This window comes from Malania oleifera, chromosome 9 (assembly GCF_029873635.1).
Source record: "Malania oleifera isolate guangnan ecotype guangnan chromosome 9, ASM2987363v1, whole genome shotgun sequence".
Classification (NCBI taxonomy): Eukaryota; Viridiplantae; Streptophyta; class Magnoliopsida; order Santalales; family Ximeniaceae; genus Malania; species Malania oleifera.
This window is the reverse complement of record NC_080425.1, coordinates 15,977,632-16,049,720: the sequence shown is the minus strand read 5'-3', so window position 1 is coordinate 16,049,720 and position 72,089 is coordinate 15,977,632. Positions and strand designations below refer to the sequence as shown.

The window sequence follows — 72,089 nt, the reverse complement described above, 5'->3', positions numbered from 1 at the left end:
CCTTTATCTGCCTCATCCAGGACCATCGTATAACCACGTGCTCGTCCACCTCTACCTAGTGGTATCTGCTGATTTCCCTCGATACAATAACCTCTAAAATCAACTAGCCTCACCATCGAGTTCAAATCCCAAGTTCGAATTTCTCTGCTCGGAAACATCACTATCGATGGATTTACCATGATTTTCTGAAGTTAGCAACTTCTTCAGAAAAACACAGAAGACCATCAAGGGATTTCTGCCCCCAAGCTTATGAAATACAACTCGAAATTCCTAACTGTATCTTAATCTACCCATTCCTATCCTTATCGCAACTTAATCCTATACTCTGGTATAAATCATTCCTAACCTAATACTCTAATATTTCCTTATCCAAGCGATGTGAATCTAATCACACTTCCGGCTGGACATTGCTCTGATACCACAATGTAATGCCCCGAACCCTTTAACCCGGGTCCCGGTGCATTACACTTGATAAAATCCTGATAATCCATAATCCATAATATACACAGCAGAAAACATAACAATAATCTCCATATATCATAATACCAGAGTTTACTAATCCTAACTACCAACCATAACAAATTAATCATCCACCTGTATTCAAATATATACATGTCTCCAAAACATTATCCACAAATACCAGTATGTTTCACAACTATCCATATCTTATAAAACTTAAAACATAAATCATAAAACATAAAATATACATATCAAAATTAACATAAAAATATACCATTTTCTCTTTCTATTTACCAAAAATGATATAAAATCTTGAGCTTTCTAAGCTCGATTTCGAGGAAATCCTAAAAAAGATAATTTCATATTCGGGTGAAACACATCTCAGTAATGGAAGAAACAATATATTAAACTCAGCGTGTGGTCATCATGAGATTATACATATCATTTTATAATATTTGCAAATCATTAACATGATACTGAAAGTCAGTTCTGAACCTAACAATCACATGCAAATGTTTACCCACGAGATTATCCAAGGATAGGGGTAATTACCCATCCATACAAGTAGCACCCCTCTGCTCTGATACTTAGGTAACCCTAAGGTCACAATTAAAACATACCAGAGCACTCACCTTACTCAGTAAGCCCTTAAGTATAAGATTAATCTCGTACTCACATAGTTCAACAATAGTTTATCGGCAAAGACCCTAAGGATAGGGAATTCTACCCGCCCATACAAGTAGGTTCCCTCTACCCTAGTGCGTTATGCAACTGCTGCCACATCTGAAGCTACTAGCGCACTCGCCTTACTCAGCAAACCTTCAGGCGAAGAGTGCGCCCCGCCCAAACGTAACATGTTCTACATACATAAATACTTCTAATATCATAATACATCATTATTTCCATCGTTATTCAATCATTCACATTCTTTCATGTTCATACATTAACATTTCCCTTGCGTTTCACTTTAAGTGACTCTTTCCTATTTGTATCATTCACATTTCACATTTCACATTTCATTTCCTTGCATTGTCATTCCTTGTCATTTCATTTCATAACATTTTCATTTCATTCATTTGTACTACAGCCGCTCTTTAGCCGTCATCAGTTAGTCCACATAGAAATGCTCTAGGATCTGCTAACCCGACTTTCAGCTGTCGTGCCTTTACATGGTTGCAATTAACATACACAGGCAACATTGTCCAGATCATATTTTATTTATAATGTCTTACTTACTTAGCCTGCATCTCATACATTTAACATATATTTGCACAGAATCTCATGTCACACAATTTAGTAGTAAAATTCATACATATTTCTCATAAAATAAGTCAACCCACATTTAACATTTATATACTCAAATTACATTTCATTTCTTATTTAATTTATCAGAAAATTCTTTCCACTTTCATTCGTTCATTTTCACATATGCATAATTATATCGACAATCCTAGGCTCAGAAAACATAAATTTCATGGTTGGTATTTTAATAATTCACACCAAAACATACATATAATATAACATAAATTATTTCCTTTAATTTCATAAAATATGATTTAATATGTAATTTCCCCTTACCTGATTTCTTGAACTACGCCAACAAGGATCCCGAAAAATACCTACGGCACTCACCCGGACCTTGAATCAAAAATCCTAATTCCATTAAATTAATCCTAAATAAAATATTATTTAAATATTTTCTAGGGTCATAATTTTCAAATTAACAGTTATACCTACAAATTTAACTAATTTTCCAAATTTCCCAAATCCCACTCTGGCTTTGGAGTATGGCCTAAATAAAATATTATTTAAATATTTTCTAGGTTCTTTTTCTTTGACATTACTAGAATGAATGTCTGCATTTCGCTCATCTCGAGTGAACCTTGTCTCAATATCATGTAGATACATTGAGAAAAATGTAAGACATTCACTGTCAATGTATGCTTCAATGATTGAACCTTTCGGCCATGCCTTATTGCGTACATACCCCTTTAAAGTGGATAAGAACGTGTGCATTTTACATAGCATTAGTGACTTCTAATACAAAGAAAGTGAAAAAATCACGTGAACATTGTAGAAGGACTTTATAATTTACCTTTCAATAGGATACATCCAACGATATTGCATCGGTTCTCCAATTATGGCCTCCCTTGGTAAATGGACGACTATGTGGACCATCATATCGAAGAATGCTAGCGGAAATATTTTCTCCAGCTTGCATAGTATGATCACGATGTCCTTTTTTAACCGTTCAAGTATGTTTACGCTCAATTTCTTGGAGCACAAATGTCGGAAGAAGATCCCCAGCTCAATTAGCACTGAGCGAACATCATTAGTCAAGTTTCCACAAAGAAAAACGGGTAGAACCCGTTGCAAAAGGACGTGACAGTCATGACTTTTCATTCCTACAATCTTCCTTTCCTCCGTGTTTATGCATTGAGCTATGTTTGATGCATATCTATTAGGGAACTTCACTGATTTCAACCATTCGAAGAAATTATTCTTCTCATCCTTCAAAAATGTGTAACAGGCTGATGGCATAACAAGTTTATCCCCATCACAAATCGGATACAACTCAGGCCGTATTCTTATATCTTCCATATCCTGACGAGCATTTGCGATGTCCTTTGTCTTCCTATTTACATCCAGCAATGTACAAATGACATTCTCACAAATGTTCTTTTCAATGTGCATGACATCCAAGTTGTGGCGTAGTGGAAGGCCTTTCTGATGCTTCTCTTTATCAAATTCAACTCCCACTCAGCATGTTTTCTTTTTCGATCTACTGGTCGATGGTTTCCCAAATTTCACATCTTCGATCAACTTGAGCTTGTTTAATATCTTTTCCCCACTTAGTCGCTTTGGCTGCAATCTTCATTTAGGTTTTCATTAAAACTTTTGACGCCATAAGTCCTCCAAGGATGTACAGGTTGTAGAAAACGACTATGACATATAAAGCATAACTTGCGTCCATGCTTCAAGGATAAGGACCCAGCATCCTTATTACAGACTGTGCGTGCAAAGTAAACTTTTGTTCTCCAACTCGACAGGTTGCCATAAGAGGGGAAATTATTAATTGTCCACAACACTGCAACATGCATCCAAAATGTTGACCCGATTTCCACATCGAATGTCTCCACTCCTTGTTCCCATAGTTCTTTCAACTCGTCAATTAACGGACGCAGGTAAACATCAATATCATTACCAGGTGCCATTGCTCTAAAAATAAGCAGAGAAATATAAATGAAGAGTTCTTTCATACATCGCCATGGCGGCATATTATGACATCATCATAACTGGCCATATGCTATACGAGTTGTTCATGTTACTGAAAGAATTGAACCCATATGAATCAAGGCCAAGTTTGATGTTGCGAGGATCACCAACTTGATCTCGATTTCCTTAAATATTTAAATGATTGAGTGAGACATATCTTAGTAAGACGGAATAAATTATCTACAGTGTGTGGCAATATGAGATTCATTGTTTCATAGCATATAACATATCAGTGATAGTATCTTTTGAGAAAATATATCATTTCCATAATTATAATCACATAGATATGCAACACAAGCTTTCATAAGCTTTTACTTTCATTTCCAAAATCATTCATTCATAATCCAAGTTTACCCGCAAAGTTCCTGAGAATAGGGAGACTTACCCACCCATAGAAGCAGCTTCCCTCTGCCCTGAAATTGTTTGCAACCTAACTCGATTAACCCGGGTTCAACTATAACTGATACTTGTTAAAGCACTCACCTTACTCAGTACACCCTCGGGCAGTGTTTCTTATTTCGCTTTAATTGTTTATTAACTCACGCAAAATCATTTCTCATTTTCATTTCATTTTCATATTCCCACTTCTTTTCCATTTTCCATTTCCATATCTAGTACATGAGTATCCTCGGCAACCCATATTGCCAAATCTATAACTCATGGCTGCCCTGAGGATTTTTCTCCATGCCATGCTTCCCCACCATGGCCATGTTGTTTGGCTTGAAGGCTGGATCTAACTGCGGTTTGCCAACTCGATTAGATCAAATAATACCATATACTTGTCTGTAGTAACAAATGACTTGCTTATAACCTGGTCTAGAATCCATGGGCAATATACAACCCTTCTCTGGTCCATTCGCACTGCCTTGCCACACGCTCCATGAGTACGTGTGGTTACACTTTTCATCTGCTAGCATCGGTACCGTGCTCGATATCATAACCCATCGTTGGGGTTTACATATCCATTCCATCAGGGTTCTCTTTTCCACTATTTCACTTTTCTTAAATCCGCATTTTCAAATTCAATATTCATTGTAGTTGTTAGTTGCAATGTTCACATTTCAATATTCCCAGTAAATTCATATTTGTCTACCGATAAATTCTTAGTATTTCAATACTAGTTTCCTTTCATAACAATATGCATATATATATATATATGAAAATATATTACATATTACATGTTTCATCATTTCCAGTATGCACATATCAATATTTCATATTTACCTCATTTCATAAAACCCTTTCCATATTTAACATAATTCCACATTTCTCTATATACACAAATATCAGTATTTCATACTTTCACTGTTTTCATAAAAATCATTCCCATACATCCTTTTATCCCACTTCATTATTATCCAGAAATTGTAATTAACATTTCATCATTTTCATATGATCATATGTCACACAAATTTCATTTATTAATCATATCATAATAATTTTAGGGAAAATACAATAATTCATTTCATATATAATTCACCCAGTATTTCACAAAAATACCTGCTATAATTTATTCCCCTTATCTGGCTTACTGAGATGCTCATAATTTAATCCAAACCCACGCTTACGGTGTTCCCAACTCAACACCCTGAAATTCACATTTTCCCAACAAAATTGCAGTATTAAACCTTCTAATACTTTTCCCCCATTTTAGAAATACCTAGTAACCAATAAAACTTAAAATAACCAACTTAGCCAGATTTTGGGATGGTGTCCAAGTTGACCTAACCAACAAACTACTCCAGAAGACTTGAAGAGAACCTTCCCACGAGTAGCGTGGCGGCTTTCGATCATCGAACTGGTGAAGAACGAAACCGAAAATCTAGAGAGAAGGTGAGGGAATCGAAATTCTAGAGAGAGAGGGAATTTGAATGCAATTACTCGCTGAAAAACCCGAGAGGGAATTAACGTGACACGTCATGTGATGACTTAAAAATATATATACGACTAAAGTATAATAATAATAATAAAATAATAAAAATGGTCATTAAGTTAATATCAATACAGAAGTGCTTTCCTGTAGGATCCTTGATTCCATGTTTGATGCCTAAGAAAGACCTTGTCTTAGTGAGTGCTTAGAGACCATTGCGGCTCAGTCACTTTCTAGAGGTCGGCTTGATCAAAATGGAATTTCATAAGATAAGCAGAGTAGATATTGTTTGTACACGTAAATAAGTACATATACATAAAATAGTGTTTTGAAAGACATAATTTGTAGAAATATATAATAATAATAATAATAATAATAATAATAATATAGGTATCCTATATGAGGGCCACAAGACTGTGTGGGGCCCACATGAGTCCCAAAGTCATGTGGGGCCTACTTGAGTTCCGAAACTATGTAGGGCTCATAAAATCGTGTGAGGACTAGTGGAGCTACGCAGGACTCACTTGGGTCTCGAAATTGTGTGGGACCCATAAGACCATGTGGGCCCACATAAGTTTTCGAAATTCGAATTTAATTCTTTTTTTTAAAAAAAAAAATGTTAAAACATAGTTTAATAATAATAATAATCATAATGATTTTAAAAATAAAAATAAAAAAAATTTAATTAATTAAGTAATTAATTAAATGAGAGTGGTGGCAAGCACTCCTACATGACCTCCACCCTATCCCATACCTAACCCATGCCCATTCCTTAATTTAAAAAAAAAAAATTATAATTTCACCCATCTCCCTACACTTTTACAAATTCAATTTTTTTTCCCAAAATTTTCCTATAAATAGGAAGCTCTCAATCTTCATTTTTTACAAAAAATTTCCAAAGGAAGAGAGAATTAGTGAGTGAAAGAATTAGTGGTGGATGGAGAATTTTTACTATAATTAAAATTCTCACTCACCCACTCTTTCTGATATCATTTTTTAGAGATACTCGTTGTGATCATAACATAAAGTTCAGTAAGAGGTAAGTAAATTTGATTATATTAGTTTTTTATTAAAATTTATACCTGATTTCATTTGTAAGTAAATTTGATTATGTTAGACTTTTATTAAAATTCATAACCGAGTTTATTTGTAAGTAAATTTGATTATGTTAGATTTTTATTTAAAATTCATACCCGAATTTATTTGTAAGTAAATTTTGATTATGTTAGTTAGTTTCATAAAATTCTCTTGAGTTTATTTTTACGCATATTTAATTATATTAGTTTTATCCTTAATATACTTGCATTTATTTTTTAGTTAAGAAATGTTCGAAACCCCTCAGGTATTTTATATCATTAATTTCTATTCAAGAAAATATTTTAAACACGAAAATTGTGTGATATGAGTTTATTTATACATTGCATATTTCACAAAATTATGAGTAAAGATTATATGAGTTGATTTTTTACGTTGTGTATTTCACGAAAATATGAGTAAAAATAAGATTTTCATGATATTATTTTAATTGTACAAATTATATAATAAAAATATTTTTAAAACCCCTTATGGTAAAGAAAGTTCAGAGTTACAGATGTTCGGTACTGTGGCTTAAAATTTAAACAAATCAGAGTACACCCACACTGTTTACAGAGTGGTTTTATATGGTAGTGGATTTCTTCTAAGTGTACACTTAGGTCGGACCAGAGTTTAATAGGGAAAATCTCACTTAATGATGATGTACGTTGATTTAGTTTGGCCGGCCACCCAGCTAAGTTTTGTCTTCGGACTGCACAACCCAGTCATGGAAGTAAACATGACTTACGATTAACAGACCTAAGAGTGATTTTTACAGTATATGTATATACATATTTAATTACGTGTAAAAATTTATTGATGATTTGAAAGTAAAGTATAAGTTTATATGAACATGACCATTATTATGCCTAAATGATGATCTAAAGGAAACGTATAAGGAAATATATATATATATATATATATATATGTATATAATTAAAAATTATAATAATAGTTTTTAAAGTTAAAAGTTTAATTTAATAGTTATAGTACATGATTATAAAATTTTACTGTTGTAGTTGATGAAAAAAATTTTTATGTAAAAATTTTTAAATTTACATTTATTTTAAAAGCATTTTTGAAGTTATAATATTAAATATTATTTTACGAAATTATGAAAGCTCATTTTGGCCACACATTAATAATAATTTTATTTACTTACTTAGCGTCGTCTCATCTTAATCATTATTTTAAATTTCAAATCATTTTGAAGAGTGTACCAGAAATCTGACATAGCAAGTGCATAGGCGGGAATAAAAAGAGCTGAGTAGAATAAAAAAATTAGCATAGTACAGTTTAGAATATATTTGTATATTTTAGAATTTTAGAAATTTACATTTTAATAATTGAGACATATATTTGTAATAAAACTAATTAGTGCTTTGATAATAAAAATAATTTAGATTTATTTGGGTCCACTAAAAAATTTATTTATAGGAACCCACTTGGGTTCGGGTCCTTACAATTGGTATAAGAGAATAGGATATAAGTTTTGCATACTCTAGCATATAAATTTTACTAGAATTTAGGCATAAAACATGATTTGAGTTGGATTGGATAGTTTAGAATATTTATTTTAGTTTGTTCTACGTTAATAATAGTTTTATTATTTTAAAATAACATTTGATCATTGTTTAATAATGGATCCTAAAGAAGTAACATTGGAGGAAATAAGATTAACGTGAAAGCTCCCAAGGATAGGTAACAATTGTATATTCTTTAAGAAAAAATGTAGTATTATTAAAGACACGTTAATTAAGTTAAATATGTTATTTATGTTTGTACAAACACGTACCCATATTGATGACTCATAATTAATTATTAGATCTTATGCATTAATAATTTAAATTTTTTTTATGTATAAATATAATAATATAATAATATCCAAGATTTATTTATTTTCACTATTATTATTTTCACTAAAAATATAAGAAGTGACACATTAGACCTTATTAGATTTGGAAGTGCTACACATACAAATAAATATGAATAAACGATTTATTCTGAAATCTGAGTTTATTCTAAGAAAAATGGTAGTATTATTGAAGACAAGTTAATTAAGTTAAATATGTTATTTATGTTTGCAGAAACACGTACTCATATTGATGACTCATAATTAATTGTTAGATTATATGCATTAATAATTTAAAATTTTCATATATATAAATATAATAATATAATAATATCCAAGATTTATTTATTTTCGTTGTTATTATTTTCACTAAAAATATAAGAAGTAGCACATTAGACCCTATTAGGTTTGGAGTTGCTGTACATACAAATAGATATGAATAAACGGTTTATTTTGAAATCTGAATTTACCCAAAATTTATTTGCATGTGCAAGTTGGATATGAATATGTATTTTTATGTTGCATATTTAGTTCTTATCAAAATATTTAAGCTTAATTTAGGAATATATATTTTGACGAAATTTTTAATTTTAATTTTGTATTAGTTTATAAGGAATTAAATACAATTTAAATGTTACTATATTATATTTAACTTCCAAAAAAAAATTCCTTAGCATGTGCAAGTTAAATATGAATATATATATATATATATATATATATATATATATGTAATTCTCATCAAGTATCCAAGTTTGATTTAGAAGTACAAATTTTGACGAAATCTTTAATTTTTATTTTGTATAAATTTATAAAAGTAAATACAACTTAATTTTTTCTATATTAAAAAAAAAATTCCATTAATGAAAGCAATATAAAAATTAACTAATCTTCTTCAAATAACTAACCAATGTCAAATCATCGATCGATCAAATATACCCAATATATATTTGATCTAATATAATAATAATAATAATAATAATAATAATAATAATAATGTTGGAATATATATATATATATATATATATATATATATATATATATAATGGGTACTCTCGCAGTTAAAAAAAAAAAAAAAGCCTTATGGGTAGAAATCATTGACTATAGCTCACTTTCCCTCGAAGTAAGGCCAGGGCGTGAGACCACTTGGACATAGTGGGGATTCAAGCCCGCGATCACATGAATGCACGGCCGGTTCGTTACCACTAAGCCACCCACACAAGTGGTGACCTAAAGATGAGATTTATTATAGTTAAAACATTAATAAAGATGTAGAAACATAAACAAAACCTTAAGTCCGCAAATTTTGCTATACGCGTCGCTTGCTTGATTTTTGCAGCATGCATCACTCTCTCTCAATTTCAGTGACACATATCGCTCTCCCTCGATTTTTGCAAAGCCTGTCACTCGAGGAAAGCGTCGCTCTCTCTCGATTGTTGCGATACACATCATTTTTCCTCAATTTTTGTAAAATGCGTCGCTCGATATCTGTGACATGCGTCGCTCTCTCTCGATTCTCGCAGCACACGTCGCTCTCCCTCAATTTTTGCAAAATGCGTCGTTCGATATCCGTGACACGCGTTGCTCTCTCTCGATTCTCACAGCACACGTCGCTTTTCCTTGATTTTTGCAAAAATGCGTCGCTCGATATCTGTGACACACGTCGCTTTCTCTCGATTCTTGCAGCACATGTCGCTCTCTCTCAACACGTGACTATTCCTCTATAAAAGGGTTTGCCTCCTCGAACTCTAAGTATCATAGCTTTCTACCATCTTGAACAACCACATTTTGGTTTGCAGAGATTAGCTTTTCCCAACTTTTCTCTTCGTTGTCTCATTACTCGAAAATGTTGCCAAATCACCTAACTCCCCAAGTTGCTGAGAGCAGCACTAGATGGCCAATCCAAAGATGGAAACCCAGGAAGGCACAGTTGGAGATTTTAGAGGAGGCCTTCCGCAGTAGTCAAGAACTCCCTTCTGTGAAGCGGGTTATCTTGCTTGCAGCACGACTTCGACAATATGGTCCAATCGAACCGAGAAATGTACGCTTTTGGTTTGAGAACCATAGGCGTAAGCGGGGATCAGTTGAAGAAGCCACTATTTCAACTACTGCCCCACCAATTATCCACCTTACCTCCTCTGTCACTATCGCTCCGAGCAGTGCCCCTGCCATTTTCCCAACCACTTGTTCTCTTATCCCTATCGATAATATTCCTTCTATGAAACTTATAACTAACATCACACCAATGAACCATACCCCTTACAATGGCAGCATCGCAGCCACCACACTAAGGATTTGTGCTGTCCTACTCCACCATTGCAAAGAGATCCAAAACGCGTTGAGACTTATGTACGGGCCACCGATGGCTCGTTATAAGCATCCCCACCAAAGGCCACAAGGGGAAGAGGGCAGCTCTTCCTGCCTTACCAAACAAATGGGCGTTCTCTCCCTTTTTCGAACCCAAGCCGGTGGCATTACAAGAGGTCAACTCCGCCAAGAAAGAACCCAGGCAATTAGTAGTGACACCGCTAGCACTTCGATAGATGTTGACGTTGAGCTAAGGCTCTAAAGGGCAAATTTCGTTTCATTTCATTTTATTTTATATATATTTTTTTAATTTATAGTACATGTATAATATATATATATATATATATATATACATATAAAATTATCCTTTTCCATATCTTCTGAACTTCCCTTTCCATCTTAACCCCTATTAGACCGACGATTCACACTTCAGTTCTCAAAATATGATATTTTTCCAAATTGACCCTCAATCTATTCTAAGAAATTGTTCATCAATTTACTCTTTCAAATAGTGCAACCAATTATATAGTATTTATTTTAAATTAACAAATTTCGAAGATGAAATTTTTATAAGAAGGGGAGAATGTGATGACCCAAAAATATATATATGATTAAAGTATAATAATAATAATAATAAAATAATAAAAATGGTCATTAAGTTAATATCAATATAGAAGTGTTTTTCTATAGGATCCTTGATTCCATGTGTCGCGGCGTCCCGGGAGCGCGTGTGCCCCGGGCGGCGAAATAAAAATCAATTTTAATATTTTCAGGAAAAACATGGTGTAGGAGTCGCCACTAACCTTTAGTGCGGTTAGAACACATGATTACTACCCCGTTAGGGGTAGAATCGGTCTACATTACCAGAATTGGGTTCGGGAGTTCGGTTACGCGAGGGGAAGGTACTAGCACCCCCTACGCGCCCGTTCTTACGAACGGTACCTAATTAATTTAGAATTATCCCTAAGTTAATTAAAAAAAAAAAATCTTTAAACTACTCCTTTTTATAAGTTTATAAATACATAGGAAAAATAAATAAATAAATATATACATATATTCCCTCAGAGCTTAGGGTACGTGATGCCCGAAGGCTCATACCCCCGCAATAAAATCATAGGGAATAAAATCAAAATTATTTAAGAAAATACGCTCCCACATTTTAAAATTGTAAGTAAAAGTTTTATAGGAAAATATTAGTATGGGAGGTTTTAATAATAGATATAATAATTTAAACATAATAAATAAGTAAATAAAATAGTAATAAACTAGAATATTAGGATACCAAAATACATACTAATCAACATATATAATAGAAGCTAAAATATCTAACATACCAATAATAGTAGAATATAAACAATAATATAGACTAAGATAATGAGCAAATATTAAAATACTACATGTGCGTTATAAACAAAAATACTTAAACATACCATAATACACATAATTACGATAATAATAATAATAAATATCCACAAATAATATAATACGTAATAGATTACTATAATACTATATATACTAAACATACCATATAATAGCATGATACCAAAACACAAAAAATATTACCTAAAATATTAAACTTATCATAATAATTAATACCTTGTATATTAACATACTAAAAATATAATAATAATATATAATATTACCTAAAATGTTATATTACTAAATGTACACGGTCACCTAAAATACTAAATTAAATGTATAATGCTACTTACAATTCTAAGTTGCTAAATATAAATATCATTTATTCAAATAAATATTATAGCATTAAAAATTCCACAACAATGTTATGAACACGACAAAATGATAATACAATCGTATACAAGAAATAAATAAATAATAAACAATAATGAACATCAATATATACGCAATAGCAATATAAAGTAAATTAAATAAAACACTACTCAAAACCCTAATAACGTGAAATAGCCAAAACCCTAAAATAAAACAATAACCCAAAACCCTAAATGGTCGTATTATGAAAATAATGTAAATAATCAAGAATCCTAAATGTGCATAAATATTACAATCATAAATAATAAACAAAATCCCTAAATACCGTATGAACAATAAATATGACAAATATCCTAAATACATCAAAAAGCCTAAATAATGTCTACACAATAAAACATCCTAAATAATATGTAACAATAAAAATAAGTATATTACAATGATTACAAAAAAAAAAAAAAAAAGAACCCCAAACATTAGATATTAGAACAAATAAAACAATAATAATACAATATATATATACAAAATAACATTAAGAAGAAAAAAATATATATATAAACAAATTACAAAAACATCACACGTGCATGTGTGTGTTTGTGTGTGTGTGGACAAGTTGTCCAAGAGATGAAACTCAAAGAAATTAATCAAATCAGTAAATATTAACAAGGGAGAGTTAGAAACAACCGAGTAAGGTTTCAGATTGATCAGATAAGAAATCGCCGCTCGATTGGCTTCATCTAGTTGAATGCGCATACACCGACGATTCCACTGCTGCGGCGGTGAGACAGCTGTGTAATAAATTAAAATGAAATTGTAAAACTCAAAATAATAATCTGAATGGTAAGAATTAAGATAAAAGGGTCAGAAACAACCTGGTAAAATTTCGTATTGATCGGATAAGAAATAGCTGCTCGATTGCCTTCGTCTAGTTGAATGCGCAGACACCGATGACTCCACTGCTGCGGCGGTGATACGACTTTGTAAGAAATTAACACAAAGGGAGAAAACTCAAAAGACGAATCTGAACGGTGAAAATTAAGAAGAAAGGGTTAGAAACGACCTCGTAAGGTTTCACATTGATCAGATAAGAAATCACCGCTCGATTGGCTTCGTCTAGTTGAATGCGCAGATGCCGATGACTCCACTGCTGCGGCGGTGATACGGATGTGCAAGAAATTAACACGAAGGGAGAAAACTCAAAAAAAGAATCTGAACGGTGAAAATTAATAAGAAAGGGTTAGAAACGACCGTGTAAAATTTTGCATTGATCGGATAAGAAATCGCCGCTCGATTGGCTTCGTCCAGTTGGATGCGCAGACGCTAATGACTCCACTGCTGCGGCGGTGATACAGCTGTGCAAGACATTAACACAAAGGGAGAAAACGCAAAAGAAGAATCTGAACGGTGAAAAGTAAGATGAAAGGGTTAGGAAAGAGCTCATAAAGTTTTGCATTAATCGGATAAGAAATCGTTGCTCGATTGGTTTCATCTAGTTGACTGCGCAAATGCCAACGACTCCATTGCCGCCGCACGAGACTGCAAGGTAAGGTTTTTCTTTCTTTGGTCTGTGCCTCCTCCCCTTTGGCTTGGCTATGCCCCCCTTTTATAAAAAAAAAAATTCTGTAAACCCTAAAAAAAACTTCCTTTTTGATTTTATTTTTCTTTTTCTTTTCTTTTTTTTGCTTTTACTATTATGGTAATAATGAAAATAGTAATAGTAATAATAATTATTATAATAATAATAATAAAATCAATAAGGTAATAATAATAATAATAATAATAATAAATAATTGTAGTAAAAGTAAAAATAATAAAGATACTATCAATAAAATAATAATAATAAGACTAGTAATAATAATAATACTAATAGTAATAGTAAAAATGACAATAATAAAATAATAATAATAATAATTATAGCAAAAAATAAAAATAAAAATAAAAATGAAGTAATAATAACAATGTAAATAATAATAATAATAATAATAATAATAATAATAATAATAATATCGGGCCTGGGTAAAAATGGGGTGTCTACACCATGTTTGATGCCTAAAAAAGACCTTGCCTACGTGAGTGCTCAGAGACCATTGCAGCTTAGTCACTCCCTGGAGGTCGGCCTGGTGAAAGTGGAATTTCATAGATAAACAGGAAAGACATTGTTTGTACACGTAAATAAGTACATATACATAAAATAGTGTTTTGACAGACATAATTTGTAGAAATACATGGTAAAATAATAATAATAATAATAATAATAATAATAATAATAATAATAAATGTGTCCTATGTGGGGCCCACATGAGTCCCGAAGTCGTGTGGGGTCCACATGAGTTCCGAAACAATATAGGGCTCATAAAATCATGTGAGGACTAGTGGAGTTATGTAGGACCCACTTGGGTCTCGAAGTTGCTTGGGGCCCACGAGACCATGTGGGGCCCACATAAGTTTTTGAAATTCAAAATTAATTCTTTTAAAAAAAAAGATTACTAAAACATAGTTTAAAAATAATAATAATAATAAGGATTTTTTAAAAAAATTTTAAAAAATTAATTAAGAATTAATTAACCCTCAATCTATTCTAAGACTTAGCAAAATCATTCATCAATTTACTCTTTCAAATAGCGCAACCAATTATACAGTACTTATTTTAAATTAACAAATTTCGAAGATGAAATTTTTATAAGGAGGGGAGAATGTGATGACCCAAAAATACATATATGATTAAAGTATAATAATAATAATAATAAAATAATAAAAATGGTCATTAAGTTAATATCAATATAGAAGTGTTTTTCTAGAGGATCCTTGATTCCATGTTTGATGCCTAAGAAAGACCTTGTCTTAGCGAGTGCTCAGAGACCATTGCGGCTTAGTCACTCCCTGGAGGTCGACCTGGTGAAAGTGGAATTTCATAGATAAACAGGAAAGACACTGTTTGTACACGTAAATAAGTACATATATATAAAATAATGTTTTGACAGACATAATTGGTAGAAATACATGGTAAAATAATAATAATAATAATAATAATATATATATATATATCCTATGTGGGGCCCACATAAGTCCTGAAGTTGTGTGGGGTCCACATGAGTTCCGAAACAATGTAGGGCTCATAAAATCGTGTGAGAACTAGTAGAATTATGTAGGACCCACTTGGGTCTTGAAGTTGCTTGGGGCCCACAAGACCATGTGGGGCCCACATAAGTTTTCAAAATTCGAATTTAATTTTTTTTTTAAAAAAAAAATACTAAAACATAGCTTAAAAATAATAAAAATAATAATAATAAGGATTTTTTAAAAAAATTTAAAAATTTAATTAATTAATTAAATAAGTAATTAATTAAGAATTAATTAAATGGGAGTGGTGGCAAGCACTCCCACATGACTTCCATCCCTATCCCAACCCTAACCCATGCCTATTACTTAATTTTAAAAAAATTATAATTTCACCCCTCTCCCCACACTTTTACAAATTCAATTTTTTTTTTCCAAAATTTTCCTATAAATAGGAAGCTCTCAACCTTCATTTTTCACAAAAAAAAAAATTCAAAGGAAGAAAAAAATTAGTGAGTGAAAGAATTAGTGGTGGATGGAGAATTTTTGCTATAATTAAAATTCTCACTCACCGACTCTTACCGATCTCATTTTTTAGAGATATTTGTTGTGATCATAGCACAAGGTTAAGTAAGAAGTAAGTAAATTTGATTATGTTAGTTTTTTATTAAAATTTATACCCGAGTTCATTTGAAAGTAAATTTGATTATGTTAGATTTTTATTAAAATTCATACCTGAGTTTATTTGTAAGTAAATTTGATTATGTTAAATTTTTATTTAAAAGTCATACCCGAGTTTATTTGTAAGTAAATTTTGATTATGTTACTTAGTTTCATAAAATTCTTTTGAATTTATTTTTACGCATATTTAATTATACTAGTTTTATCTTTACTATACTTGCATTTATTTTGGAGTTAAGAAAGGTTCTAAACCCCTCGGGTATTTTACATCATTAATTTCTATTCAAGAAAATATTTTTAACATGAAAATTGTGTGGCATGAGTTAATTTATACGTTACATATTTTACGAAAATATGAGTAAAGATTACATGAGTTGATTTTTTTTGTTGCGTATTTCATGAAAATAAGTAAAAATGAGATTTTCATGATTATTATTTTAATTGTAAAAATTATATAATAAAAATATTTTTAAAACCCTTTATGACAAAGAAAGTTCAGAGTTACAGATACTCGGTACCGTAGTTAAAAGTTTAAACAGAGCAGAGTGCACCTATACTGTTTACAGAGTGGTTTTATATGGTAGTGGATTTCTCCTAAGTGCACACCTGGGTCGGACCAGGGTTTAATAGGGAAAATCTCACTTAATGATGATGTACGTTGATTTAGTTTGACCAGCCAGCCAGCTAAGTCCAGTCTTCGGACCGCACAACCTAGTAATGGGAGTAAACATGACTTACGATTAACAGGCCTAAGGTTGATTTTTACAGTATATGTATATACATATTTAATTACGTGTACAAAGTTATTGATAATTGAAGGTAAAATATAAGTTTATATGAACATGACCATTATTGTGCCTAAATAATGATCTAAAGGAAACGTATAAGGAAATGTATATATATGTATATAATTAAAAATTATAATTACAGTTTTTAAAGTTAAAAGTTTAATTTAACAGTTATAGTATATGATTATAAAATTTTACTCTTGTAGTTGATGACAAAAGTTTTTATGTAGAAATTTTTAAATTTACATTTTTTTTAAAAGCATTTTTGAAGTTATAGTATTAAATATTATTTTACGAAATTATGAAAGCTCATTTTGGTCACACACTAATAATATCCTATTTACTTACTGAGCGTCGTCTCACTCCAATCATTATTTTACATTTCAAATCATTTTGAAGAGTACCAGAAATCTGACATAGCAAGTGCATGAGCGGGAATAAAAAGAGTTGAGTAGAATAAAAAAATATTAGCATAGTACAATTTAGAATATATTTGTGTATTTTAGAATTTTATAAATTTGCATTTTAATAGTTGAGACATATATTTGTAATAAAGCTAATTAGTGCTCTGGTAATAAAAATAATTTAAATTTATTTGCATCCGCTAAAAAATTTATATGTAAGAACCCACTCAAGTTCAGGTCTTACACATCACCTCGTCGACGTGTCCATGAAGGGAGTTCGTCGAAGAACTCATAAACCTCGTCGATAAACTTTAGGCTTTGCTAAACCCCTCTCAGTAAGTTCTCATTGATGAGACATGAGTCCTCGTCAACGAGCCCAAAAAGGCTACTCGTCGACGAGCACTCTGTGTTCGTCGACGAGACCCTACTGAGTCCCTTTTGAAAAATCATTTTCTCTCATTCCTTTTATTATTTATTTGCTATAATTCTCCAGGTCTCTACAAGCAAACCACTGATGCATTTTATCAAAATTAGCCCAAGTTTCAGAGTCCCCTGCATGGCTAAGGGTGTTTCCATCTTGAAGATGTTTCTCTTGATGCCATCTCATATTTGCTGCAGTCTTTTTGCACATATACAATCGTTGCGGCCTCGGGATTAATGGACAATATCAAAAAACTTTTTGGGGGATCGTTTTACCCTTCTTCTGATTAGTTTTATACCTCGATTCACCACATTCTAAGCACTTATTTGCATTTTCATGTTCACCATAAAAGAGTGCACAATGATACCTACACGCATGTATTGGAGTGTAACCAGGACCCAATTCACGCATGTATGTTTTTGCCTCATAAAAGGACTTTGGAAGTGTTTCACCATCAAACAGTGCCACCTTAATGAGGCTTAAATGCATATTGAATGCGCTCTAAGATAACCGATGCATTGTCCTTATATGAACCAACTTTATCAGGAACTCTAATTTTGAGAACTCTGTACAGTTTGGATATAAAGGCACCCGTGCATTCCTCATGAGATTAGCGAATGGTTTACCGAGTCGATTTAACTTTTTAGGATCGCAAGGTATGGTACCTTTTGAAGTAGATCCATCACCAGTACGCGCCACACTGACATCGCCCGTCTCCACTGTAATCCCCCTTTGCAAGTCACCAAACATTTCAATTAACCCTTCTGAGCATGTATCACCACCTATTATATTTTCCACCTCATCTTCATCGTCATCATCATCTCTTTGAATTGGCTAATCTTCACTGTGGAACACCTATGTTGCGTACCTTTTCTCCATTCCAAAATCTAATAAATGTGAATGGATCAGATCAATGTGTTTGAATGTTATGTTTTGACATTTCTTGTAAGGACACCTTATTCTACCGGCTTTGTCAGCACGAGGACGCGTGAACTCTATAAAATTATGTACCTTTTCCACGTATTCTGGCAAAAACCTACCCCAAGCGTTCATCCAACTCTTATCCATGTTCATTAATTACCCTATAACATGTTTAAGTAAATGGTACTAATTACATTCTCATAATGTTTATGACACATACATTGTGAATCCTAAAATCAACAACCTTCCGTTTAAAGGGTATGGATACTATCCTATTCAAAAATGTTACATTTACATTACAATCAATCGCTCAAATTCCTTCGTCATAGTCATTAAAAATTTTGGCAGCATCTTGACATGGCTCTCCAAGTACATGAGATTGGGGAAATGAAAATGTTGCATGGCTCTCCAAGTACACGAGATGGTTGCAAAATGTAATGAAGCCAAAAAGAATGTAATAAAAATTTAGATGGAGAGTATTGTGAGATTAGGTCATAAATTTGATTGCATTTCATTTAATTTTTTGTTTACATTTTTTATGCATAAAATGAATGCCAAATAAAGAATTTGAATAAATTTTGGAGACATGGTTTTTTTAAAATTTTAAATTTAAATTTATGTAAATTTATATTAAATTTAATATAATTTTATTTATTTATTCATTTTGCTTGGCTCACTTAATGCATCTAATAAGTTCTCTTAAAAAAGAATATATTTGTATGACAATAGCTGTAAGATTAAACAAGTAATAATTTTCTTCTTTTGTCCTTAACGAACATGTAATCTATCACTGGACCTTTTTTTTTTTTTGGTTTTTTTTTTTTATAATTTGAGGACTCTAGCCACCATTGTGCCACATTGAATACTATGGTGTGGTACCAAACCTAGGAGGGTGAAAGCCGCAGGCCCATTGACGCACCCCTGGTAATTCATTGGCATAATGTGCAATGCCCCGATTTTTCATACCATTTTTTTTCAATAAATACCAAATATTCATCAACCATCAGCTACGTCAACAACTCCGATACAACTCAAATGACTCGACCTGCATTGAGCACCTGGTAAACAGGTTTATATTAACCTAACAGTGGAAGACATAATGTACACACCAACCAGAATACAATACCCAGATTAACAATATTCATATACATACATTTCTATCTCATACCCAAAAACAATACAACCCTAAGGGAATCACACCTCCCTAGTCCAAAAGCTCACCCTTTATATTAGGGTCATAGCTCCCTACTATCTTGGAGCTCTATCATCTGGTCTGTCTCCGTTCCTTGAAAAGTTTAGATAATTTGGATGAGACACGTCTCAGTAAAATGGAATAAATTATTTACAGTGTAGCAATATGAGTTCGGTTATAACACATGTTACTTTTCAACTCATCAATTCATTTGAGAAAATGCACTGTTATACATGCTCATAATCATATAGTTATAAAACACAAACTTTTATAAGCTTTAAAACCATTTCTCAAGTTCATTAATTCATATACAACCCATATTTACTAGAGAAATTTTTGAGGATAGGGGAGATTGCACGCCTATACATGCAGCTCCCCTCTGCTCTGATATCATTTATAACATTACCCGATTAACTCGGGTTTGGCTACAACTGATACTCATCAGAGCACTCACCTTACTCAGTAAGCTCTCAGGTGGAGAGTTTTATTTCGCCTCAATTATTTAAGTTATTAACTGACACATATCCATTTCACTATCCAGCACATGAGTATCCTTAGTACCCACGTCTATACATGCAGCTCCCCTCTGCTCTGATGTCATTTATAACCTTACCCGATTAATTCGGGTTCGGCTACAACTAATACTCATTAGGGCACTCATCTTACTCAGTAAGCTCTCAGGTGGAGAGTTTTACTTCGCCTCAATTATTTAAGTTATTAACTCACACAAATCCATTTCACTATCCAGCACATGAGTATCCTTAGTACCCAGAACCAACATCGTGCCTGTAACTCATGGGCGCCCTGAGGATCTCTTTTCTACACCATGCTTCCCCCTATGGTCAGGGTTGTGCGACCTGAAGGCTAGATCTAACCGTGGTTGGCCGACCCGATTAGATCAAAATATCATTTCACATATCATGTGTCCATAGTACGACTAGCCGACCCATAGCTCTGATCTAGACTCAGGGGGCACAACAACTCTACTAAACGACTCAGTCGATTGTCATGCTACACGCTACATGAGTCTGTGTGGTTGCACCATCACCACTAGCAACGACACCGTACTCAATATCACAACCCATCATTAGGGTTTCCATAAACATCCGTCAGGGTTATCATTACCACATACCCGCAATCATTATGCAGTATTGACATTTCATCATTTACATTTCAATGATCCCATTGTAGCTTTTGCACTTTGCAATGTTCACATTTCCCAAAATTTACAATTAGTATTCTTAATTCAATCATCATATTTCAATTTCCACATTACAGTATTCACGTTGCATTATTCACCTTTCTTTGTTCACATTTCAATATTCACATTATGATATTCGTATTTCAATATTCTCATCTCAATATTCACAATTAACCTCATATCGGTATAATTTAATTAATCTCAATAAAAATATTCTCATAATTTTTTGTGCACATTTCATCATCTCATAATAATATATATCATGTTTCACGTGTTTCAACATTTCTCAATAAAACATATCTTCATTTCATAATCAATTTCCCGTAAACATATCAATATTTCACATATCAGTATTTTTTAGGAAATACTCATTAATATTTATCACTTTTCATCACCTTTTGTATTTCAAAAACCAAAACACCACAATTCAATATAAATCATATGTCACAAAACTTTATTCGATATTCATATCATAATAATTTCAAGCAAAATATCATACACTCATTTTCACGTATTAACTAAAACAATAATTCTCAAAATAGCTGTAATAATTTATTCTTCTTACCTAGTTTCCTAAACTACACATGCAAGGATCCCGAAATTATACCTGCGCGCTCACCCGAATCCTAAATTTAATAACCCTAGTTTAATCCTAGAATGCCCAAAATTCTAACATTTCCAAATCCACATTAATTAAATAACAATTAATCTATAAATAACCCCATTATCCTAGTTTTGGGGCTATGCCTACGATGACTCCACGAGAAATCTGTTCCGCTAAACTTGTAGAGAATCATCCCTAAATTTTCATGGTAGTGTCTGATCATCAATTTGACTTAATATTTATAAAAAAAATTGAAGTAAGAGTGAGAATTTACCTTACCCCATGAGATATGTCTACGTCACTCCTATGACAAATCTATTTCGGTAGAAATGTCGGTGGCGGAGAATGGAGCCTAGTGGTATTTTTCGATTTTCGATCAGCGCCCGTTTGATCGAAGAAATCAGAGAGAGAGAGAGAGAGAAAGAAAGAGAGCTAGAGAGATGAGAGACTCTCGGTTTCTCAAAGAACTGAAGGTTTTTCTTCTTCTTCTTTTTTTTAAAAAAATTTTTACATTTTTATATATAATCTTATATTATTATTATATTAATATATTATTATGTTATATTATTAAATTAATAATAATTAATAATTAATTAACTAATTAATATTTATTTTCATTTATTTATTTAGGATCACTGCACCTAAATATTTTTGGGGTCATTACATTCTTTCCTCCTTATAAAAATTTCGTTCTCAAAATTTTTTTAAATATAATCCTACTTTTATCGCAGTCTTAGATAATGTTTATTCGGCTCTAAGAAGAGCCAGCGGGTATCCACATAGCAGCCCCCTTCCAAATATATTAGTAACTCTCACTTGTGGCGGAGGAATATCGTGGTTACAAGGGAGGGTTTTGAGAGATTACGATAAACAACAAAATTTCTATTGGCTTTACTATAATCCCAAAAGGGAGGGTGAATTGGTATTTAAAAATTTTATCCCCTAGGTCAATCCACTAACAGTAGTACTACACATGCCTAAGGTCAATCTAGTGCATATAAGATAAATCAATCTAAATATACAACGGAATTTAAACTGGAATAGAAATTTAACCAATCATGGACAATAAAGCAGTAAAGCATATAACATTAGAAATGTTATCGAGGTTCAGCAAACTGCCTACGCCCCTGCCATGGCACACCCGCACAAGGATTACACTATAAGCTCACTTAATAGGTGGAGCGGCACGTTTACAACTAAGTCAATTAACGGAGCTGACCTTAACCTACACCTTACTAGAATAGTGCACCTAACTTTCCTAACTGGGTTTAAGCCAATCCGGGACTATTCAATAGGGCTAGTCTTCCTCTTTAGGCCCGTGCTTGGAATACAACAAATTTAACCAATAATGTGCGTACACATAAAATGCTTCTTACACTAAGTAGATATGTACCAATATAATCAACACACTACCAAATTATAAGATATGATAAGCTCAATGTAGTTTTAGTGTCTACTCTCAAAGATTTATGCAAGTATTGCAATTAGTACGTGAGAGTGTAGGTAATAGGATCTTTGCGTCAAAATAATAGTCTCAATCACAATGCAGCAACAAAGATCACAAGAGCACTTCAAATATCTCAACAAATATTTTTCTCCAAATAAACCACAAGAGATATTCAAACATGGTTTGTAAAAATTATTTGATCTTTATGTCAAGATGATAATATCAATTAAAAGATATAACAACAAAAATCTTCAGCACGCAAGCAAATATCTCAAAATATTTCTCAAAGATAAGCACAAGAGATATTTGAAAATGATTTGTAAACTATTTTTCGCAACTAAAATACAATATGAACTCTTTGAGTATTGCAATGAATGTGCAAAACTCACAAGCTCAATGAAGTTTTTTTAAGGAAGACTTATTAATGAAGTCTCCAAGAAAAACTCAAGCTTACTCTCGGATAAAAATATATCTCAATCAACTAGAACTAACGAGAGTGTAAGCTTAACTAGAAACTCATGATAACACTCTTACTTAACAAGATTTGCAATGAGGATGAGTAAGAATGAAGAAATGAAGCTTGAATGTGAGAAATAGAGCATTTGAAAATCAGATAAAATTTTCTAATTATTTTTGCTAATCTTTCCCTAATCTTTGCAAATGAGGGGGTACATATAGAATTCCCTAGAATTATAACCGTTCAGGACATATTGGTCATTTTAGAAAAAGTTTAAGTGAGGTAAATAAAATTTTAACAATGTTTTAACCTTAGTGAAATTCGCCAACCCAAGAGCACTGGTCGACCGTACTTAAGGTTTGGTTGACCGAGTGTCTCAGTTCAGTCGACCAGGAGCATTTTGAACTAGAAAGACGGTCGACCAAATGGAAGGCGATTTTCCAAATCCGCACGGTTCGGTCAACGAAATCATTTTTGAACTAGGAGGTTCAGTCGACCAGGAGGTTGGGGCTTCTCCCGAGGATGTTCGGTCGATCAGAGCATTGGAGTTCTTTTTCTAGTCGATTGACCGAAGGGTCAACTTTTGACCCCAGGGATGTTTGGTCGACCAAGCTATATAAGCTTGGCTATTTCCGGTCGATCGTATGATTGGGAGAACCCCATGTGTCAGTTTGGTCGACCATAACGTTGCTTTACATTTCTGGTTAGTCGACTGAAGGGTCAACTTGTTGACCCAGTGGGGGTTCGGTCGACCGAAGATCTTAGTGTAACTGAGTTTGGTCAATCGAACATGCCATCCTTGGGCATTTCGATCTTTTTCCCTTTATTAAATTGTCCCTAATTATATGATGTTTATTTTCAAGACTATGGGGGACATTTTTATGCAATATTTAGGGTCCTAAAGACAATCTATGATTTTTTTGAGTTAACCCCAAAAATCTGGTGTCGGTCAACCGAAGGGGATCTCTAAGGTCATTCAATAATCCTTTGAGCTTATCTACCCTATCCTGCAAGTAATGCATTGATTATTACAGACCATTTCTTATTGACTATTACAGACCTGAATAAAACTCAATTAAATTACAAAAAATAAATGTTCAAGGTTTTTATCTTCTTCAAGTCCATATGTGTGCACTATATGATACTTCCAATTGATTCTGCATAGAAACTCATCAACCATTAAATATCAAAGTATTTGTCATAATCAAAACGGGATATGACCTATAAGGTCAACAATTTCCCCCATAACCATTCTTATCTCAAAACCAAAAACTGTATCTATCCTACACTATACTATACAAATCAAAATACATACATCATTATTTACTTTTTCTCTAACTGGATTGGCTCTAAACTCCACTGAATTAATATGTATATCTCTAGCGCATCTGATCTTCTAATTCCCAGGAAGCCTCCTTAATGGCATGATTGCGCCATAAAAATTTTACCAGTGGAATCATCTTCGTGTGTAGCTCCGGTTCCTTCCAATCTAAAATCTGCACTGGCACCTCTTCATAAGCTAAGGTATCACCCAGCTCTAATGCTTCATAACTGATCACATGGGAGGGGTTTGGGACATATTTCCTCAGTATAGAAACATGGAATGCGTCATGGATCTTAGATAGGACTGGTGGTAATGCCAACCTATAGGCAACTTGACTCACTCTTTTAAGAATCTCGAATGGTCCAATATACCTAGGAATCAGCTTATCCTTCCTCCCAAACCTCATAATGCCTTTTAGCAATGCCACCCTCAAGAATACATTATCAATTGCGTCAAACTCCAATTCTCATCTGCTAGTAACTACATAACTCTTATGTCAGCTATATGCTGTTCTGATCCTGTCTTTGATGAGTTTGACTTTATGCTGAGTCTTTTGTATCAGCTTTGGCCCTAAAATCTATCTTTCCCTAATCTCTTCTCAGTATAATGGGGATTGACACCTCCTTCCATATAACGCCTCATACGGTGCCATCCCAATGCTGGTTTGGTAGCTATTATTATAGGCAAACTCGATCAATGGCAAATACTGCATCCAATGACCTCCAAAGTCTAGCACACATGCTCGCAACATATCCTTCGGAATCTACATCGTCCTCTCCATCTTCCCATCTGTATGAGGAGGAAAAGTTATGCTGAACGACAACTGAGAACCCATGGCCCCTTGAAAACTCCTCCAAAAACGAGATGTAAACCGTGTGTCTCAGTCCGAAACTATGGTCACTAGGACGCCATGGAGTCTAACTATCTCCTAGATATATAACTGAGCCAATTTATCCATGGAGTAGTTAACTCTGATTGGAAAAAAGTGGGCAGTCTTCATCAGTCAATCCATAACTACCCAAATAGCATCTTGTCCATGCAACGCCAGCGGTAATCCTGTGACAAAATCCATCACTATATGCTCCCACTTCCACTCAGGAATGTGGACTGGCTGCAATGATTCCACTGGTCTTTGATGCTCAGCTTTCACCTGCTGGCATGTCAAACATTGATCCACATACTGGGCTACTTCCCTCTTCATGTTGCTCCACCAGAAAGACTCTCGAAGATCCTTGTACATTTTAGTGCTACCCGGATGTACAGTATACGAGGACCAATGTGCTTCCTCCAGAATAACCCTCTTGATCTCAGGGTCGGTAGGAACGCAAAATGTGGTACAGAACCTTAAGGCTCCATCATCTGAGATGCTAAACTCTGTCTCTTGACCATCATGTACCTTCTTCATAAGCTCTACTAATTCTGTTTCATTTCTCTGAGCTGATTTAATTCTCTCCTGTAGAGTTGGCTACAAAACTAGATTAACAATAAATGCCTGGTGATTGCCCTCTACCAGCTCCACACCGAGCCTCTCTAGATCCATTTGGATCTGATGTTGAATCTCTACGACAGATACATATGAATCCACTGATTTCTGGCTCAAAGCATGAGTGACCAGATTAGCCTTAGCTGATAGTGCAGTTGTAGTCCTTTATCTGTTCTAACCATCTCCTCTACCTCATATTTAACTCTTTCTACATAAAAAGTATTTTAAACTCTTATGGTTAGTGAAAATCTCACACCTACCCCCCATAGAGATAATGTCTCCAAATCTTCAACGCATAGACCACTACTGCTAACTCCATATCATGGGTAGGGTAGTTCTTCTCACATTCCTTCAACTGTCATGAAACATAAGCTATCACACTCCCCCACTGCATCAACACGCATCTGAGCCATTTATGGGAAGCATCACTGTAAATTACGAAACCCTCTTCTCTTGAAGGAATTGTCAACATAGGTGCAGTGATCAGTTGCTGCTTGAACACCTGAAAGCTCCGTTCACACTCATTAGACCACTCAAATTTCACGCCTTTCTTGGTAAATCTAGTCAGTGGGTCTGATAGTTTAGAGAAGCCTTCAACAAATCTATGATAGTTGCCAGCCAATCCTAGGAAACTCCTAATCTCCTACACATTCTTCCGTCGTACCCAGTCTACCACCGCCTCAATCTTACTCAGATCAATAGAAATACCACCTCTAGATATAATGTGTCCAAGGAAGGTAAACTGCTCCAGCTAGAACTTGCACTTCTTGAGCTTCGCATACAACTTCCTCTCTTTTAGCACCTAAAGCACTATCCTCAGATGTTCCTCATGCTCCTCCGGGTTCTTCGAATACACTAGCATACCATCAATAAATACTATCACAAAGTGATCCAAATTATCATGGCCTGAACTCGGCAATGGGCCCCAGGGTGTGATGTAGTAACCTTCCTGTCCCTGTATCATACAAAAAACACATGATACTATAATGAATAAGGGTCCAACCCCGTGGGGTTTTCGTACACCCTATACACATTCAAATACATGACATATACGCAGCGGAAAAGTTCATTCCATACATACATCGAACCATAACAGAGTCTATACAAACAGAGTCTAAGCTCCATATTACAAACATAACCCAGGGTGCCAGCAATACCCAAAACGACAACCGTGTTATAGTCCAAGTACTTACACAAGTACTTTATGCAGTAAACTGACCACCTCCAACACTAGGATGCTAGTCCCGGTTACTCGAAGGACCAGAAAGCATATACGTATGATAGGGGTGAGACACATCTTAGTAAGGCAGATTCAGTTTATATCGGTATGTGGCATATGAGTATTATCATGACATAAAACATAACACAGTTCAGTTCAAGTATTTCCATAATACAGTTCTAGTATAGTTCTCAACACACACATGATCAATCAACCCAGTGTCGTCACACCCTTCAGCATGTAGCCGGCTTGCATTACACGGCGTCCCAAACACATGTCGTAGCCCCAGGCTCCTATGGCATCGTATCGGTACATCTAGTGGATCCACACCCTTTGGCGATCAACCAATAAGAGGCGATATTTCATGCCCTCGGATATAGAGTGGGACACTTTTACCACTGGCAAGTGGTATTTCACACCCTTGGATATAGAGCCAGACACTCTTTCATAACCTAGAAAAATTTGAAACACACGTTCCTATATCTCATTTCAGCATATCACAACTCAATGCATCTTCATATAACAGTTCATTCCACACTTATTTGGCAATCACAAAATCATGATTTTCATAATATAGTTTAAAACAAGTTAAGGCAGGACCATCTCCATAACACAATATACTCAACAATATATCCACGATTTTCCAACGAAACAAGAGATGCAACCCGACGCCCCCTTTTTCCCCAAAACTGTAATGTGAAAACCCCGTAATTTTTACCCGTTAGTTTTCCCCAAATAACTAGCCAAAACATACATAGGATCGTGAACCACAGTTCTACCGAATTCGATTTCAAAATAACAGATATATACAGAATCCTCTTACCCTTCCCCTAAAATCCAAACACGAACTCTATGACTCCTAAATAGTGAATCGAGTTCCCAAAACATATAAATCACGGTATGATAATTACATACAATCTTACTCTTTACATATCTACCGAAACAGAAATGAAAATCAAGCCTTACCTCGATTTTTGGGTCAAAACCCAAAGACCTCAAAATGAAGATATGTTCCATAGAACACGTAGAGATTCCTTCCCTGATCCTCGAAGTATGTCGAATCGTCGATTCTAACGACGAACAGCAAAGAAATCTAGACAGAGAGAGTGAAGCTTTGAGTTCTAGAGAGAGAGAGAGATAGAATTTTGATAACTTAGCCAAGAAGAAAAGGAAATGGATATTTATAGAGGCTTTGACACAGCCAACCTCGTCGACGAGGCGACGTCTTTGTCGACAAGCCAGCGAAGGAAATTCGTTTACGTCACGGTGGCCTTGTCGACGAGCCTAAGATTTCAAGATTTCCAAAAATCTCTTGACTTATCCTCATCGACGAACCTCTACTTTTCATCGCCGAACAATAGAAAGGCCTTCGTCAATGAAAGCACTGGCTTCGCCGACGAAGCCTGCTCAAATGACTGTTGTACCTTTTTCTTATTTATTTATTCCATATCTCATGGGTCGGGTTCTTACAACCTACCCTCCTTAAAAAAATTTCATCCTTGAAATTTGTAATCTCTCATTTATGAACTCATTCACACAACCGAATACACATACCCGACTCTAGGAAGAGTCGGAAGCCACTTACAATGCATCCCCATCACAATACATGCATACCCTCGCTTATGATGGAGGAATACCGTGGTTACATACATATACCACCTCGGGAGTTCACAATAACAAACACACACCCAGGGACTAACCACCTATCACAACACAATAGCAGCATTATTCACACGTACTCAACTAAACTCTACTATCCAAACTACCTCTCATAATAACTGTGGATACTTATGGCGTATCTTCGCTTCCAATTCCCAAGAAGTTTCCTCAACCTCATGATTCTGCCACAATACCTTCACTAACGGTATATCCTTGGTACATAGCTTCTAAAATTTACGGTCCAAAACCTGAATGGGTACCTCCTCATACACTAAAGCATCCCCAATTTTTAAGTTCTCGTAACTAATAATATGTGATGGATCCGACACGTACCTCCTCAATATGGACACGTTGAACACATTGTGGATCCTCGAGAGCGCTAGGGGTAGTGTAATCATGTAGGCTACTCGACCCACTTGCTCAAGAACCTCGAATGGTCCAATATACCTCGGGCTCATCTTGTCCTTCTTCCCAAATCTCATGACCCCTTTCATCGAAGCAATTCTCAGGAACATCTTACTCCCCACCTCGAATTCCAACTCATGGCGAAAAATATCCTCGTAACTCTTCTACCGACTCTGAGCCAATTTAATCCTATCTTGGATCAAAGACATCTTCTCATACGTCTGCTGGACGAGTTCAGGTCCTAAAACCTGACATTCACCAACCTTATCCTAATACAGAGGAGTCCGAAACCTCCGACTATACAGAGTCTCAAACAGTGCCATCTCGATACTAGCCTGGAAGCTATTGTTATAGGCAAACTCTACTAGTAGCAGAAACTGGATCCAACCACCACCAAAGTCTAACACACAAGCCCGTAACATATCCTTCAAGATTTGTATTGCTCTCTTTGACTGTTCATCAGTCTGGGGGTCAAACGCTGTACTGAAAGTAAGTTTTGTCCCCAGTGCATCCTGCAAGCTCTTCCAGAATCGAGAGGTAAACCTCGGGTCTCAATCTGACACAATGGACAATGGTACCCTGTGCATTCTAACTATCTCATGCACGTACAGGTCTACTAGCCTACTCAAAGGGTAGCTAACCTTCATCGTTACAAAATGAGTAGATTTCGTCAACTTATTTATGATTACCCAAATGGAATTATGCCCGTGAGGCATTGGAGGCAATTCGATAACAAAGTCCATGGAAATGTGCTCCCATTTCCACTCAAGAATAGCTAAGGGCTGTAACGGCCCTACCGACCTCCGATGTTTAGCTTTCACCTACTGACACGTTAGATACTGCTCCACAAACTGAGCAATCTCCCTTTTCATACCACTCCACCAGAAGGACTTGCGCAAATCCCGATACATCTTCATGCTACTAGTATGTACCATATACAAAGAACAATGCGCTTCTCCCAGAATCGTCCTTCTGATCTCGTCATCGTTTGGAATACACAACCTGGTTCCAAACCTTAACACACCTCCCTCAGAGATGTTAAAATCCATAACCAACCCCTGCTGCACTTTCTCCATAGTCTCAACTAACTCTACATCACTAGCCTACGTGGCTTTAATACGCTTAAACAAAGTTGGCTGGATCACCAAGCTAACAACGAAAGCCTGATGATCACCGGTCACCAACTCTATGCCAAGGCTTTCCAGATCCCGTCTGATATGATGCTGAGCTACAACTGCAGATACTGCCGCATGCTCCGACTTCTGACTCAATGCATTAGCTACCATATTGGCTTTCCCCGGGTGATAACTGATGGTGCAATTGTAGTCTTTGATCAGCTCAAGCCACCTTCTCTGCCTCATGTTCAACTCCTTCTGCGTGAAAAAAGTACTTGAGACTTTTGTGGTCAGTGAAAATCTCACACTAAACACCATATAGGTAGTGTCACCAGATCTTCAGCGCATAAACTGCAGTTGCCAATTTCAGATTATGTGTAGGGTAATTATTCTCGTATTCCTTGAGTTTTCGAGAAGCATAAGCCATTACCTTACCCCGTTGCATAAGCACACATCTCAAACCCTTTAGAGATGTGTGGCTATAGATCACAAAATCGCCATCCCCAGAAGGAATGGTCAAGACCGGAGAAGTAACTAGTCGGTGTTTCAACTCCTGGAAACACTACTTGCAATCATTAGTCCAATCAAGCTTCACTTCCTTCTTAGTCAATCGTGTCAGAGGCCCAAACAACTTAGAGAATCCCTCCACAAACTGACGATAATAACACGCTAGTCCTAGGAAACTCCAAACCTCCTGCACACTCTTCGGTCTCACCCAGTCGACCACAACTTCAATCTTGCTAGGTTCAATTGAGATACTGCCCTTAGACACCACATGGCCTAAAAATGCGACCTGATTTAACCAGAACCCACATTTCTTCAGCTTGGCATACAACTTACTCTCTCGCAGAATTTGTAGTGTAACGACCTGCTTAATTTATCATATAATAAAACATATTTAATAACCAGGTCAACTCGAACCCTTGGGTAACGGGGACACACCTGACAATCACAGTGGAAGCCTAAGCAGCGTAAATATAAATCACATTCTTATAACCATAATATATATAACACCAGAGTTAACTAAATCCCAAAACACTGTATTTATATACAATCTCCAAAAATACCAAAACTATACTCATATCTAGGGACCTATAATATGAATTTCCCGCCCCTAGATCAAAACTTACCCTCCTAACAGGGTAGTACCACTCTATCTCAATGGCAGCCTCGATCCGCCGGTCTTTTTGGGTTCCCTGAAAATCATTTAATGTTCGGGGGTGAGACACTTCTCAGTAAGGGGAAATAAACTAAATATAGTTGTGTTGCAACATGAATATTTAAAGATAATAAAAATATACCGTACATTTTCCATACTAGAAAACATTAATCATTTAATAACTGAATAAATGTATACCTTCATATTTTTAATAAATCATACTAATCATAACTGTCTGGTATAACTAATAATATTGAAAACAAACCTAGGATGAATAGCTAGCAGATGTCATGTATTACCCCCCATGACGGGTTGAGCAGCTCGAAGGCAGGACTCGACAATGGCACCACTGCCGAGTAAAAAATGTCTGTAAGTACGATGGGCTCGCCACACCCTGGTCTAGACTGCCAGGTGGACGTCTACCTACACTGAAAGTCAGATCGACTATCCATCTCCCACCCACTCGTGGGGTCGTTAGTACTAATCTGAACTAAACTAACATCCGAGTTCTGATAACATATAATACATGATAATATAGTGTTTAACATAAATGGATTGATAGTATTTTCTATAGTTTCATAAATACGGCCTCACACCGAATATTTCATAAATACGGCCTCGCGCCAACTATCAATCACGGCCTTGCGCCGAATATCTCATACATATCATTCTGTATAATAAATCAATTATCATGTATTTTCAAAATCATAATGTACTGTATTATTTCATAATTCCTGAAAACATGCTTTACTCGTAAAATTTGCCTTAACATAATATTTATCACATAAAATAATATTCAAGTCATACAATGCTGAGTAAAATCATACATTTCATTCTAAAATTTCATTTCCTATATAACAACAGTATTTTCCCAAATATACATTTTCTCAATAATATTCAAATATAACACATGTTTTTTTGAAAATTAATTTACTGATAAATAATACTAATTTGCATGAAAAAATAACTGCTTTAGTTTATTCCCTTACCTAATACTGAGAAGAAACCCCCCTAAAAACCTACCCGCTCTGCACCCGCAGGGTTCCCTGAGCAACACCCTAAAACCAACAACTCACATAACTAAACTTCAATATTTTCATGTAAGTATCATTTCCTATAATTGTAAAAAGATCAAATTTGGCATAAAAAGTCTTACCTTAACCCAGGGATGAATTTCGACTCGCTTCCACCAACGATCCGCTCTAGCAGATTTGGAGAGAACTTCCCCAGGAGCGTCGTGGTGGCCTCAGATCATCGACCGGTGAACGATGGAGCTAAAATCAAAGAGAGAGGAGATAGAAACCGTAGGGAGGAGAGAGAGAGAGAGAGAGAGAGAGAGAGAGAGAGAAAGAGAGATTTTCTGATTTTGTGCGTTAAAAATTCGACTTTTAGCTATTTATAGGGCTAAATTCGTCGACGAGACACATCACCTCATCGACGAGTCCTGTAGAAAGTTTGTCGACGAACCTGCACCCTCGTCGACGAATTTTAGACTTCAAAAAATTCTTTCTCGGTGTCTTTTCGTCGATGAAACTTGTCTTTGTCGACGAGGCCCTCTTGTACCCTCATCGACGAATCCCCTGTGTTCGTCGACGAGGATCTGATAGATTTTCTTGGGTCATTGCATCCCAAAGTACAACGTCGTCGATTGCGTGCTTTTGTTAGTGTTTCCATTTCCTATCCTCTCTATTTAAATACCATTATTATTCGGTTAATTACATGTAGCACCAACCTCAGATGGTTTTAATATTCTTCCGGACTCCTCGAGTATACCAGAATGTCATCGATAAACACAACTACAAATTGGTCCAGATACTCATGGAAAACCCTGTTCATCATATCCATGAACACTTCCGAAGCATTAGTCAACCCAATAGGCATGACTAAGAACTCATAGTGGCTATATCTAGTTCAGAAAATAGTCTTCGCAACATCCTCAGATCTAACCCTCACCTGATGATACCCTGACCATAGGTCGATATTTGAAAAAACCTGTGTCCCCTGTAGCTGATCAAAGAGATCATCAATATAAGGAAACGGGTAATGGTTCTTCATAGTCACCTTATTGATCTTATGGTAATCAATGCACATGCGCATTGACCCATCCTTTTTCTTCACGAACAAAACTAGAGCTCCCCAGGGCGAAACACTAGGTCGGATAAAGCCCTTGTTCAGTAATTCCTACTACTACTCCTTCAACTCCTAAAGTTCTGTTGGAGCCATCCGGTATGGAGTTTTAGAGATAAGTGCCTTGCCAGGCAACAACTCTATCGCAAACTCCACCTCATGATCCAAAGGTAAACTGGGTAAGTCTTTTGGAAACACATATAGGAACTCGTTAACCGCTCGAATATCCTCGAGCTTCAACTCATCCCGCAGTGGTTCCTTCACTCAAGCTAGGTACCCCTGGCATCCACCCAAGAGTAACCTCCTCGTCTGTAATGTCGATAGAATCTGTGGCGTTGAACGCACACACGATCCTACAAACTCGTACTCCTGCTCCCCAAGAGGTCTGAACACTACTACCTTTCCACGATAGTCGATCACAGTATAATTGGAGGATAATCAATCCATCCCCAGTATGACGTCTAAACCAGACATATCCTACACCACAAGATTCACTGGTAGCAACCTTCCCTGAATTTCCACTGGGCAGCCTCCTAACATCCTCCTATGGGACGTTACACTCCCAAAAGGTGTAGCTACAGATAACCTCTTATTTATAACTTGGGTCTTAACCCCACACAGCTTTACGAAGCTCACAGATAAAAAAGAATGAGTTGCACCTGAATCAAATAAAACAACAGCTCTATTTGAAAGCAATAACAAGGTACCTGTCATTACATTCTCCGCACGGTCAGCATGCGCTAGAGTAAAAGAATATACCCTCACCAGAGCTGTGTTTTCCTAGATGGTTCCCCGAGGTATCTGATTGCTACCCCGATTCACACTAGATGCAGGCATGTCTCTCTTCGATGCACGGTAATCACGAGCCATGTGGCCTGATTTGGCACAACTATAACAGTTACCCCCAAATGACTGGCACTCACCACCATGCCATTTGTGGCACCTGATACAACGATCGAGCGACTGGTCCACCTGAGAACCCTGACGCTCGGTATTCTGGCAGTAGCCTGAGCCATTGTTTCTCTTCTTCCATGATCCCTGACGAGAACCAGATGGCACTTGCCTCTTCTTCGATTCCTAATCCACCTCATCCTCTCAGATGCCAGTCTCGATCACAGTGGCCTTATCCACCAAAATTGGAAACTTACGGATTTGCAGCATACCCACTAATCTGTGGATGTATTTCCTTTGGCCCGTCTCAAACCTCCGAGTCTTCTCGTACTCGTTTGAAATCAAGCACGACGTGAAACAAGATAACTCTATATATCTAGCAGCATACCCTTGCACCGTCATATCTCCCTATGTTAGAACAGAGAACTTATCCGCCTTAGCATCGCATGTGGAGGCTGGGAAGTATCTCTCAAAGAATACTTCCTTGAAGCGACTCCATGTCATCTCTATTGGACCGGCTCTCTGCTTCTCCAGCAGACTCACCGTAGTCCACCATTGTCCAGCCTCCCCAGACAGCTGGAAGGTAGTGTAGATGACTCTCCACTTATCTATGCAGTGTAGGACCTCTAGAATCCTTTTGGTATTCCTAATCTAGTCCTCAGCTATCATTAGATCGGGTCCTCCTGAAAACATCGGAGGGTGCATACGTGTGAACCTCGTAATGGTACACCCCGCAGCAGTAGGAGAATACTCACGATCCCAAACATTCCATTTGATCTCACGCATAACCAGCCTCGTCAAACCTCGAGGCACAGAATGGGACTCATGGCTCGTAGTTCCCTCAGAACCGCTTTCCAAGTTGTTATCCTTAGGCTCCATTCTGAAAACACGATAGGAATCAGTTGGAATTCCTACGTCATATATAGTTTACACAATCATTGACATGTAATCATGTTAACTACCAATCTCACAGGTTTAGGTCTGTCCTATCACATCGACATGAAACCATCAATGTTTTGCCGTGGTTTTACTGATATCATCATTTCAGGAAAAACACAAAATATCATCAATGAATCCTTGTCTAGCTAAAAGACAACCCTTGATCCACTCTACCCATTCACGATATCCTATGCTCTGGTATGTACACACATTAACGCTTAACCAAGTCTACAAGACCTAGCAACCTAATTAGCTCTGACACCAAGCTGTCACGCCTTGAACCCGGCAATGGGCCCGAGGTTGTGATGTAGTAACCTAACCCATCCCTGTATCATACAAAACACACATGATACTATAATGAATAAGGGTCTGACCCTGTGGGGTTTCCGTACACCCTATATACATTCACATACATGACATATACATAGCGGAAAAGTTCATTCCATACATACATCATACGATACCAGAGTCTATACAAACAGAGTCTAAGCTCCATATTAGAAACATAACCAGGGTGCCAGCAATACCCAAAACAACAACCCTGTTACAGTCCATGTCACCTTGGGGTGTGCAAAGCCACAAGTTCGCCCCTACCCATTGAGCTAGCCCAGTTGTCATAGGAACTTTTTATGTTAGAATTATTATGTTCAAGGTAAAATGACAAGATTTAAAAAGTAACTTATGGATTACACTTTTATTTGAGGATGCTTTATTTAGAAAATATTATTTATTTTTGATAGTATAATGTGATAAGATAATAATAAAATAAAAACTATATAAAAATATAATAAATTTTATTTTTAAAAAAGTTACGCATGCTAATTCTTATGTTATTCCATGTAATATAAAATAATATACAATTAAATGTTCTCATGACAAAATTTGAAGACAATTATACATGTTTACTATCTATTACATGCAATGAACTTACAAAAAATTTTGTAACGTTATTTATTTTATAAGGACAAGACACCTCCTTTAGTGATTAATCTATCAAAATTTTATATTATCACTATACGTTCTATTCCTAAGATAGAATATAATGTTTAGCGTGTCTTCGTTCTCAAATATATAAAAGTCTAATCCATGAAAAAGTTTCTTAGCCAAATTTAAGACAAAACCAAAAATTTTAGTTGCCAAGTATATTGCCCATTTGACTTTTTCACCACATTCAATGGGGTCAATTTTTCAGACAAAGAAAGGGTCAAATTTTTCTTAACTTTTTAATCAAGTTGACATTTATAGTGTTGAACTGCTAACCGAAACCTCTAAAAATTCTTATGTTATTTAATGGGATCTCCCATCCCATGCCTAAACTAAGAGTCACAAAACATTTATAGTTTTGAATTGCTAACCGAAACCTCTAAAAATTCTTTCCAAACACATCCTAACTTTGAGTTATAGTGCTTTCCTCCCATAATATTAAGTATAAGCATCTCGTGGATCTAGCTATATCCCTGCAGGTTGCCGGCCCCTTAGAGGACTTCCTATTCGATAGTTTTCCAATTGTACATTTTAAGTTTCAATTACGGAAGAGATATGAAGGGATATGAGATAGCCCATAAACTATCTCCATTCTATACTATAGTCCAAGTCGGATTTTTTACTCATCATCAAAAAGTTTTTTAAAAAAAAAAAAAAAAAGAGAATTCTGGCCTGCTTGACCTCATTCTTTCTCCCCCACTTGCCTCGCCTAGTTTACCAACAAAAAAAAAACAAAAATCCTAAAGAAGTCAGAAGCTAGCTATTAAAACCGCCTTTTTATAGCAGCAACTTGAAGCCATACAGATGAATAAAGCTAGATTCATGTTTGTTTCAATAATTCAATTTCAAACTATAACCACCTAACTCGTTTTCGAATTTCAAAACATCCACTAATCATGGCGGTGGCAAAGAAACTTTTACTTAATTGAGTTAATGCAGCCAGGCCGTCACTACCATGCAAAATGCACATGCAAAGGGGAAAAACCAAGTTTGTGTAGATTGATCCATTCCTCCTCAGCTCCATGACTGAGTTCTAGTTTTGACTTTGCGTCTGGTCATACATGCACGCGTTTACGTGTGTGTGTATATATAGACACTCCTCATCACTTCCTCTTTCCACTCATCAAGAGCTTCAACCTTTAACTTTCACAAAACTAATTAATCCTGGAGCAATAGCTGCAAATTTCATACCAATATTCCTCTACTGTTTTCCCAATGGAGGCAGCTGGTTACTCCAAGAAAGCACGCATACTGCTGGTTTATCTGCTGGTGGCCATGGCTGCCACCGGAGCTCGCGGCCAGGGCACCCGTGTCGGGTTCTATGGGCGCTCGTGCCCTCGGGCTGAATCCATTGTTAGAGCAACGGTGAGGGCTCATTTCAGGTCTAATCCCTCCATTGCCCCAGGGTTGCTTCGAATGCACTTCCATGATTGCTTTGTTCAAGGTTGCGATGCCTCCATTCTAATTGATGGACCTTCTACCGAGAAAACAGCTCCACCCAATCTCAACTTGAGGGGATATGAAGTCATCAATGATGCTAAAACCCAGCTTGAATCAATTTGCCCCGGTGTGGTCTCTTGTGCTGATATCCTAGCCCTTGCAGCGCGTGACTCTGTAGGCCTGGTAATTATCACTGCGTGTGCATGCCTTTACATTTGCACTAGTGCTTGGACAGACCAGAAATCTGCATGCTAAGTTATTATTTATTTTTATATTAATAATTAATTTTACTTTTTTTGTGATTTTGACTATTTTTATAACTTAGTTAAATTAATTTTTTGTCTCTAACACTGACTTACTATCATAATGATAATCAATGAATGCTATTTGAAAAAATTAATAAATGTGACCCATTTAATAAACCTCCATTGAAATATAATTTTTGCAATATTTCAGAATATTTAAAAGTATGCATAAAAATGTTTTGAATAGTAAGATCTCCATAAAAATGTTTTCTTGCATATTATTTTTACTACCAAATCACTACATGCGTGAAACTACTTAAAAGAATAAATGAAAAGAAAAGTTGAGACCATATTTTTGGTAAATCTCCTTAAAAAATAGTTCATGCCTCCTCAAATATATAGTCAATACAAAATGGTGAATAAAGGGAAATTTTATATATGTACGTACATATGCATACACATACATATACATATGTATGCCTGTGAATCTCTAGCTATGCATTGGATATATATATATAAAGATAGAGTTATTTACGTTATTTATATTGTTTTATTTACCAAGTAAAAAGACATTATTAAGTAAAATATATATATTATTCTATATTGTTACTATTTGAAAACATAAGTTCATAAATTCACATTCTTAATTATATCAAATTACTCAAGTCATTTGATCATATAACTATGCCACTTACACTATTTTACATATGAAATTATATATTATTGGGTGCAGACTAATGGACCAACTTGGTCAGTGCCTACTGGACGAAAGGATGGTCGAGTTTCATTGGCATCAAATACTGCCAATTTGCCAGGATTTACTGAATCCGTCGATATTCAAAAGAAGAAGTTTGCAGCCAAAGGTCTCAGTACTCAAGATCTCGTCACGCTTGTGGGTGAGTGCCTACTACATTTTATGAATTAAATTTACATGGTTCGACTATATATTGAGTGTGAGGAAGAACCTTTCGATAACATATCAAATTATTATGGTGCATTATCTTTTCAATGCAATTGTGTAGACTTAAAATTTTTTATATGCTATCTCACACTTTTAATGTCTCTAACTTGTGCTTACAAATATATAACCGACACTGGAGTTATCTAAATAGTACAAAAATCTAGTTTGATGGTTTCGATTTAATCAACTCTAATGAGAGTAGCTATGAAGGATATATTTTGTGTAGTTGGCATTTAATTACACATTTTATTACATTTGAACCATATATAATGACCTTTAGCACTTAATTAATTTTTTGAAACGTCATACTTACGTTCCTCTCTATGTGTAGGAGCGCATACCATTGGAACTTCAGCTTGTCAATTCTTTAGATACCGCTTGTACAACTTCACCAATACAACTAGTAGTGGAGCTGATCCTTCCATCAACCCAACATTTATTCCTCAGCTACGAGCTCTTTGTCCGGCAAATGGCGATGTGACGAGACGAGTTGGGCTTGACACTGGCAGTTCAAACGCATTTGATACCTCCTTCTTCTCAAATTTGAGGAATGGTCGAGGAATTCTTGAATCTGACCAGAAGTTGTGGAGTGACAACTCCACCAGACCTTTGGTCCAACAATTCCTAGGGTTTAGAGGCTTGCTTGGGCTTACCTTCAACGTGGAGTTTGGAAGGTCCATGGTGAAAATGAGCAACATTGACGTCAAGACTGGAGCTAATGGTGAAATTCGCCGAGTCTGTTCTGCAATAAATTAAAGAAATTTTGGTTTCCATGCAAAATGCATGCTTTCATCTTAAGTTTGATTTATTGAATTTGGTGCGCAAGCTAATTAATATTGTGTCTTGTATTTGAAAGAAAGTGCATTGTGGCGGTGATTTTGCCCACAATAAATAATAAAAAAAATTGATGCGAGTGTTTTTTATATTGGACTTTAGGCCTATTATAATAATGACAGTACACTGATTCTTGCAAAAGTTTTAAGTGCTTATGTCAAAATTTTAATTTTATTTTAATTGAATGAAGGGTGCTAATGAGAACTGTTGACCCTATAGGTCATATCCCAGTTTTGATAATGAAAAATACTGGTAATTGATGGCTATCAAGTTTGTATGCAGGTCTATATTCATAGATACTTTGATGGCACATGAAGAAAAGTATGAAGACCCTAAAGATCATTTTGTGTTGTAATTCATTATTAATCAATTTGGGTCTGTAATAGTAATTGGGGGAAATGGTCTATAATAATCAATGCTTTACCTGTATGATAGGGTAGATAAGCTCAAATGACCATAGTGAAACCAAATGACTGTAAGGCTCGGTCAACCGACGCAAGATTTTTTCGGTGTCCTAAAAAAGACCTAGAATGACCCTAGGATCCACATGCATGCATAAACATAATATGCTTATATGGTTAGGGTGTTTGCATAAGGAAATAGAACCGAAATGCATTAAAAATGCATGTTCGGTCGACCATACCTTCACAATGAAAGTCTGTCGGTCGATCGAACTGGTCACCAGGTCAACAGTTTGACCATTGCACGGTCGACCGAACCTTGCCCAGTTCAAGTTACCCAGTCGACCAAACTCCCTCCCAGTCAACTACACCTATTGCTTAAGCCAACCACTTGGTCAGCCGAGTTCCCACGTGTGTTTGGCCAATCGCCCAATCGACCAAAGCACTTAGTTCAAATCCATACAGTCGACCAAACCACGCGGAAATGAAAAATCGCCTTTGGGAAACTTAGTCTGGTCGACCGAACTTTCAATTCAAATTTTACCCAGTCGACCGAACTTAATCACTTGGTCAACCGAACCTCACCTTTGGTCGACCGATGCTCTCGGGTTGCCATATTATTTTTATCACGATTAAATTTTTTAAACAGGTTTAATTGGATTAAAATGGTTTAAAACAAAACTAATAATCCCCTATATGTCTTGGACGGCTATAATCAAGGGGTAGTCTATATATACCCCCTCATTTGAAAAGATTAGCACCCAATTAGAAATCTTAATTAGGAAAAATCCTCTGAAATTCAAAAATCTCCTATACTCATTTTTTAATCTCCTACACTCATTCTTACCAGATTTTATTGCTTAAATCTCTTTGTAAGTGTGATTGAGTGTTCTTCTCATTAGGGTTAAGCTCTCTCTTGTTCTTCTTGGTTGAGATTATTTTATTAGAGAGTTAAGCTTGAAGTTTCCCTAGGAGACTTTGTTAATGAGTCTTCCCAAGGAATACTTCTTTGAGCCTTTGAGTTTTGCATTGTCATTACAATACTCAAGGAGTTCACATTGGATTTTGATTGCTAAAATATTTTACAAATCATTTTCAAAATATCTCTTGTACTTATATTTGAGAAATATATATTTTGAGATATTTTCTTAAGTGCTAAAAGATCCTTGTTGCTATACCTTTGATTGAAATTATCATTTTAATATAAAGATCAAATAATTATTTTACAAACCATTGTTGAATATCTCTTGTAGTTTATTTTGATAAAAACTTCTATTTATATATTTGAAGTATACTTGTGATCTTTGCTAGTGCATTGTGATTGAGAATATTATTTTGATACAAAGATCTTATCACTTACACTCTTACGTACTGATTGCATTATTGACATTAATTTTGAGAGTAGACACTAAGACTACATTGAGCTTATCATATCTTATCATTTAGTAGTGTGCATTAATTTGTAATATTGTGCATAGTGGTACATATCTGCTTATGTAAGAAGCATTTCCTTGTACAAAAAATTTTCACATTTGTTGTATTCCAGGCACGGGCCTGAAGAGGGAGACTATCTCTATTGAATAGTCCCGGACTGACTTAAACTCGGTTAGGAAAGTTAGGTGTGTCATCCTAGTAAGGCGTGTTGGTTGAGGTCAGCCCCTAGAATTGAGCTAATTGTAATTGGTGCCGTTCCACCCGTTAAGTGAACATTAGTGAAATCCTCGAGCTTGTGAGCTAGAGACGGGGGCGTAGGCACAGTTGGCCGAACCCCAATAATATATCCTGTGTGCACTTCATTTTATCCCAATTTATTTACTGCACGTGTATGTTATTCTTCAATTGTTGGTGAATGCCGCGCATAATTTAAATTTCCACATATTATATTTATCTGCGCATTTGGAATTGCATAGAAAGACTCTAGGTTGTGAAAAACTGCTAACATATGGTTTAACCTACGAATAAATTTTAAAAATTCCAATTCAACCCCCCCCTTCTTGGGAATACACCAAAGCTAACAAGAATCAAAACTTTTTTAATAAGTCAATGTATTTTACTATAAGCACATCAAAGGTATGCCGAAAGCAAGGTACATATAGAACATGCAAGACTTCCAAAAAGAGGGGTTTAGGAATAAGTTATAATTTCCTCTTGTGGTTAAATTTGATTTACAGGTCTTTTAACATTGAATCTTTCCATATCCATCCAAAAGCCCATTCAAGAGCAGGGATTTCGATCTTTGAAACTGAAGTCTTGATTTTTTTTTTTTAATAATTTTTTTAAAAAAAATTTTCTAATTTTTGAGTGAATTTTTTTGAAATTATTTTATTTTTAAAATTTTCTAGTCTTTTACAAGAACATTGTAAAATTAAAGAAATAAAAGAGAAAACAATTGGTTGAATTTGTGATGACCCAGAAAATTTCGTTAAATTTTACTAATACCACCTGTAATAACCTGAATACTTCATATTATAATCATCATCGATACAAACAGCGGAAGACCTTAAATACAAATTACCAGAGTACTAAACTATCCCAATATAATAATATCAATATCATTATCACAATAAAAATTTGAACTTATTAAAAACATAAATAAAATAATACAATTCTAAACATGAACTTTTATCCCACCCACGCTTCACTGCGCTACTCTAATTACTGTTATACTTCACATGGTATCTAAAAAATATTGAATAATCATGGGATGAAACATTTTTCAATAAGACGAAATAGATTATCATATGTGTGTGACAACATGAGTTTCAGTGTGTCATAAACATATCCTGTAAATAATTAACTTTAACTAGTATATATATATAAATATATATATATATATATATATATGTGTGTGTGTGTGTGTGTGTGTGTGTGTGTGTGTGTGTGGAAAATACATACTTTTCAACATAAACATACTTTATCATAATAAGTTTCTCTGTATATGCAAATCATTTGTTATATCTATATATAAAAGAATTTTTGCCTCAATGGATAATCATATAATATCATGTAATAACCTCACATGATCGGGTTGTACGGCAAGTAGGCGGGACTTAGTAATGGCTGACTGGCCTACCGCGCTAAGCCAAACATAACGTGTCTAGAAGGACGATTGGCTACCTAGTCTAGTCCGAACTGCTAGGGGGGGGGGGTACTCTACTCTTCACTGGTTCAATCAACTATCTATTCACTAACACTCTATCTAAGTAGTGTGGTGGCACTAACTGATCTGACTAGCTACGGTACCATGCTCTGAATATAATTGGTCCATTAGGGTTCTTATATCATATAATACTGTTCATATATAACAAAACTATAACTTGATCGCATTTTCATAAGTTTGTATAAAATATGACATGCCATATTTCTATATAAAAAATATCATTTCAAAATTCAACATAAAGCCATATGAACTCGGCATAAAGCTGGTTGAACTCTCATTTCATACTGAACTCGGTATAAAGCAGGCTGAACTTGCATTTCATACTGAACTTAGCATAAAGCCAACTGAACTAACATCTTATAATTTCATAAAATTCATAACTTTTCCACAAATCATTATAAATCATACTTGTTTTGTATCATCATAAAATATTCTGACATGCTTCTTTATGCAGTAAATATAACCTTACTCATGCCACACAATTTGAGTGATAATTCATAATATAATAACTGTTTGGGAAAAATATATTTTTCTAAAAACATGGGTATTATTAATTTCACCTATTTGATTTAATTCCATTATATTCCAAGAAAACTCGATATATATACTTAGATCCCTGCAGTTTGATTTAATTCCAAAATATTCCAAAAAATCTAATTAATCAAATCGCTACATTTTAATTTAACTCGGGCATATTTTTAAAATAAAATCTTATCATAGATATACTTAATTTCATATACTCAATTTAAATCAGGCATATATTAAATAACATAAATCTAATTAAATTCACGTACTCATATTTAATCAGAAAATATTTTTAAAATAAACCTGACATAATATATTCCACTTACCTCAACCCTGGAGCGGTGTCTACGACGTCCAAACAACGAATCTACTTTGGTTAAAGTGTTCAGGAGCCGAGCTGGGATCCGGATATGATGTTTATTTTTCAATTCGATGAAGAACTGCCGAGAAATTAGAGAGAGAGAGAGAGAGAGAGAGAGAGAGAGAGAGAGAGAGAGAGAGAGAGAGAGAGAGAGCTTGAGGAGAGAGTGAGGCTTCTCAGAGAAATTGAAATGTTCCTAAAGCTTGAACCTTTAACATATATATATATATATATATATATGATAATATTATATTATTATATTATATTATATTAATATATTATTATATTATATAATCAATAATCATTATTATTTTTAATTAATTAATTAATAATATGTTTTTCTTAAAGATTACACTTACTCACATATTATTTTTTGGGGTCGTTACATTCTCCCCTCATAAAATTTCGTCCTTGAAATTTCCCACATATAACTTTGAATAAAATCCTTTATGAACCCAGCAAGTTTGAGTTGAACCCAAAAATAATTCTATCAACAAATAATAACTAACACGAATCCATGGATAACACATCATATCCTAATACCCCTTGTCTTAGCACCAACACTCAACAACTTTAATTCTTATTTTCAGTTCCCTAAAGATCTAACACCGACATAACCTTTCTCTCTCAATAGATAATATATCCTCAATCTTTTTTTTTTTTTTTTTTTAAAAAATATTACCTATAAAATTCAATAACAAATTTACTATATGGTTAGGATCCCTAGTAACCACCCCTTTATCATCCTCTAGCTACAAAATAAAATTTCTTCTAAATAAAGAGGTATTTAAGGCTTTTAACATCTGAATATTGTTCAAATTTGTTTCCATATATAAAATTGAATGCTATAATTTTAATGCAAACATAATAGCAGCTAATTCCAAGTCATGGGTTGGATAATTGCGCTTGTGAGGCTTTAAGTTTCATGATCCATAAGCAATCACCTTTTCCTTTTGCATCAATACACATCCCAATCCATTCAAGGAAACATCTATAAATACAACATAATGATCCTCATTATTTGGAAGAGTTACTGTTGGAACTATTGTTAATCGGTGTTTTAATTACTAAAACTCTCATTCTCATTCTTCACTCCACACAAATATCTTTCCTTTCCTTGTCAACTTACTCAGTGGTACGGACATTCTAGAAAAATTCCGCACAAACCTGCGATAATACCCAGCCAAACCTAAGAAGCTATGAATTTAAGCCATATTTTTAGGGGTTTCCCAACTCAATACAATGTCAACCTTAGAAGAATCAATAGATAACCATTCTTTGATTATGACATGATCCAAAAATTTTGCACTAGTCGTCTAGAACTCACATTTCCCGTTTAGCATATAACTAATGCTCCTGTAATGTCCGTAAAGTTAATCACCAACGTTGTTCATGCTCTTTTGAGTCTTTAAATACACCAAAAATCATCTACAAAAACTATAATAAATTGATCCCAGTGTAATGGAATGACTTGATTTATCATATCCATGAAAATGTAAGGTGCATTGGTAACCCCAAATGGTAACATAAGAAACATATAGTGATCATACTATGTACTAATGTCCATCTTTGGAACGTTTAATTCCCAAATCTCAATTGGCGATAACTTGACTGTAAGCCAATCTTCAAAAATTTTAGGATTTTGCCAATTGATCAAATAGTCCACCAATTCTTGGAAGTTGGTACCAATTCTTAATGTGACCCAATACAGCTTTTAATAATCATTGCATAGCCTCAAGGACTCCTTATATTTCTTAACAAATAACACAGGTGCAACCCATGGTGATACACTAGAATGAATAAATTCCTTATCAAGGAAATCCTCTAGTTTTACTCTAGGTTGCCTTAGTTCAGCTAATGTCATTCTATTTAAAGCAGTTGATATGAGCTTTATTTCTAGCACCCAATCAATATTAAATTCAATCTTCTTTTGGAGGCAACCCCAATAAATCATTTGGAAAAATATCTAGAAATTCATCACCTATGGGTAAAGAAGTTTGGGTTTCATTAACTTGTGTATTTTCTTTCATTTTCGTTACAAAGCCCAAACATGTTCCCAAATTCCATCATTTCACAAGCACTCAAGATATCAAACATGAGAGCTTATTGGTTGGAAGGAAACCGTCATTCTATTTGGATCTCCGAGTACTACTTTCTTTTGGAAACGATCAACCAAGTGTATGATAAATAGATAATCACTTCATTTATAGGATTACATCATAATCCACAATATTCATGTTAAATAGTCGACTAGGAAGTCATTCCCACCAATATTCAAAATGCATGTATGCATATTCTGTCCACATTTATAGTCTTCCCCAATACGATTGGTTTATCTGCAAAATAACTTTTTACCAAACCTTATCATCGACTTCCAATTCAACTTTTGGAACACAAGGAAATGGTGCACCTCCATGACCTTCATAATAGATGCTTTATTTGTTAACATTAGATTTAAGGATATATGAAAAGAAAACTTACCAAAACTAAGGTATTTGAAGCCTTCGTTTTCATCCATCACCTCACTAAAGATTTTGGAACTCTCGGGCACAAAAACATAACGTTAAGGCAAAGAAACTTTCCTACATGCAATGATACAAGATCAATATCCAACAACTTTAATTCTTCATTACAATCCCTCGAAAATAATGTATGCGGGCCTTCATAGACTTACGCTTGGAAGATAAGGAAACTAAATTAAGTAAACTAATTAAACAAAAATATCAATTTCCTAAATAACCTAAAATCTTGCTTCCTAATCAATAGTATTCTAGATTTCCAAAGATTTGCCCCCAATGAAATCACCATAAATAACCGAATATACTATTGATATTATAAAGTTAATAATAATCTCTGGGTAACAAACTGCAGTATTTTTCCATTATCAGAAAGAATTCAACCTCAAATTGTAAAAATGCAAAAGATGAAGAACGAAGACAACAAATAACTTGAAGGAGACCTCCACTATTATCTTCCTCAGCTAACACAACATACTGTGGCTTGAGCTCCAAATGCAGTGGTTCAACAATTTCAGTAGCAACATCCTCAACTACCCTTTTCTCACTAGTTGACCTCTCTTTGAATAACCGAAAGGAAGACTTCTCTTCTAATTAACAATGTTTCATCCTATAGAACAATACTCATTTAGATCCACCAAAATTTTCACTTAACCTCCCATTATTCACTAAATTTAAACAACTGGATAGGACCTCCTTCCAACCTCAAAATAACTGTTTTGCGAATTGGGGCACTACACTCATCTTCTCCAAACCTACCATTGCCTACTACTCTTGGAAGAACCTTTGTCATTCATTTGTAAACCCAACTCTATGAGCTTACCATTCTAATTTTCTTTTGTCCTCATCGAAGTCTTTATCTTGCTAACTTTTTGTACTGAGTATTTTCTTCAATTTTCAAAAGTGAAGGCAAACATTCCCAAATCCTTCTAACCACCAAAAAAGGGAATCTAACTCCATTAGCTGCAAATCTGGGTTTTCTCCTCCAAGCAAACAAAACACCCTGTCCAAACTTTTCCACTTGCAAATTGAAGGGTTCTCTTTCAATTTGACACTACTTTGTGGAAGTTTCGCTTCCATACTATATATGTGTGCTCGTTTATTTGAATTCTAACTCCATACATTAAAGAACTTTGATGGTTTCCAACCAAATTTTTCCTTAGCTTACCAACTTAATATACTAAATTATCTTATTAAACAAATGTAGGAATTGTAACTTCCAAATATGAGATGACCGGCCCGGCTGATCATGGGACAAATCTTAAGACATCTTATGCATCACAGTCTCTTTTATAATCTATTATTATTACCTTGGGTGTTGCTGTAATGACCCGCAAATCTATATTTTTTTTTCAAAATAAACTACAAAACATAACATTATGTCACTCTTGTATAATCTGTTATAACATCTCAAGCCCCAAGTGAGCGTTGAGGAAACATGATTATATTACACACCTATGCAGCGGAAAAGTATAAAATTGTCCATCCATATTAACAATACCAGAATTTTAGTAACTCATCCCAACCATACACACATATATATACACATCACCCCTGTATCATCCACTCAAAAATACTATCTTCTGTATACACTTACCCAGCAAATAAGGTAATGTACTCACCTTCTCTATCTGCGAGCCTAATTTGCTCAGCTAACTGGATCACCTAAAAAATATTAAATCACTGGGATAAGACAATGGTAAATAAGAGGAAATATGCTATTACTAGTGTGTGGTGACTAAGTTTCGTAAATACTATACAAACAATATCTGAAACTATAAAACCTGGTAAAACAATATACAGTATAACTTGCATCTATCATAGTTTAATGTATACCTGTAATATCTGAGTTTTCTACTTTTTTATACTTCACTACAAAAAATAAGGTTATTAGTGATGGTTTTAAATCGTCACTAATACTCAGAAAACTGTCACTATTAGTATTAGTGACGGTTATATGGGTATTAGTGACAGTTCTTAATTTGTCGCTATACCTACCGTTACTAATATTTAGTAGTCATGAATATTTTAAACCGTTACTAATAATAGAGTATTAGTGACGGATTAAAATTGTCACTAACAATAGATTATTAGTGACTGATTATAACCGTCACTAAAGACCTAAGCCCGTCACTATATCTGTTGATATTTTGTAAATCTGTATACTTATACATAATTATGATATTTTACCCTGGAAAATTGTACGTCATGATTTAACCCCTCATGACAGGGTTGTGCGGCCCGTAGGTGGGACTTAACCCTTGTATGCCTACCAGGTAAGTCAACTGTAACTCTACCAATCCTCAGCCTGGCCAAACTGCAACCTCTCCTAGGCACGGAACTGGTAACTACCTCGTCAAATCGGCCACCTCAACCTAGTCTTCTGGGGAGTCTACAAACCCTCCAGGTACGGTTGACGGAAACATTCCACACACTATCTAAGATGTGTGGTTACACTCTGATTTTGTAATAGCAATGGTACCATGCTCTGAGAACAAAATTTTTACTGAATTGATTCACCAAGGTCTGATACTATACAGTACTGATATACATAATTATCTTGCCGTTTCATCATGATTCCAAAATAATCATGACACCAAAAGCTAGTCCTGGTGAATATACTGTAATATTTGTACTGTGTAAATTGTAATACCATAGCGTTATGGAAAATAACCATAAGACCAGAAACTGTTTTAAAAATATTGTATTATTTGAGCTATATAAACTATAATAACAGAGTGTTATAGCTTTAGTACTTTGGAAAATCACGATAATCTACATATGCTATAAAATATCTGTTTGTATAAACACTGTAATTCAAACTCTTGCAAAATCTGATAAAACATATCTTTGCATAATAATATAAATCATACCAATCTGAAAACTGTATTGTTTCTGTACTGATCTAATTGTAGACACCCCATTTTTACCCAGACCCAATATTATTATTATTATTTTTTTAATATTATTATTATTTTGCTATTATTATTATTATTATTTTTATTACTATTATTATTATTATTATTATTATTTTATTATTATTATTAGTGTTTTTATTATTATTTTTATTATTATTATTTTATAAAATATTATTATTATCACTTTATTATCTTGCTATTGTTATTATTATTATATTACTATTATTATTATTGTTATTTTATTTTCATTATCATTATTATTGTATATATTGTTACCATAAAAGTATGAAGAGAATAAAAATGAAAAAGGAAAAGAAAAAGAAGGATTTTTTTTAGGGTTGAAAATTTTATAAAAAGGGGGGTTGCAGCGCACAGGAGGGGGAGCCGAGCAAAAAGAAAAGAAAATTCTCCTGCTTCTACTTTTTCTTCTTCTTCTCCTCGGAGACACAGGACCGCCGTCACCCTCTCCCATCACCACTCTCTTTGACTCCAGCAGGCCACACAGCCGAACTCCAGCTCGAGGATCCCTTTCTGTGCCAGCAGGTCCTCCAACCTGCAGCAGAACCCCCAGCAGACCACTCCACGGCCACCATCCTCCAGCAACCTCTGATCCGCCCACACCGCCGTGAGCACCAGCCCAGACCCTCATCATCTCCGGCCATCATCAATCTCTCCCCAGGACCTCCAGCCGCGCACAGCAACTCTGAATACCAGACCCAAGCTTCCCCTGCTCCAGTCTTCATCATAGCAACCCAGGCTCTACTCCAGCAGATCCTCACAACTCCCTTCCAGTCATCGCTACACCGGCACCCAACTCTGGTGGTACTCCCATCTCTGTGATTCTCCCGCCCCTCCGATGAGCTTCTCTGCATGCCGGCCACATGCACACACTTACACTCACACACACACACACCGAAACACACACCAGCACATATATGTAAAGATGTTTTTTTTTTTTTGTGTTTATTTACTCATTTATTTATTTAGTTTTATATTATTATTATCACCTTGTTTCATTATTATTTTTTTATTTGTAAATATTAATTAGTTTGTTCTCATGGTTGTAGGGTTCCTTTTATTTGCAGTGGTAAGTATTCTATTACTTTGTATCTAAATGTGGTGATATTTATTGTGTGTATGTAAGTACATAATATTCAAGTTGCATATCTAACATTTAGAGCTATGATTATATTTGTAAAAATGTTAATATTTGCATGGTAAGGGTTATATTGATAGGGCGTATAATTTGACGTTTAATATGTATTTTTAGGGTGTATTTATTATCATAGTATTTATTTACTTAAGGGCGGCGTTGTTTGATATTCATATGTTTATGTATGTTATACGCAAGGTTCACAATAGGGTTATTTCTAATATTAGATTTTAGGATTTTTGTCATAATTAATGTCCACATGTAGGGTTATTATTATTCATATTTAGTGTTTATAATATGGTTATATTTTAATATTATTTTTAGTATTCTATTCTATGTTACATATTATTGTAGGTAATCGTATATATATTGACATCTAAGGTTCATGTTTAATCATAGTTATATCATATCATTAGTATTTTAGAATTTTAATCACATTGAATAGCATGTTAGGACTTTAGTAGGTTAGATATTTTTAGTTGTATTATATATAGCATCCTAGAATTACAATTGTATTTTAGCTATATTATATGTTTAGTATCTTAGTATTTTTGGTAATATTGTGTATTTAATATATTAGAACTTTAATTACGTTATATTTGGTAAGTTAATATGGTAGGGTTTATTATGGTATTTTTTCATATTATATATGGTATTAGAGTATTTTATTACTATTATTGATATTCTTAGCATTTTAATATATATAGAGGATTACTTATTATGGTAACTTTTGTATATTAGCATGAATAATTGATTGGCGGTAGCTTTTAGTATTTCAATATATAGGGGACTATTTATTATAGTATTAACATATATATAACTTATTGGGATATTTTAAGTGTTGTAATATATAGGGTATTACTTTTTGTAGCATCTTAATACATATGGTATTTTATTACCTATTTTAACATTTGGAATATTTTAGTAGTTGCTAATTATCCTATGATCATATATTAAAACTTCCCATACTAGTACTTTCCTACTAAAAAATTTCTATACTATTTTCAAAATATGGGAATGTATTTTATTAAAATATTTTTAATTTTTTATCCCTATGATTTTATTGCGGGGGGTATTAGCCTTTGGGCTTCACGTACCTTTAAACTCTGAGGGAATATATATATATATATATATATGTAAATATTATATTTATTTAGTTATTTATTTATTTTTCATATGTATTTATAAATTCATAAAAAAGAGTAATTTAAAGACTTATTAGATTAACTTAGGGATGATTTCAAATTAATTAGGTACTGTTCGTAAGAACGGGCGCGTAGAGGGTGCTTGTACCTTCCCCTCGCATAACCGAATTTTCGAGCCTAACTCTGGTAATGTAGACCCATTCTACCCCTAACGGGGTAGTAATCATGTGTTCTAACCACACTAAAAGGTTAGTGGCGACTCCGACATTCCATATTTTCCTTGAAAATTAAAATTCATTTTGATTTCGCCGCCCAGGGCACACGCGCTCCGGGACGTCGCGACACTAATAAGGTCTCATAAACATATTTCTGTTTAGAAACCATAAAAAATAATAATCTGGAAATTGTATATTTCATATACTGATCTAATATTTTCTCATGCCACACAACTACATAAATAAATATCTCATATATTGATACTGTATTTTCTGATATACAAATAATTTATGAACTAAATAATAATCTGGCAAACATATAATTTATTAATAAATATTCTAACATTCCTAGCATAGCATATTTTCCTTACCTAACAGGCTCGCCTCCAACTCTACCCTCATACCCTCGGCGTACCAATCTTTAAATCCTGTAATAATACATTTATACAAATTTCTCTTTGAATCACGGAATTTCCCAGAAAATTATCCACTCGTATTTTTTGAACCTGCCTATTCACAATTTCCTAAACTTTAATATACGTGGGCTCCTGAAAAAATATATATATATACTAGGGTCCTCAACCCATGCCTGTAAGGTCCCAAAAACACCCCAACCCTGAAAATATAAAACCCTAATTTTACTTACAAAATGCCAGAATATTCTCATACAATGCCAAATCTAAGCTTAAATAAACCTCGTAATACTAAAAATACCCAAATAACCTTCTTATCCTGATTTTGGGATGGTGCCCAAGTTAGCCTAACCAACAATCTACTCCAGCAGACTTGAAGAGAATCTTTCCAGGAGTAGCGTGGCGGCTTCCGCTCGTTGAACCGGCGAAGAACGAAGCCGGAATTGTAGAGAGAAGTGAGAGAAACTGAGTTAGAGAGAGAAAGTAAATTGATAAAATGAATTTTTCCATTGAAAATCAGTTTTGGGGCTATATATAGAGTGTTGTCTAGGTGGCCTTGTCGACAAGCCCCATCACCTCGACGACAAGTTTCGGGCCTCGAAAACAGCCCCTCGGTAAACACTTGTCGATGAAACACACGTCCACATCGACGAGGCCCTGCTGCGTTCCCTTTAAAATTTCATTTTTCCTCTCATTTTTTTATTATTTAATTCCCATAATTATCTAGGTTACTACATTCTCCCCTCCTTATAAAATTTCATTCTCAAAATTTGCTATCTGTATTGAATACCATCCATTGAGGAAAATGACTACTTATTTTATTAGTTACCCTCACTTATGGCGGAGGAATATCGTGATTACATAAACTGTTCTAGGAGATTATAGTTATACTCATAAAAGAAAAATTCCTCCCAAAACCAAAACACTAACTACCCCATAACCTAAAATACCACTATACATTCATCTCCCTGTACTAAATAAAATAAAACTGTTGTTATCTGAATAATATTGATTCTTGCTGTACTTCACTAAATAGCTATGGGTATTTCTGTTTGATTTCCTCCTCAAACTCTCACGAAACTTCCTCTATGACATGATTCCTCCACAGAACTTTTACTAACTAAATATTCTTGGTGCGTAATTTCTGTTCCTTCCTATCTAAGATCTACACTGGTGCTTCCTCATATGCTAGTGAATATCTAAGATCTATTTATGCATAACTGATCACGTGGGACGGGTCTGGGACATATTTCCTCAACATGAAACATGAAATACGTCACGTATTCTAGATAAAGCTGGTGGTAAAGCTAGCATGTAGGCAACATACCCCACTCTTTCAAGTATCTCAAATGGGCCAATGTACCTAGGGCTCAGCTTACCCTTCTTTCCAAATCTCATAACTCCACTTAGTGGAGCTACCTTCAAAAATACCTGATCTTCCACGTCAAACTCTAACTCCAAGCAGCAAGTATCTACGTAACTTTTTTGCCAACTCTGAGATGCACTAATTCTATTTTTAATCAGCCGGACTTTATCATACGCCTGCTGCACTAACTCTGGTCCCAATACTCGCCTTTCTCCCACTTCAACCCAGTATAATGGAGAATGGCACCTCCTATTATATAAATTCTTATACAGTGCCATCCCAATGCTGGCATGATAGTTGTTATTGTACATAAACTCAACCAGCGGCAAATACTGGGTCTAACTACCCCCGAAATCCAACACACATGCACATAGCATATCCTCAAGTATTTGTATTGTCCTCTCTGTCTGCCCATCTATTTGAGGATGAAAAGTGGTGCTGAATGCTAACTGTTGCCCCATAGCCTCCTGAAAGCTCCTCTAAAATTGTGAAGTAAATCGGGGGTCTCGATCTAAGACTATAGATACTAGCACACCATGTGAGCGCACTATCTCCTGAATGTATAACTCTGCCAATCTATCCATAGAATAGTTCACTTTGATATGGATGAAGTGAGTGGTCTTCGTTAATCGATCTACGACACCCCAAATAGAATTTTGTCCCTGTCGCATTGGCGGTAGCCCTGTTACAAAATCCATAGACACGTGATCCCATTTCCACTTAAGGAGGTAGAGTGGCTGCAACTGCCCCGTGGGTCTCTAGTGCTCAGCCTTTATCTGCTGGAACATTAAGCACTACTTTACGAATTCAACAATCTCATTCTTCATGTCACTCCACTAGAAGGATTCATGTAGATCCCGATATATTTTAGTACTAGCTGGATACACGGCGTATAGGGATCTGTAAGCCTCCTCTAAGATAACTCTCCTGATTTGAGCATCTGCAGGAAATGCATAATCTAGTGTGAAACTGTAAAGCTCTGTCATCTGATATACTGAACTCTTCTTCTTGCTTGTCTTGCAATGCAGGTTGTAACACCAGGTTGGCAATAAATGCCTGGTGATCACCCTCTATTAGATCTATGCTTAAGCTCTCCAAATACACCTAGATAGGGCACTCAATCTCCACTGCTGACACCGCTACTCCTGCTGTTTTCCTACTCAGTGCATCAACCACCGCATTTGCTTTCCCTAGGTGGTAACTAATAGTACAATCATAGTCTTTGATAAGTTCAAACCATCTTCTCTGTTGCATATTCAAATATTTTTAGGTGAAAAAATACTTTAAGCTTTTATGATCAGTCAAAATCTCGCATTTTCCACCATAAAGATAGTGCCTCCAGATCTTCAGAGCATACACCACTATTACTAACTCTAGGTCATGCATAGGGTAATTCTTTTCATATTCTTTAAACTATCTAGATGCGTAGGCGATGACTTTCCATGCTGCATCAACACACATCCAAGTCCTTTCAAAGATGCATCATTGTGTATCACAAATCCATCATTTCGAATGGAATAGATAGTACCGATGCAAATATCAACTAACTCTTTAACTCCTAGAAGCTCTGCTCACAATCATCGGTCCAATCAAATTTCACATCTTTTCTCGTGAGTCGTGTTAGCGGGCCCAACAATCTGGAAAAACCATCCACAAAGCGTCGGTAATAGCCTGCCAGACCCAAAAAACTTCTGACCTCCTGAACATTTCCTAACCTTACCCAACTCACCACTGCCTCAATCTTACTTGAGTCAACTGATATACCATCCCTTGAGATCACATGCACGAGGAAAGTAACATGCCTCAACCAAAATTCACATTTCTTCAACTTCGTGTAAAGCTTCTTTTCTCTTAATACTTGCAATACCAACCTCAAATGATGCTCGTGCTCCTCAAAACTCCTCGAGTAGACCGGTATATCATCTATAGAAACCACAATGAACTGGTAGGTATTGATGGAATACCTGATTCATAAGATCCATAAATACTGCTGGTGCATTAGTCAACCTGAATGGCATTACTAGGAACTCGTAGTGTCCGTATCTGGTTTGAAATGCTATCTTTGATACGTCCTCTGCCTTGACTTTCACCTAGTGATAACCTGACCTAAGGTCAATTTTAGAGTAGACCTGGGTCCCCTAGAGCTAATAAATTAAGTCATCAATCCTGGGAAGAAAATATTTATTCTTAACTGTTAATTTGTTTATATCCCTATAATCTATACACATCCTCATTGTCCTATCTTTCTTTTTCACACACAAGACTGGTGGTTCCCAAGGCGACACGTTAGTTCTGATAAACCCTTTATCCAACAATTCTTGCAACTGATATTTCAATTCCTTCAATTTGGTTGGAGCAATACGGTATGGTGCTTTAGACACCGATGCCGACCCTGGTAGTACATCCACTGTAAATTCAATCTCTTGGTGTCATGGTAAGCTAGGTAACTCTTTTGGAAAGACATTTGGAAATTCTCCAACCACTGGAATGTCGACCTGTTTCAGTTCTTCCTTTGGCAGCTCTTTTATGTAAGTTATATATCCCTCGCATCCACCTTGAATTAGTCTCCTCACCTAAATAACTGACACAAGTTGTGGCGAGGCACGCACACGTGAACCCCCAAATTTATTTTCTAGATCACCTAGGAGTCTAAAAATAATTTTTTTATGCTGGTGTGATTAGCTCCCAGTCAATCCATGCCCAATATTACATCAAATCCCTGCATATCTAGTATCACAAGATCAGCTGGTAGCACTTTCCTCTGAATGGCCACTGGAAAATTTCTAGGTACCCTCCTACACCACATAATAGATCTAATTGGTGTGGATACCAACAACTCAACATCTAACAATTGTGCTCCTATCCCAGCCACTTTAACATACCCCGATGATACAAAAGAATGGGTGGCACTTGTGTCAAACAAAACAACAACTTTATATGGAAAAATAGTAAGTATACCTGTGACAACGTCTCCAACAGTCTCAGCATCTCCCAGTGTTAATGTATGGACTCTCGTCGGTGCAGTATTCCTCTACTGGCCTCCACGAGGTGCCTGCTGTCATCCACCCCAACCTAGTCTCGGAGATGGTGCATAGATCGGTGGTCCCCAACATGATCAAGCCATATGACTTGGTCTTCCACATCGATAACAGACATTCTCACCCAACTGGCACTTGCCCGGATGTCTTTGTCCATACCTGGGGCAGGTAGGATAAATCTGCCCTCCCTGATATCCACAGTTTCCCGTTGTCTTCCTTTGACCCCCACCATACCACCTCCTCTCTATGGACCCTAACTAGACCAGTCTAAAAATCTAAAGGCATGGGCCTCTTCCTCTAGCTCGATCCTCCTACATCTTCTTGCGCACTCTCCTTTGCTACCGTAGCTCTGTCAACCAGCTCAGAAAAATCCTGTATCTTTAATACTACCACCTACCTATATATATCTCACCTCAAATTTCTCTCGAACACCCTAGCCTTCTTAGCTTCATCTAGAATGATATAAGGGCAGAAGTGCGACAACTCAATGAATCATGCTGCATACTATTGGACTGTCATCGATCCCTCGGACAGGATCAGAAATTCCTGTACTTTAGCCTCTCTGACAATGGCAGGAAAATATCTATCGAAAAATATCTTCCTGAATCTGCTCCAGGTCATAACCACGTGTGTAGGCCTCTATTCCTCCAACAACTTTGTAGCTACCCACCATCTCCTAGCCTCGCCTGTTTGTTTATATGAGGCATAAAGAACCCACTGCTTATTGGTGCGTTGGCGCACCATAAGTATTTTTCGATCTCCCGCACCCAGTTCTCAGTAGCTATAGGATCAGCTCCTCCTAAAAACATTGGAGGATTCATTTTATAAGTTTTTTTATCGTGCATCCTTGAACTATAGATGGACCTCCTTGCTCCCTAGAGCTCCGGGCAATCTTAGCTATGACCTGCTGAGTTGCATTGTATAAAATAACATCTAAGTCCCCGCCTCATGCACAAGATGGCCCTACTCCATTGTCGCCACCAGCATGGGAGCTACTACCTCCTGGATCCATCCTGTAATAACGCCAAATTATCTTGAGAATCCAAACCTTATATTACTATTCTATCTAAAACACCCCACACTTCCAATCACTAATTTAAGGTCTAGTCCTACGATACGGGAATAGAAATCGACGATAGTTTACTATAGTTTTCCTGAAATCTTCACCCCACGAAAATCATAGAAACCATGCCGAAATTCTACCTCCAGATCGCAAAACAGAACTCTAAATTCTCATCCTAATTCCCCAACATTAACTCATTGATGTCCTGTTCAACTCTTCTTAAAATTTCATTCATATATTCTGGTATTGTTTTCCCGCTGTATTTTAGAGTCTACAAAACCTAGCAACCTAAGCTTTGATACCAAACTGTAACGACCCGAAAATCTACATTTTTTTTTCAAAATAAATTGCAAAACATAACATTATGTCACTCCTATATAATCTGTTATAACATCTCAGGCCCCAAGTGAGCACTGAGGAAACCTAATTTTATTACACACCTATGCAGCAGAAAAGTATAAAACTTTCCAGCCATATTAACAATACCATAATTTTAGTAACTCATCCCAACCATAAACACATATATATACACATCACCCCTATATCATCTACTCAAGGATACTATAATATCTTCTATATACACTTACCCAGCAAATAGGGTAGTGTACTCGCCTTCTCTATTTGCGAGCCTGATCCACTCGCCTAACTGGATCACCTAAAAAATATTAAATCACTCGGATGAGATAACACTGAGTAAGCGGAAATATGCTATTACTAGTCTATGGTGACTGAGTTTCGTAACTACTATACTGACAATATCTGAAACTATAAAAGTTGGTAAAACAATATACAATACAACTTGCATCTATCATAGTTTAAAGTATAACTATAATATCTGAGTTTTATAATTTTTAATACTTCTAGTATCATACTATATCTGCTGATATTCTATAAATTTGTATACATATACATAACTGTGATATTTTTTACCCTGAAAAACTGTACGTCATGATTTAACCCCTCAAGACAGGGTTGTGCGGCCCGTAGATAGGACTTAACCCTGGTTGGCCTATCAAGTAAGTCAATTGTAACTCTACCAATCCTCAGCCTAGCCAAACTACAACCTCTCCTAGGCACGGAACTAGTTACTAACTCGTCAAACTAGCCACCTCAATCCAGTCTTCTAGGGAGTCTGCAAACCCTCTAGGCACGGTTGACGAAAACCATCCACACACTATTTAAGATGTGTGGTTGCACTCTAATCTTGTAATAGCAATGGTAACGTGCTCTAATAACTGAATATTTATTGAACTGATTCATCAGGGTCTGATTCTAGAATTTAAGCAATGTATTTTGATCTTAAAAGAAGAATTGATAGTCTTAATGGTGAGCTCAAGCAATATATTTCTGCAGGATACTATGGAACAATGTTTGATGAAAAAGAAGCAGAATCCAAAAGGCTTAAATATCAATTATCTCATATAGAGCGAGATTATCATCCATCCCCACCAGCTACCTATATTCCTAAAGCTTTTCCTTACACTCCTTATTCTTTGATCTCTCAGTCACCTCCATCTCCATCATACCTACCAGTTTATTCCAAGCATTTCAGATCCACAGTTGAAATATTTAAGAAACACTCTCTTATCTAGCCAAAACCTTTGCCTTCCAAGCATATTCAAAAACCTAAAAAGCCCTTTTTACCGGCTGATCAGTCTCCATCTCTGCTTACAGACTTCGTTACTGAAAAACCTTTTGATGATGACAATAGCAGTAATGTTTCCACTGAAACATTATCTTCCTCAGAGCAAGAAATTACTGATCTCATCCATATGTTGATGGCTTCTCCTACTGATCCTGGATCATCCAGGACACAAGAATTTCATATAGAATCTAACACCATAATTCCCATTGTGTAAGAAACTACTAAGGCTACTTCGGCTAATCAACATTATGTTCCTCAAAATTCTACTAATGGTTCTTGGTTCTCTTTGGACGGATTGCCTCCAATTAAATGGAGAGACTAGATTGGTGAATTTGGTGTGTGGATTGATCTTCAACTCTCTAAACCTAGGAATACTTTAGAAACAGTTCTTATTGAATTCTCTTCCATATTTACTGGAACATTAAGGGATTGGTTTCAAAGTCTTGGTGAATATATACATATACAATTCATTAAATCCCAGACTCCCTCCTATGCTTTGGGAGCTCTTTATTGAGAGTTTATTGGAGACCCTAATGCTCATGTTAACGAAGTTAGACATGAATATTTTGAAATGAGATGCTGCTCCTTGAAGAGAAAAGATCTTGATTTCCACTATCAAAGAATGTCTAGACAATATTATCTTCTTGGTGGTTTTAATGATGAAAATCTCAGAAAAGTTTATATTAACTCTTTACTAGAAGATATCTAGCCAGAACTGTAGAGAAAGATTGCATCTCTCTCACGATCACTCAAAGAAATCTCTATTGGAGAAATTCATCAGTTAGCCCTTTCTTCTCTTGAAAAATTATGTGACACTATTTGTCCAAAGAGCTTCTAAGCTTCACTTCTATGAGCTTGTAATGTTGTTGTGATTTCGTGAGGGATAACTTTACAGTGGATACCCGTAACCTAGCCTTTAAGGCTTAATCTCAGGTTTAATGAAATTATAACGGGTACCTCTGATGATCATGTCATGGCAATGAGTATGCTCTATGCTTGCCTCTAAGGAGGATCCTGCACATCAGAAAGATTGTACAGTCCCCATTGATCTTCTTTCGTAAAGCATTGATTGAAGACCCAAGTTCGTTGTTTGATATCCATGCGAAGGATTGTGTTTGAGAATGGGTCGTAGGTTGGTTCCTTTCTTCTAAAAGATCAAGGGGCTCCCAACTCTGTGTGGTATCAGAGCCATGTTTCTAGCCTAAAGTCCAGGAAAGTTAAGATCATAGAAATGATTTTAGAAGAACACAATACAAATAGTTAAGGGAAACTTTATTTGGGTAAAGGCACCAAGAAAAAGAATATTTGAAGAGGAAGAGGAAGAGGAAGAAGCCATAAGGACCAAAGGAATGGTTTGAAGTTTTGAGATTAGAAAAAAGGCTTTCCTGGGGTGAGAGAGCATGTCTGACAGAACATTATAATAGCCTTTTATATGCTTCACGGAGAAATCATATCGAGAGAACCAGTCCTTTAATCTGAGGATTTGTGGATCAGGAAGAATCTTGTTCCTGAACTCAAGCATTCTGGGAAAAGATGAGTTGTCTCCATTTCAACTGTAAAATGCTTCATTCTTACATAAAAGTCAAATTTTTGAATTCCATTTTTCACCGCAAGGATTTTTTTATAAATAGTATGGTAATGCTTTTGTGAGTCTTTGAATTCCCCGCTAGCATGGCCACAATAATTTCTGCTTTTTTCCTTTTCCTCAAGTAATAATGCACCCCAATAATGGTCACTGGCATCTGTTTGAATGATAAGATTCCCGGTGGATGGAATAGTCAAAGGTGGTGGATTATTTGCTACTTTCTTAAGATATCTGACAGCCTTTGTCTGGTTAGGGCCCCATGGGGGCGGCTTCTTTTTTAAAAACTTTGATAGGGCACTGGTGAAGTGCCTCGCATGCGGGATAAAGTCTCTAACATAATTAATAATGCCAAGAAACTGCTGAATTTTCTTGACAAAGAGATTATCATCAGGAAATTGTAATAATTGTTCAGCAAGATGGGGACCTAGACAAATGGTCCCATAAGATATTTTCATTCCTAAGAAATCAATCTCATGTTGTCCAATTATGTTTTTCTTTTCTGAAAGTATTATCTCGTATTGTGATGCCAACTAGTGGAATTGTTGGAGAAGGTGATGATGATCTGCATGATTTCTGGAAAATAGTAAAATATTATCAATGTATATCAGAGTACTGTGAATGATAGAGTTGAAAATCCTGGACATTGCTTTTTGGAGCTGAGATGGTGCAATCTTCAGCCCGAAGGGTAAAACAGTTCATTGGAACTGTTCATTTGGAATAGAGAAGGTTGTTTTGAATCTATTATCCGGATGGATTCCAAGTTGCCAAAATGCTCCTTTTAGATCAAACTTGGAGAATATTGTTGATTCAGTAAGATGGATGAATTGTGTCCTGGCCTTTGATATAGGGAATTTATCATCCCTAATGAACACATTTAACGGTTTATAATCAATAACCAATCTTTTCTTTCCTATGATTTTTTATGATTTCTTTTCAACATAAAATGCTTGGCATGTGGTTGGTTCAATTAAACCTTGCTTTAGCAAAGAATGACATTCTTCCCTGGCGAGCTTTAGGTCTGAGGGAGGCATTCCCAGATGGGAGGCTTTGGTTGGACTAACATCCTCATTCAGTTTATTTATTTATTTATTTATCTTTTTTAGAATCACTACACCTAAATATTTTTGAGGTCATTAGATAATGCCTCAAAGGGGAATGAAACCTGTCACCTTGAGGTGTGCAAAGCCACAAGTTCGCCCCTACTCATTGAGCTAGCCCGATGGTCACTGGAACTTTTTATGTTAGAATTATTATGTTCAAGGTAAAATGACAAGATTTAAAAAGTAACTTATGGATTACACTTTTATTTGAGGATGCTTTATTTAGCAAATATTATTTATTTTTGATAGTATAATGTGATAAGATGATAATAAAATAAAAGTTATATAAAAATATAATAAATTTTATTTTAAAAAAAGTTACGCATGCAAATTCTTATGTTATTCCATGTAATATAAAATAATATACAATTAAATGTTTTCATGACGAAATTTCAAGGCGATTATACATGTTTACTATCTAGTACATGTAATGAATTTGTAAAAATTTTGTATCGTTATTTATTTTATGAAGACAAGACATCTCCTTTAGTAATTAACCTATCCAAATTTTATATTCACTATATATTCTATTCCTAAGATAGAATATAATGTTTAGTGTGTCTTCGTTCTCAAATACATAAAAGTCTAATCCATTAAAAAGTTTCTTAGCCAAATTTAAGACTAAACCAAAAATTTTAGTTGCCAAGTATATTGCCCATTTGACTTTCTCACCACATTCAATGGAGTCAATTTTTCCGACAAAGAAAGGGTCAAATTCTTCCTACCTTTTTAGCCAAGTTGACATGCTCATAGAAGACAATTTTAGATTTAATCCCATCTCTTACTTTCACCACACAACTCTTTACGCAAACTTCAACCTTTAATTTCCTAATTGTATTTTCTTTAGATTGGGCATAAGCTTGCAGCACTCGGAAGCCTCTATACTGCTTCATGCTCTCTCTCACAATTAACATTTAAACATCCAATACTACAAGTCTACAAATGTTCAACACCATATAAGGTCAGCTTGATGTTTTGATTAAGCTTGCGAAGGTGATTGTGGTTAGTGTTTTTTTGATTACCAATATTGCCACAGATATATTTAAAGTTTCCATCATTATGATGGCGAAAATGGTTAAAAAAATTATAATATATACTGTGTTGGGGAGTATGGGTTTCGAATTTTGAATTTGAATTTTGATGAATTTGAACAAATTTCAATACAATTTTTTATTATATTTTATCCAAATCCAATAAAAATTTAAGTCAAAAGTCACTTCAAACATGGGATTACAATTTTCACTAACAATTCGTTTTTCTATTTGCATTTCAATTAACTTTTAAGACTAAACAAATGTAAACATGAAATATTGGTCCGAAAATTTCACATCAATTCATAGTCAGATGTAATCATAGGCTTTAAAGATGGGGCTCAATCGTGAAATCTATTTATGGACAACAAAGTCATGGGACATATACGAATTAAAGAGTGGATAATACCTTGAGTAAATCATGTGATAACTTTTGACATTAGCACAACTACCAAGTATTAGCAGTAAATTACCAAACACTCAAAAATAAAATAATTTGTACATACTCATGATACGAACTATTTTTTATTTACTTATTAGAGGTCCAAACTGAGCCTGGGTCACATTACCGCAGACAACCCATCTCCCATCCCAAGCCCAAACTAAGAGTTACTAAACATTTATAGTGTTGAACCTCTAAAAATTCTTTCCAAACACATCCTAACTTTGAGTTAGAGTGCTTTCCCCATATAATATTAAGTATAAGCGTCTCCTGGATCTAGCTATATCCCTGCAGGTTGCCGGCCTCTTAGAGGACTTCCTATTCGATAGTTTTCCAATTGTACATTTTAAGTTTCAATTACGGAAGAGATATGAAGGGACATGAGATAGCCCATAAACTATATGTTCTATTCCTAAGATAGAATATAATGTTTAGTGTGTCTTCGTTCTCAAATATATAAAAGTCTAATCCATGAAAAAGTTTCTTAGCCAAATTTAAGACAAAACCAAATATTTTAGTTGCCAAGTATATTGCCCATTTGACTTTTTCACCACATTCAATGGGGTCAATTTTTCAGACAAAGAAAGGGTCAAATTTTTCTTAGCTTTTTAATCAAGTTGACATTTATAGTGTTGAACTGCTAACCGAAACCTCTAAAAATTCTTATGTTATTTAATGGGATCTCCCATCCCATGCCTAAACTAAGAGTCACAAAACATTTATAGTTTTGAATTGCTAACCGAAACCTCGAAAAATTCTTTCCAAACACATCCTAACTTTGAGTTATAGTGCTTTCCCCCCATAATATTAAGTATAAGCGTCTCCTGGATCTAGCTATATCCCTGCAGGTTGCCGGCCCCTTAGAGGACTTCCTATTCGATAGTTTTCCAATTGTACATTTTAAGTTTCAATTACGGAAGAGATATGAAGGGATATGAGATAGCCCATAAACTATCTCCATTCTATACTATAGTCCAAGTCGGATTTTTTACTCATCATCAAAAAGTTTTTTAAAAAAAAAAAAAAGAAGAGAATTCTGGCCTGCTTGACCTCATTCTTTCTCCCCCACTTGCCTCGCCTAGTTTACCAACAAAAAAAAAAAAAAAAAATCCTTAAGAAGTCAGAAGCTAGCTATTAAAACTGCCTTTTTATAGCAGCAACTTGAAGCCATACAGATGAATAAAGCTAGATTCATGTTTGTTTCAATAATTCAATTTCAAACTATAACCACCTAACTCGTTTTCGAATTTCAAAACATCCACTAATCATGGCGGTGGCAAAGAAACTTTTACTTAATTGAGTTAATGCAGCCAGGCCGTCACTACCATGCAAAATGCACATGCAAAGGGGAAAAACCAAGTTTGTGTAGATTGATCCATTCCTCCTCAGCTCCATGACTGAGTTCTAGTTTTGACTTTGCGTCTGGTCATACATGCACGCGTTTACGTGTGTGTGTATATATAGACACTCCTCATCACTTCCTCTTTCCACTCATCAAGAGCTTCAACCTTTAACTTTCACAAAACTAATTAATCCTGGAGCAATAGCTGCAAATTTCATACCAATATTCCTCTACTGTTTTCCCAATGGAGGCAGCTGGTTACTCCAAGAAAGCACGCATACTGCTGGTTTATCTGCTGGTGGCCATGGCTGCCACCGGAGCTCGCGGCCAGGGCACCCGTGTCGGGTTCTATGGGCGCTCGTGCCCTCGGGCTGAATCCATTGTTAGAGCAACGGTGAGGGCTCATTTCAGGTCTAATCCCTCCATTGCCCCAGGGTTGCTTCGAATGCACTTCCATGATTGCTTTGTTCAAGGTTGCGATGCCTCCATTCTAATTGATGGACCTTCTACCGAGAAAACAGCTCCACCCAATCTCAACTTGAGGGGATATGAAGTCATCAATGATGCTAAAACCCAGCTTGAATCAATTTGGCCCCGGTGTGGTCTCTTGTGCTGATATCCTAGCCCTTGCAGCGCGTGACTCTGTAGGCCTGGTAATTATCACTGCGTGTGCATGCCTTTACATTTGCACTAGTGCTTGGACAGACCAGAAATCTGCATGCTAAGTTATTATTTATTTTTATATTAATAATTAATTTTACTTTTTTTGTGATTTTGACTATTTTTATAACTTAGTTAAATTAATTTTTTGTCTCTAACACTGACTTACTATCATAATGATAATCAATGAATGCTATTTGAAAAAATTAATAAATGTGACCCATTTAATAAACCTCCATTGAAATATAATTTTTGCAATATTTCAGAATATTTAAAAGTATGCATAAAAATGTTTTGAATAGTAAGATCTCCATAAAAATGTTTTCTTGCATATTATTTTTACTACCAAATCACTACATGCGTGAAACTACTTAAAAGAATAAATGAAAAGAAAAGTTGAGACCATATTTTTGGTAAATCTCCTTAAAAAATAGTTCATGCCTCCTCAAATATATAGTCAATACAAAATGGTGAATAAAGGGAAATTTTATATATGTACGTACATATGCATACACATACATATACATATGTATGCCTGTGAATCTCTAGCTATGCATTGGATATATATATATAAAGATAGAGTTATTTACGTTATTTATATTGTTTTATTTACCAAGTAAAAAGACATTATTAAGTAAAATATATATATTATTCTATATTGTTACTATTTGAAAACATAAGTTCATAAATTCACATTCTTAATTATATCAAATTACTCAAGTCATTTGATCATATAACTATGCCACTTACACTATCTTGCATATGAAATTATATATTATTGGGTGCAGACTAATGGACCAACTTGGTCAGTGCCTACTGGACGAAAGGATGGTCGAGTTTCATTGGCATCAAATACTGCCAATTTGCCAGGATTTACTGAATCCGTCGATATTCAAAAGCAGAAGTTTGCAGCCAAAGGTCTCAGTACTCAAGATCTCGTCACGCTTGTGGGTGAGTGCCTGCTACATTTTATGAATTAAATTTACATGGTTCGACTCTATATTGAGTGTGAAGAAGAACCTTTCGATAACATATCAAATTATTATGGTGCATTATCTTTTCAATGCAATTGTGTGGACTTCAAATTTTTTATATGCTATCTCACACTTTTAATCTCTCTAACTTGTGCTTACAAATATATAGCCGACACTGGAGTTATCTAAATAGTACAAAAATCTAGTTTGATGGTTTAGATTTAATCAACTCTAATGAGAGTAGCTATGAAGGATATATTTTGTGTAGTTGGCATTTAATTACACATTTTATTACATTTGAACCATATATAATGACCTTTAGCACTTAATTAATTTTTCGAAACGTCATACTTACATTCCTCTCTATGTGTAGGAGCGCATACCATTGGAACTTCAGCTTGTCAATTCTTTAGATACCGCTTGTACAACTTCACCAATACAACTAGTAGTGGAGCTGATCCTTCCATTAACCCAACATTTATTCCTCAGCTACGAGCTCTTTGTCCGGCAAATGGCGATGGGACGAGACGAGTTGGGCTTGACACTGGCAGTTCAAACGCATTTGACACCTCCTTCTTCTCAAATTTGAGGAATGGTCGAGGAATTCTTGAATCTGACCAGAAGTTGTGGAGTGACAACTCCACCAGACCTTTGGTCCAACAATTCCTAGGGTTTAGAGGCTTGCTTGGGCTTACCTTCAACGTGGAGTTTGGAAGGTCCATGGTGAAAATGAGCAACATTGACGTCAAGACTGGAGCTAATGGTGAAATTCGCCGAGTCTGTTCTGCAATAAATTAAAGAAATTTTGGTTTCCATGCAAAATGCATGCTTTCATCTTAAGTTTGATTTATTGAATTTGTTGCGTTTTGTATTTGAAAGAAAGTGCATTGTCGTGGTGATTTTTCCTACAATAAATAATAATAAAAATTGATGCGAGTGTTTTTTATATTGGACTTTAGGCCTATTATAATAATGACAGTACACTGATTCTTGCAAAAGTTTTAGGTGCTTATGTCAAAATTTTAATTTTATTTTAATTGAATGAAGGGTGCTAATGAGAATCAAAACTTTTTTAATAAGTCAATGTATTTTACTATAAGCACATCAAAGGTATGTAGAACGTGCAAGACTTCTAAAAAAAGGGGTTTTAGGAATAAGTTATAATTTCCTCTTGCGGTGGAATTTGATTTACCAGTCCTTTAATATTGAATCTTTCCATGTCCATCCAAAAGCCCATTCAAGAGCATGGATTTCGATCTTTAAAACTAAAGTCTTGATTTTTTTATTTTTTTTTAATGAATTTTTTTGAATTTCTCATTTTTGAGTGAATTTTTCTGATATTCTTATATTTTTTAAATTTTCTACTCATTTTAAAAGAACATTGTAACATTAAAGAAATAAAAGAGAAAACAATCGGTTGAATTTGTGATGACCCAAACAATTTTGTTAAATTTCTCTAATACCACCTGTAATAACTTGAATACTTCATATTATAATCATCACCAATACAAATAGCGGAAGACCTTAAATGCAAATTATCAGAGTACTAAATTATCCCAATATAATAATATCAATCTCATTATCACAATAAAGATTTGAACTCATTAAAAACATAAATAAAATAATAAAATTCTAAACACCAACTTTTATCCCACTCACACTTCACTGCGCTACTCTGATCACTGTTATACTTCGCATAGTATCTAAAAAATATTGAATAATCATGGGGTGAGACACCTCTCAATAAGATGGAATAGATTATCATCAGTGTGCAGCAGCATGAGTTTTAGTGTGTCATAAACATATCCTATAAATAATTAACTTTAACTGATAAATCATATAAATCTGTACTCATATATATGGAAAATATATACTTTTCAACATAAACATATTTTATCATAATAAGTTTCCTTGTATATGCAAATCATCTGTTATATCTATATATAAAAGAATTTTTCCCTGAATGGACAATTATATAATATTATGTAATAACCTCATATGGTTGGGTTGTGTAGCTCACAAGCGGAACTTAGCAATGGTTGACCGGCCTACCGCGCTAAGCCAAACATAACGTGTCTGGAAGGACGATTGGCTACCCAGTCTGTTAGTTTTGGTATATTCCCAAGAGGAGGGTAAATTGGTTATTTAAAAACTTATTCCTAGATTAAATTAGATGTTAGTAGAATATCACAATTTAGGGTCAGTTTATGCAATTATAAACTCAATCATTCAAAATAGTAAAATATAAACATTCATATGCTGGAATTTAAAATGTGAAAATTAAAAGCACGCACAAGAAATGTAATCAGGGTTCGGCCAACTATGCCTACGTCCCTGCCTCTAGCTCGCAAGCCCGAAGATTCCATTAAAATTCACTTAACAAGTGGAGCGGCACCGATTACAACCAGGTCAATTAGCATAGGGTTGACCTTAACCTTTACAAAATCTCCTTGCGGGGCGGAGAAGGCCCTAAAAATCCTTACGGGTTGGATTACCACCCCCTTAGGCCACACTTGGAATATAACAGTATTTTTCACAACATAACTGGTACAGTGATTATACTTCTCAAGTAAAGTAGATATGTACCCCAATACGTACAGTATACTCAATCAATCACATATCAACAGTATAGGAAATGTAAACTTAGTGATGTGATTTTGTGCAAGCAACACTCAACAAAGTATTATCACTAATATGCTCAATAGTGTTCTAATCAAGCTATTTCTTTGAAACAGTAAATATCAAATTTCAATAATAAATCAGGGTTTCAAAGATGCTGCAAATATTCAAAACAATTCAAAATATTTTCTTCAATGTAATATGCTCAAGAGTTGTTTGAAAGATTAATATAGCTTGCAGAAAAATATTTTTGCACAACAAAATCAAGCTATAGGAATCTTTGCAATGACAATGTAAAGATCCCTAAGTTAATGAGTTTTTTTTCCCAACACTAAATTTATCAAATAAAATTTGTTGGAAAACTCTAGTTTGACTCCCCAAAAATAATGACAATCAATCAAGAAAAACAATGGGAGTATAGGCAACCTCTAATAAGCACTAGCCCACTCAATAAGCTCTCACAATGCTAAGATGTATTAAGGAAATAAGTATTTGAGAGTATTTTGGGCAATATGATTTTTTGCAAAAGAGAGGATTTTCCACTAATGATTTTTTACTAATCACCTCTTAATGTTGCAAATGAGCCCCTATATATAGAGAATGGCAAAATTATAACCGTTGGGGGACACATAGGGCATTCTTAAATTTTTTAAAAAAGTTTAGCGAAATTAACCCTGTTTAACTATTTTTAACTTCAGTAAAAATTAATTTAACTCGTGTGATTCGGGTGCCCGACTCAATGTTCGGTCGCCCTAACAGACTCAACAAAAAAAGTGCTTTTTTGAAGTTCAGGTGCCCGAGTCTAAGATAGGTTGGCTGAACAAAAGATAGAATGTTTCTGTCCACAATTCGGGTGCTCGAAGCTAAGTTCAGTAGCCCGAGCTTGCCAATTCGGTCGCCCGAGGCATATTTAAACGTGATGTTTGGGCGCCCGGGTTGGTGAAAAGGTGTCAAGTTAGGGATTAGATCGTCTGGGGAAGATATGGTCAAAATGTGTTCGGTCGCCTGAAGCATGGTCAAACTGTCGACTTCTCAATAGTTCGGGTGCCCGAGGTGAAATGAACCCTTGGGGTTTGGTCTCCCGAGCTCTCTTAATTTTCTCTATATTATTCAATTTTATTCATTTTTAACACACCTTAATTTTGTATGATATATGTACATGAGTGTTAGGACCTAGAGTCATACTATGGTTTATAAGAACACCGAAAAAATCCGGCGTTGGTCGACCAAAGGGTGCCCTAAGGTTATTCAATCCCTATGGTTAATCTACTATATTTCTGAGCTTACAGAGCCTATATACATGATATGCAGATAATTATTACAAACCTTATATCCTAATTACTATTATAGACCCATATTACATAAACTGAATTACAACATGAAAACTAATCTTCAAGGTCTTCATGCCTTGCTTTCATGTGTCATTACTTGATCTGCTAAAATGAACCTGCACATACACTTGAAAGCCATCAAATACCTGAGTATTTATCATTATCAAAATCAGGTGTGAACTATAAGGTCAACACAGTCTAGTCTGGATTGCCAGGGGGGATGCTCTACTGTTCACTAGCTCAATCGACTATAAATTCACCAACACTCTATCTGAGTAGTGTGGTGGCACTCACTGATCTGGCTAGCTACGGTACCAAACTCTAAATATAATTGGTCCATCAGAGTTCTTATACCATATAATACTGTTCATATATAACAAAATTGTAGCTTGATCTCATTTTCATAAGTTTGTATAAAATCTGACATGTCATATTTCTATATAAAAATATGATTTCAAAATTCGACATAAAGCCGTCTAAACTCGGCATAAAGTCGGTTGAACTATCATTTCATACTGAACTTGGCATAAAGCAGGTTGAATTGTCATTTCATACTGAACTCGAC

The 72,089-nt window shown here is 35.2% G+C and overlaps 1 protein-coding gene and 1 pseudogene across 1 annotated transcript; both read left to right on the top strand.

Annotated features, from left to right (window-relative positions):
• Positions 1-38,256: 38,256 nt before the first annotated feature.
• Positions 38,257-40,443, top strand: LOC131163857 (peroxidase N1-like). Its single transcript, XM_058120661.1, has 3 exons — positions 38,257-38,664; positions 39,460-39,622; positions 40,019-40,443. The coding sequence occupies exons 1-3, from the start codon at positions 38,257-38,259 to the stop codon at positions 40,441-40,443; spliced, it is 996 nt and encodes a 331-aa protein (XP_057976644.1).
• A 25,741-nt stretch (positions 40,444-66,184) lies between these two features.
• On the top strand, positions 66,185-68,372 carry LOC131163856 (peroxidase N1-like; annotated as a pseudogene).
• Positions 68,373-72,089: the final 3,717 nt, after the last annotated feature.

Excerpts from the sequence above, each read along its gene's own strand:
- LOC131163857 (XM_058120661.1), top strand. The coding sequence starts at position 38,257 with ATGGAGGCAGCTGGTTACTCCAAGAAAGCACGCATACTGCTGGTTTAT. Across the intron at positions 38,665-39,459 it reads CGCGTGACTCTGTAGGCCTG|ACTAATGGACCAACTTGGTC; the intron begins GTAATTATCACT and ends TATTGGGTGCAG. Across the intron at positions 39,623-40,018 it reads AGATCTCGTCACGCTTGTGG|GAGCGCATACCATTGGAACT; the intron begins GTGAGTGCCTAC and ends CTCTATGTGTAG.